At 34.1% G+C, this 66841-nt stretch overlaps 3 protein-coding genes across 4 annotated transcripts; all 3 read left to right on the forward strand.

The window, feature by feature from the left end:
• The first annotated feature begins 24360 nt into the window (after positions 1-24360).
• Positions 24361-25029, forward strand: LOC136203281 (protein GLUTAMINE DUMPER 5-like). Its single transcript, XM_065994401.1, has one exon. It carries the CDS (start codon positions 24414-24416, stop codon positions 24870-24872), a length of 459 nt encoding a protein of 152 aa, XP_065850473.1. The 5' UTR covers positions 24361-24413; the 3' UTR covers positions 24873-25029.
• A 6502-nt stretch (positions 25030-31531) lies between these two features.
• Positions 31532-38574, forward strand: LOC136203630 (ADP-ribosylation factor 1). 2 transcript variants are annotated; one of them, XM_065994827.1, is made up of 8 exons: positions 31534-31768; positions 31873-31911; positions 32053-32115; positions 33544-33562; positions 34942-35053; positions 35605-35652; positions 36904-37034; positions 38191-38574. In XM_065994827.1, the coding sequence occupies exons 1-8, from the start codon at positions 31666-31668 to the stop codon at positions 38222-38224; spliced, it is 549 nt and encodes a 182-aa protein (XP_065850899.1). In that variant the 5' UTR covers positions 31534-31665; the 3' UTR covers positions 38225-38574. The 2 variants fall into 2 exon arrangements, with proteins under 2 accessions (XP_065850900.1, XP_065850899.1); XM_065994828.1 differs by lacking the exon at positions 31873-31911 and having other exon boundaries at positions 31532-31768.
• A 20142-nt stretch (positions 38575-58716) lies between these two features.
• Positions 58717-60115, forward strand: LOC136202935 (zinc finger protein CONSTANS-LIKE 4). The gene is made up of 2 exons (XM_065993930.1): positions 58717-59516; positions 59625-60115. Exons 1-2 carry the CDS (start codon positions 58827-58829, stop codon positions 59943-59945), a joined length of 1011 nt encoding a protein of 336 aa, XP_065850002.1. The 5' UTR covers positions 58717-58826; the 3' UTR covers positions 59946-60115.
• The last annotated feature ends 6726 nt before the right edge of the window (positions 60116-66841 follow it).

The following is a 66841-nucleotide window of genomic DNA, read 5'->3' on the forward strand; positions in this document are numbered from 1 at the left end:
TTCTCGTTTTGACAATAAAAAAACTACATCCCTCATCTGGAAAACAGTGTAACCATAAGAGTTTTGTTTTGAATTAACCTAATAATAATAATAATTTATATTTAAAATAAATACATAATATATAAATTTAATAGTTAACATTAATAAAGCGGTTGAATCCGTCAACCCATCCTATTTTTATAAATCTCAAACCTATGCTAAAAATATTGGTTTTTAGGAGTTTGGATATCAAACTTCTTTGTCTAATGAAAGCGAAACTAGGCAAGCTAAAGGATACACGACCCACGAACATGCCTAATTGTGACCACTCCATGTATCTACAATATTAAATTAAAAGGATTGAGCAAGAAACGGCTTAAAAAAATAAAAAGAGCAAAAAAAAAAAAATTGAGGGTTCGTTTGGTTTACCTACTGTTTACTGTTGTTGTTTGTTATTTACTGTTGAAAAAACTATTTTTCCAAAAAGCAGATATTCTCTTTTTCTGTAAAATGCTACTTTTCAGGTGTAAAAAGCAAAACGAAATTCTCTAATCAAACACTTGAAACTCTCACTTTTAAAATAAAAAAGAAAACATGACCATGGAAAGGAGCAAAGCAACCAAACACCCAACGAATCTTAGTCAAAAGTTTTTTTTTTTTTTTTTTTGAGGGAAGTCAAAAGTTGATGAGTCATTTAATTCTATTGATCAATAATGTTTTTAATATATCTAAATCATATCGATACTTAATATATCTTTAACTCTCTGTAATTGTTCAAAAAAAAAAATCAATTAACCTTTTATAGACTAAAAGTATCTTACTTACCCTTTAAACTTATTTATAGTATTATATTAATTTCTTAAAATCCACGTGGAGCCGATAAATAACTAAGACAGTTAATGAATTTTCTCCGAATTAAAATTTTCTACAAATTCAAACTCGAAATCTCTAAGTTAAGGACTCAAACCAATCTTAATTGATCAGAGTTTAACGTTCTTAATCATACTTAATTGAATTAAATTAACAGTTAATAGTTCATTGATTTCTTAATGTATATACAATCAAAACTTTGTATCACGTGATTTATGATATATATGGCACAATTGAAAGCATATTCGAATAAAAGGTCAACACTTAAGGAAGTTGGAATATTTGATTTTTTTCCCCCAAATGTAATAATAATAAGTTACAAAATTAATCCTATAATTATTGAAAAACAACATAGTTATAAAAAGTGCAATGTTAACACTAATTGGCATCATACATAATTAGTCATATTTATAAGGGCATAATGAGGAATTCCCTCCCCAAACTATAACCGTGAAACATCACGTGAACCAGTCAAGAAAGACTCGAGCCATGCGCATTCTACTAGGATCTTGAGCCTTAATTTATATAAAACCACACTTAAGGTTGGTACACAATTTTTAGGTTGACAGCAGATTCCCACCATTAAGTAGTTGTCATGTAGGGCTCCAGCTCATCTAGCGCACGCAATCTAATCCTCTTAGAAATAAAAGGTATATAGTACACTAAAAGGTATTCATCTTGCTCATTTCAACTAGATACTTTTCGATATAATTCTCTTTCAGCTGACTTAAGCATCAGAGTGAGGTCGTCGATCATTGACCCATCCTTCATCATTTTTTGTCTTATATCAAGCACTGAAAGGACTTCAGGAAGCTCATTACAAATGAGCACATATCAAATTGGTGTGTTGAGCGTGGACCAGAACGATCAAAACATCTTCTGACATCCCTTCGTCATTGAACCAGCCACTAAGGACAGAGCTTTGTAGATGCAAATGACAACCGCTCGAACCTTTCCAGATTGCTCTAAATGTTGGCCTGCGCATGGAGCCCTGTTTGGATTCTTTGTGAAGGAAAATAGATAAACCTAGAAAATATAATATTTTTTTATCTATTTTTCTTTTCCAAGATCCGTTAATCGTTATTTCATATAAAAAGAGATTAAACAAGTGTACATTTTCTGAAGATTAATCTACCATTGCAAATAAAATGCCACAACTTCTTAACTGTATTTCACGAACAATGAAATCAATAGAAAAGAAAACGGTTAGTAATCAACCAATGAATAGCAATCTAAATTGATTGCCTCTAAAGGAATCGACACGAGATCAAAGAAAGAGTAAACGGAAGAGTAATTTAGTCGGGATGAAGTCGGAAGTATTCTTAGCCTCCAATGTTTGCTTAGGCCGAAATACATAGGGTAGAGGGGTTATTTATAGCCTTCTCAATAGTTGTATTAGTTAATTAATTAATTTAGAATCCAATTCAGAATAGGATTACTAATTAGATAATTAATTAAATATTCATCATTATCGTAAATCATATCCTAATATAATTAGATAATGATCCTAATCCAATTAGTTATTAATTTATGTTAGGGATAATTAATTACAGATATAATCACATTAAAACTCCTAATTAATATTATCACATACTCACAATAATTTAATTTATAATCATAATCCAATTACAATTATTAATGAAATTATTCTATCCCTATTATTTACAATTTTCAGCCCATATATACATATCCCTTTAAATTACAATTCCGTCCTACGGTTCCAAGTCTCATGTGCGATCCATTAGGTTCTTACCGCTGCTAACCGTATATATTTATTGGAATTAATTCAACCTGATTAATTTCAACTAAATATATAATGGAATGAATTCGAGGACTGTTACTAGCAGAACCGTAGACATTCCCCCGGAGTGATAAGAAGCCAGGTTGATACTGATATATACCTTTCTGTATTAGGTCCAGTATAATTCGATCTTTCATCAGTTATATCCTTAGACGAATCTGTAACTATGGAATATGTCAAGTTACATATATTGAGACGTCCGTTTTACTTGTCCATGTAGAACTAACATTGAATAGATAGGTTAAGTGAAATCTCCATTTCTACTCTTAACCATATCACCTTGCAAGGATTTCTAGTTAATTCTCCACAAGAGGCTATGGATATATCTCTTATTTATCAGGAGTGACGAATGCTCAATCTAACATTAACTACCTTGCAATTATTTCATGTGATACCCAACGCCTGCCTCACACACCCCAAAGTCCCCTCTGTAGTGGATCGTGCTTGAACAAAGTCTAAGCACCACACTCCATATAATCCAGAATGACTAATTAATGTTTATTTGAGTCTGAGAATTACTTATACCTAATAATACCATTTGAGATGAACATGTGATATTCGGATAAATCCATCCATCCTGTTATCTCAAGTCGAGTCCCCAATCCTAATGAACCCCTTCACCAGATCCATGTAACTGTCTTGATATCTCCATATCTAAAGCTTGTGAGTTAAGCTCCATGTTCAGAACCAAAGACATTGTTACGTGCAAGTCTCAACAACAATATGTTAATCCTATAGACATATTACTTGACTTGGGGTTTTTTCAAGTTTATTGGTCTCACTTCATGCTTGTATGAACAATTTATTATCACTTAAATAAACTTGGGATTTTTTTTATTTAACTTAATTAGTTCTGATAAAAGATTAATGTCTTTATATAGTTAAACTATTATATCTTATAAAACAAATGATAATGAACAATTCATTTACAAATAGTTTATATCCTACAACAATTGTCTATAGGATACTAAACCCCAACACTTTGCATCCGGGATAAAGGAAGTTCGTGGAGGAAATTACTGAACATCTCATCAACAATATGGGCTTCGTCTAAAAATCTATGGACATTCTCAAAGCCAAACATGCAACAAAGATTAAAACCATTAGAAAGGAATTGAAAGAAGCAAGGGAAGCCAAGAAACACTCTAATAAACATGACTTCATTGTTTGCTTTATCAGACACCAGATTGTCCGAAGTTGCCCATGGAAGAGAGAGTTAATTCTTAGATTCTCAGTAAGAAAGAACAAGGGGTAGATATAGAGGAAGAGAGCTCAGCCAATGTCACTTAAGATGTCATCATTCCATGATGCCTCCTAGAGATCACCACAACGAAAGATTTGAGGAGTCATACTCCATTTCCCCCAGAAGGCCACTTTAAAGACGTTGTTGAGATTACTCCAACGAATAAAGACAACCTCTCAAGGAGAACTCAGTCGAATCTTACTACTAAGACTAGGATGAGGATCGATGAAAATCTTTAAGATCAAGATCTAAAGATCGACGACAGCCCAAAGACTTGCAGTCAGATCAAAGGCCTAGAGATAGCAAAGCTCCTCTTAACAAGGAAGAGATGTACAACCTTATTCATAAGGACTCTGAAGCGCCATGGTTGACGTATCAACCAATCCCATCCCAAAAGAAAAACTATAACAAAGGACACTTCAGACCTTCAAGTGATCCTCGTGAGCTTACAATAATATAAGTTAAAATTGAATTCGAAAAAATACACTTTCGGTGTAAGCTTAGGGAAATGCTTAAAGTTCATGATCTCTCAATGCAGCATCGAGGCAAACCCATATAAGATTCAAGCCATTATCAACATGACTCCATTGAAGAAGTTGAATGACGTTTATAATCTAGACAGAAAGATTAACGCTTTAGGTCGGTTGTTTGGCCAAGAGATGTTTATCATTTTACAAAAGCCTAAAGGGAGCCAAAGATTTCAATTGGACGGTAGATTGCCAAATGTATTTTTGACAATATTAAAGGAATTTCTAGCCTCTCCACCTTTACTCAACAGGCCAATCCCTGGGGAAACCTCATACTTGCACATTAGTGTGGTCGAAGAATCCATCGACATGGTCTTAATCATAGAAGAAGGTACTGAATAATTCCTCATGCACTGTGTAAGTAAAGTCTTACGAGATGCTGAGATTAGGTACTAAAAACTGGAGAAGATATCTTAAGGATTTAGTTGTTGTGGCACAAAAACTTCGACACTATTTTCAAAGTCACTATATTATAGTAAGAACAAACACTTTGCTTCGTAAAGTGCTATAAAAGCTAGAAACTTCAGGGAGAATAGTGAAGTGGGAACTAAAATTAACAGAGTTTAATGTCAAGTTCGAACCACAAAAGACCTTCATGGCTCATGCATTAGCTGACTTATTAGTTGAGATCCCGGAGGAAGAGGTGGCTGGCCTTCCTCAAAATGATATATGGGATATATTTGCCGATGGAAGCTCTAACAAGGAAGGCTTTGGTATCGCGCTCATGTGAAGGGCTCGATAGGAATCACCTTGAAGTATACGACATCTTTGGGTTTTTCGGTATCCAATAATGATGTAGAGCATAAAGCACTACTCCAAGTAAACTCAATCCTCAATATCATAACCAGATCGGGCAATCTTAAAGAGAGACTCCAAGATTGTAGTCAGTGAGATGACCAATAACTATACAACAAAAAATGCCTAATGAAGTAGTATCTGGCTTTAGTCAAGCAACTCATGGCTCAGTGTCGAGAAGAAAGAAGAAGCTTATAAATAAGGTGAATTTTGAGGGAAGAAAAGTATGAAATGGATCACTTGGCCAAAATTGCATCGACTCTAAACGGATCAAGAATTTGTTTGTGTCAAGTAGAAGTAAATTAGCTGTCAAACATCCATAAAATGAAGGTAATGGTTATAGACCTGACAACGAAATGGTATTACCGCCCATTTATTTATATCTAACTAGATGAACTCTCGTAGAAGGAAAAATGGACCAAGTTAAGATCATATGAAAATTCGAATGATACTCTATGGTGGTGGATGGCACACTCTACCGAAGGTCATTTGATCAACAATGGCTCAACTATGTTGGTTTTGTACAAAATTATTACATCCTCTGAGAAATTCATAAGGGAATCTGGGGTGCTCACAGAGGGAAAAACGCTCTTGCAAAATGGCTCAAGATGCAGTGGACTTTGTTATGAAATGATCTTTTTGTAAAACGAAGCACTTATCACTAGATCGTGGGCATCGATTATGAAAATAATTAGCCTACTTGGCCCTTTGCCACATGGTGAATCGACATTGTAAGTGCTTTTTTGAAATCTAAATATCAAAATAAATATTTAATTATAGTATTAGCTCATTTCGCTAATTTGGATAAGCTAAGCTAACCTCATCCCTTACTTCGACCCAAATTATAAACTTTGTGAAAAAATGATTTTGTGTAGGTTCAATGTCCCCTCATACCATAATCACTAACTAATGGGAAGCAATTTGATTGCAAACCTTACGAACCTATTGTGAGTAACTCCATATCAAACTTCGGTTCACTTCTGTGACATACCTATAAAGAAATTGGATTAACAAAGTAATGAATCAAACCATAGTGTAAGGGGTGAAGAATAGGCTAGATTAGCTCAAATAGTCTTGGGTCGAGGAATTACAATGCATCTTATGGGTATATCGAACAACTCGTAAAACAGTTACAAGGGAAACCCCATATTCCCTTACCTAAGGCACATAAGCATTCGTCCATGTGGAGATAGAAACATCTAGCCCAAGGTAAATTTTGTATTCAGAAGAGGAAAATGATATGAATATGAGAGAGAAGTTGGATCTTTTGGATGAAAAATAGAGCAAGTGGAAAAAATGGAAGCCTGTCGCCAAAGGATGAAGTCTATCCACGAAAAAAAAAGTGTGGCCTAAGCAGTTCTACCTTGGAGATTTAGTTCTCCAGATCATAGAAGCCTCACAGTCCTCTTCAGGCAAGGGAAAAATAAAGTACAAATAGAAGGGTCCTTAGCCGAATACATAAACATGCACATTTATTGGTTGAATGAACTGTTCATATATGAACTAGTCTCGAGACATTATAAGCTTGATAGCACCATTAATTGTAAAGAAATAATCTATACTATTGATTCACTTATCCAAATCAACCTTATAGAGCATCCAATATTAGTTATCTGCTCATGTTTGATGGGTTGAGGATTCGGGCAAGTGAAACACATGAGGCAATAAGATACTATTCTAAAATATCCTTATTTGTTCTTATTATGGGAATGATGACACACCAAAAAGTAGTATGTGATTTGGCTATTGATGGTGTTTCACCGGTCATGGAAATTATATGTCAGTTAAGGGCATATGGGGTTTATGAAATAGTAAGCACTAGAATGATCCATTATGAGAACACAACATGGTTATAGTGTCACATGTGGTTCTCATGTAATACTCATAGATGAGTCCTTAGACCAAAGTCACTATAGGGCTAGATAAGAAATAGTATGCTTAGGTCATTTGCTTAATATAATCGTGACTGGGTGCCAAGTATGGGATGGTTGGGTATGCTTTGAATCATGCTTAAAAACCGTGAGTGAAGTGCGAGTTTTACTAGTCTCCTACAGGATAAAAGATATCGTCGGTCACTTGATTAATGGAGTTGGGAAGTGTGTGGGAACACCTAAATGAGGCAATCAAAGTTATTGCTCATTCGATCTTATTAGTTCAATTAGAGATCAAGAAATGTCTGAGCACTAGATGAGGGTGACAATATCGTGCCTCATGTTGGACTTAATATCAAATAGCAGTGATCACCTTGAGGTTACTATTAGGTTTTCAGTCTTTTGATATGAGATATCTATATAATTTGGATTTTCATAATAACTTGCTAGAGTCTGTTTATGACTCGTGTGATGAAAGTATCTTTGGGCCCGCTACGAGGATGCCCCAACTGATTAGCATCGTTCACATCCATATTCAATTGCTCTACATTATTTTGAAGAGTGGAAAATATTTCTATCGTTCCAGTAATACCCCTTATGAGGGTAGTCGTGTGCTTATTCTCCACCTCGAGTTCTTGCTCATGGCACACTATTTCTCTTTCAAAGTATAAGTCTCGTTTTCAAAGAGATTTTGCGCCTTTTGGAAGTTCTCAAATTCAATCTTAGTACGCTTGAGAGAAATATAGAGAAAATGAATGATATATATTAGTAAAATGTGTTTCTAACACATAGACGCGTTTTAAAGCCTTGAGGTCTAAGGAATGGAACTTGAACCAAATGACAATATCTACATGGTATTATATCAAATAATTACAAAAATTGTTGTATTTCTAAACAGAAAAAAGAGATCTTAATTTAATCATTCATCTAATCTAATCCTACTTATATCCTGAGTTCTTTCCTCCTTCCTTTATCTCTTTGTTATAAATTTGAATGGATGGAAAACTCTTTGTTGTGGGGTATGAACTCGAATCGTAGTAAACTAAAATGGTGTAGTTGGTAATGACGGAATCAAAACCAAATACTAGAGTAGTCAATTACATCACAGGTTTCGACAATGATGTCTATTCTGTGACAGATTCTTAGTATAATGAAATTACATATGGAAATTATGTGCTTACATTTTGCAATCTCTATTTGTAATTCTAATTTTTTTTTTGCTAAAGAGATCCATTCCCTCGCTTTAATAAACGATGAATAGGAAGTCTGTGGAGCTATGTACTATGGATTCTCTAACTCCCAATCGGGTTTTCCTCCCAAGTCTCATCAGTGTAGCATGTAGGTCGTGATGTGGCTCAAGATGGCCATCTTATGTCCCTTTCCCGATGGGGAATCCACTCCCGGGTTATCATTCTGTTGTGTCTGGCCCCTCCTCTAGGCACCTTTAGAAGGTAGGGAGTGTGATAACATACGCGAGGGGTGACGGACCCTCCGTGAACCTAGTAGTTAGTAATATTTGTGGGTCCAAAAAGATAGGATAGGTTACATTATGCTAAAAAGATTATATATATGAAAAATAATTAAAAATGGTTAAAAACAATATAAAGGTATAATAGGTTAAGGAAATATCTCTATGGATATTTTTTCTCGTTGCATAGTTGATTTGGACTATTATACAAGTTTTAGTAGGTAACATAAGTGATATAGACTTTTATTGAGATTACATATCTATTTAGTTTTCCTTTTTATAATTTTATTGTTTGGTAGGGGTGATCAGGTCGGCTGCTGGTTTGTGATTAGGAGGCTTTGCGTACCCGTTGGACTGCCAGTCTGTGCCTCTGTCCGAGTTATCTGCTGCAATTAGAGCAGTTAGTTTGGCAATTGATCGGGGCTGGTCGAATATATGGCTGGAGTGCGACTCAGCATATGTTGTTCATATTTTCAGCAGTAAATCCCGAGCGGTTCCATGGCAGATTCGTCAGGAGTGGCTCCATTGCATCCATCTTATGCGTTCTATTCGTCTGGTTGTCTCTCACGTCTTCAGAGAAGGCAATGCTGTGGCAGATATCCTTGCTAACTTTGGAAGAACAGCGACAAGTTACTGCTGGTGGGACTTGGTCCCAGACTTTTGTGGTCCTGTTTTTCTTAGGGATATTAGGGGAGGGCCTATTTTTCGCTTCTCCTAATCCTTGTAACTAATTGTTTTTTTATTCTTTCATTTTTTGTATTGCCTTGTGCTTTTAATAAAGGGTTCGGGGGTTTTTGTGTGGGGGTGCCAGCCTAGCTGGCATTCCGTTGCTGCCCTCGGTAACCAGCCTTGAATCAAAAAAAAAAAATTTATTTAGTGTTTTACTCCAAACAATAGGTATAATAGTGTTCAGTTAAAATTAAAAACATCTATCTGTATCTATTTTTAGAAAAGAAAATCAATTAATATTCATCATCAATAACAACAGAAAATAATAGATATCAACAACTGATTCAAATAAGAGAAATTTAATGGTACTCAGAAAGTAATACATCTGAATAATAAAAATTGGTTTGCATACCACTATATAAGAGACAATTATATATTATTTATTGATTTATCGGGTGTATTACTTTCGAAATATCCTAAAATCTTTCATCAGATAGATATTAAAATTAGAATTGGTGTTTTTTCCAATTGGTTGGACAAAGTGAGATATGGATAAAATCACAAAGCAAAAGAAATGATGAAACAAAAGAAAAGCCACAATAGTTTGTTTCCACTTTACCCACATTTATTCCATTTTATTTTTACTTAATGATTATAGCCTCTCTCTTTATTCACATATTTCATCACTAAATTATTAAAATTTAGAAAAAAGAAAAAGTTGGTGCATTTTTACTGTATGTTGACTAAGATATATGTATATAAAGAGATGGACCTAGTAATTATATATATGATTAGTAAGTGCCTTTCATCTAATTATAATTATCATAAGCACTATAAATTAAAGCTTAATAGGCACCAAACCTCTTAAACTTGTAATTTTTTTTCACCTGGCCCCCTCAATTTAGAGGACAACCTCTCAACCCCCTCAACTCTCCAAAAACATCACATACAACCTCTTACACCACTATGTTCGGTCAAAATATTGACCCGTGTAGAAAACGCGCTCAACTGTTGACCACACCAATGCCACGTGTCATTTTTTATTAAATTTTTCCATATTCGTGCGAGGTGCTGTTGCTGTTTGTCGTCGCAGCCTTATCAAGGTGCTGAGGTTGGCGATAGTGGTCGTCGAGGTGAAATGTATCCAAGTGATTGTTACAAAAATGCCACGTGGCATTGGTGTGGTTAACAGTTAAGCGTGTTTTCTATACGAGTCAATATTTTGACCGAACATAATGGTGTAAGGGGTTGTATGTGATGTTTTTGGAGAGTTGAGGGGGTTGAGAGGTTGTCCCCTAAATTGAGGGGGCCAAGTGAAAAAAGTTACAAATTTAAAGGGTTGGGTACCTATTAAGCCTAAATTAAAACTAAACAATTAATTAATTTTGAAAGAATAATTGAATAAATTTAATAATCAGCCAAAAGGCTTACAAAGGAATCCGGGATAGAAGTGGTTACAGTCAAAGTCGTAGAAATTGAGCCTAATCTAGCTGCTGCATCAGCAACTTTATTTACTTCCCTACGCACAAAACGAAAACTACAGCTCGGGATGGTTTTTGCTAACGCTAGGCAATCAGCAATAATTACCCCAAAGCTCGAGAGGTCATTGTGTTCTTCCTGCTGTAACGCATTAATGACAAGTTGTGAGTCCCCTTCAACGCATACAATCTCATCTCCTCGGTTTTTGATCCAACTAAGTGCTTCCCGATAAGAAATCGCCTCATCTACATCGAGTGAATAAAACCCGGATATAGGTTCGAACCTGCTTGCTATGAATGTACCGTTTGCATTTCTTATAACTGCTCCAATTCCAGCCGTAGGTTCCTGAGATCGGGTCGAGGCGTCAAAGTTCAATTTAACCCCAATCGTTGGCGGAGTCCATGTGCTGTCGTTCCTGCCGTTCGGGCTGCTGTTCTGTTTGTTGGATTGCGATCGTCTCCAGTAATCCATGAAGCTGGTCGCCCATCTAGTTAGTTCGTGTGGCTGGACTGGCCGTCCTTCCCAAACCAGCTTATTTCTGCTATGCCAAACAAACCATAACAAAGCCGCCCAATCTGCAGCAGCAGCCTCGGCATCTTCCGTAAGTCGATCTCTCCACCAAGTCTCAAAGGGTTTGTCGGCTTCCTCACTATTGAAATTGCATGTTGATTGATTCCATATGCTGTGCGTGACCGGGCATGAAAGGAAGAGGTGAGAGGTTGATTCCGCCGATTGATGGCAAAGCGAGCAAACTTGATTAACACGTATCTGTCGGAGTTGAAGATTCACATTGGTTGGAAGTATATTCCAGGCGGCGCGCCATAGGAAGTTTTTGATCTTCGGGGGACAGGGCATTTGCCATAGCTTATTCTAGGGAGCCAAGACACATACCTGGGATTACCATCAGCCGTGGGAAGAAGTCGAGTAGCAACATTTTCCTATGTGCTGGATAGGCTGCGGAAAAAGCTCAGAGGGTGGCAAGGAAGAAGAATATCACAGGGGGGAAAGAAGTCCTGATAAAAGCGGTTGCACAGTCGATCCCATCGTATGCTATGCAGGTATTCTATCTCCCCAGACACATTTGTAATAGAATTGAAGTGCTGCTCAATGGCTACTGGTGGGGAAGAGGTATAAAATGGAAAGCTTGGAAACATCTCTGCATACGGAAGGCTTGGGGAGGGCTAAATTTTAGACGGTTTAACGAGTTCAACATAGCTTTTTTGGGGAAACAGGCTTGGAAACTCACCACTATGCCTCAGACCTTAGTGTCCAAAGTCTTTAAGGCAAGGTACTTCCCATATTCTGATTTTCGCGAGGCCGGACCAGGAAACAATCCAAGTGCAGTATGGGCTAGCATATATAAATGTCAGAACCTAATTCGTAAAGGCACTAGAAATCGAATTGGTGATGGAAAGCTTACCAGGATATGGCATGATAAGTGGATCAATTCAGAAAATGGAACCCCCAACAGGAGCAATAGTGTCACAGAGGATTGGACTGTTGATAGATTGATTCGTGACAGAAAGTGGGACCTCGACGCGTTGAATTCGCTGTTTTCACCAGAGGATCGGATGCGCATTTTGCAAATTCCGCTCTCTACTCGTGAAATTGAGGATCAATTGAGTTGGCGGTGGGAGAGGAAAGGCAATTACAGTGTTAAATCGGCTTATTACGACTTGGTTTCTTCACATCCCAAGCCGCCGGAGGAGACCCGTCAAACAATTAATTAATTTAAGTAACTTGATATTGTTGAATTTGTGATATGAAAGCTCTTCAAGGATCTGCTTAACACGGTTTTAGTCTCAACGTTTATATAATTATAGTTTTGGATAACAGAACTTAGAAAATAAATTGATATCATTACAAATATTGAAACATCAAGTTTTATTACTCATGACTATAATTATACCGTTTCATATATGTTAGAGTTTTAAAATTGTGCTATTTTAATTGGCACTTCTAAAAAAACTTGGTACATTATCATTATTTTTATATGGGTTAATATCTCTATAGTCCTCTCTTCTGAACTTGTCCTATTTTATCACTTAGTCCATTCTACTTAGTGGTCAATCTATCATCTCCTAACTCAACAAATGTTATATATTTGGCTCCTTTTATATCAACATGGCACTGAGTACACCTCCTGCATCCATATGTGAACTAAAGGGCACAAAGTGTTACATTTGATGAGTTGCGGAACTAATAGGATGGACAAGATGAGTTGAAAAGGCTAATCAATTCCATATAGGTACATAAAGGGGCACGGAGTGTTATATTTGGTGAGTTGAGGGACTAATAGGATGGACAAGATAAGTTAAAGGGGCTAATCAATATCATGCAGGTATATAAATGAGTACGAAGTGTTACATTTGTTGAGTTGATTGACCTAATATAGGATAAGTTTAGGGGATGAGAGAGGTATTAAGCCTTTTATTATAGCAGTATTAAAAACAATGTTCAAAACTAAGACCGTCTACTGCCTAGGCACTCGAAATCGATAATCCACCTCGATTTTCTCCGATTAGTTCCTTTTAGCGTTCTTTGGCCTCTAGACAATTTTTAACCATTTGGGCTCCACCTAGACCGACTGAACGCCTAAGCATCGATGGACATAAGCGTTCATTATTATTATTTGATTTATTATAATTTACTCTTGAACATTAATGATGCATGCTTATTTGTGAATTGTGTTTATTATTTTTGAATGTTTTGGTTTAATTTTTTTCTCTACTTGTTTCCGTAATATGGTTTAAGACTTTAAAGACATTGTTTAATAACTTTTGATGAATTTATATTACTTGTGAATATTATATTTTATTTGTTTGAGTTGTTTCAATGATATTGTTGTTGAAATGTTGCACATTTTTAAAGATATATACTATAAATATACATATTTTTAGATAGTATAATATATATTTTATTTGAATTTATATAACAACCTTTTTATTCAAATATAAAAATAAAAATCTGATTAATTCTCAAGAGTGTTGTCCACCCGACTAGTGCCTAAGTTTTTTACAACTTTGATTTTAAAAAAAAAGGAGCTAGAAATTAGCAGAAAGAACAATGATTAGACATCTCAACTAGATTGGCACCTTACCACTATTATAGTAGAATTTATATTCTTGAACATGTGTGTATCTCATATAGAAATTATAACATATAAGAAGTTGATATGGTGAAGACTAAACTGTACTGCTTGTTTGGGATAAGACAAAAAAATTGTCAAAAAGAAGCTGGGAATCAACGACCTTTTTCCAATGCCTAAATCAGTGGGAGATAACACTGAAAAGTATGTAAGTATAAGTGAGCTAATAGAATGAATGGGTGCCTTTTAATTACTGTGCTTTGTATTTATAATAGATTCAGTCTGTGTGCCCTAGATTTCAGTAAAAGACCATATGTCAATCTCTTAATGAAATAGTTAATAACAATATATTAAGGACACATGTTATTTCGCTAATTCCGGCGTGAAATGAGGGTCAGTGTGTGTGCTCTTTAAACCCCTATTTGATTGGGCACGTGTCAATGACAATTACTCTTATGAGTACTTGTCCATGTGTAGTCTTAAATAGTAGCTTGATATCACTATCTTAACTCAGGTAAGCAGTGAATCCAACAATATCAATTTAATATTCATCATATTAGGAGTTAATGATCGAATCCTTATGAAATATGGTTTTCGATGCAATATATATATTAAACAAGTACTACTAATATGTCTGTTAATTTATATTGACGTGTCATAATCGTGTTACGTTACCTATATGTTTTAGGCGATTATATATCTTATAAAAGCATTAAAAATTATAATTATGTTAGTGTAGCTAAATTGGTAATTGTGAAGACAACAAATCTTAAGATTGGAACCTAATCTCTTGAAATCTCTTATAATTATATTAAAAAATATTAGCAACTTGTATGCTACAATTATTACCAATTGCATGAGTAGACTCATAGCTAGTGGATAATTGGAATCATACCTCATTATTTCCTTTATATATATTTATAATAAAAATATATTATCAATAATTATTTGAGTTAATTATACCAACATTTATTAAAGTTTGAATCTTTTTCAAAAATAACACTAATTTTTATTTTTTTCTCAATAAAATCATTGATTTTAGTAAAATGATTCTCATCAATTTGTATGTACAAATTCTTCAGAATATTAATGACACACAAAAAAAAAAAAAAGATAACTACTTACAAAAGATCTATAGGGGTCACAGAGAATCTATCGACACTTAACTCCAACAATAATAATAAAAATTATATTCACGAATAGATAATTGCGTTGCTAAACATAAAATTTATGCCAATGATTTTGTTAGTTTCAGAATTATTGACAAATTTGACGTGATTGGAAATATTAACGACTGCAATTTCCATGGATGATTTTTAATCGCCAATATTTTTGTATTTTCTTAACAAAATTTTATCCACTGATCCCGAGTTTTTGGTTCTGATTCTGCCACTGGTTATTACTTACCAACTAAACACCACATCTGATATGATATGTTTTTTAAAATATGGCTTATCTGTATGCACGGTTCTGCTACATCAGCAAAAAAAAAAAAAAAAAAAAAAAAAAAAAAAAAAAAAAACATGGAAAGTATGACATTTAGTTGGGCTATAAGTTTTTGTGCCACATCAAACATCCTTAGTGAGTTCTTATACTTAAATTAATAATTGAAAAGATTATTGAAATGAAAATATAAAATTATATATTTTTATTGAAAGAATAGAAATTTAATAACTTTTATAAAACAAATTTTAATTAAACTTTTAATGATAGTCAATGCATTTTACCAGAATGATTATTGTCCTATATAGAAAAATAAACAGTACATTTCGACATAAGTAATTAAAAAATTATAATTCTGAAGTACATTAGAGAAGTTTGAATCTGCATCTTCAATAACATAGATCGTGACAGAGCAATAGTGTACAATGCATGAAACTTTTTTTGGTACAACGGCTAGAAACACACTCCATCCAGGCTTTTTCTCCATAAATGACTTCATGATCTTTCGATGAGCCATATTTATGTAGTGATAAACAAAATTCTTATATTTTTCTACGAAGGAAAATATGATAATACTCATATATGGAAACATACCACAACTATTCATAAATGGAGAAAGAGTAAAAAACTACAAATAAATAAGAAACTATTTAATCTACCAAAGTAAAACATTCAAAATTTTATTCAATAAAAAAAAAAGCAAAACAAAACAAATAAAACGAAGAAAAAAAAAGAGTTTCTTGACAGCTAGTTTCTCGCAACTTTTAATTAGTGCGAGGTCATTTCCTTTTTTCCTCTTTAAAATTAGGACTATCAAAACAAATTATCTCATCATAATCATTCATGCAGTTATATATATTCCATATGATTATAACGGATTTTCTCACTAAATCATGTTATTAGGTAAAAAAAAGTGACAACACTATTTAAAATAGGTGCCAATTGATTAATCTAGTGCAAACATTTCTAGTGTTACTATTATTGTATGAGAAAGTGAAATTATACCATATGAGAATATTGATAAAAATAAAAATAAATAGATTATTCTATTTTTCTTTAAATGCATCAAATCTCTTTGATATAACTGATGATTTAGACAATTAATTTTATTTTATTTTTTTGAAAATTTAGTGTTTTTCTTTTTATCCGAATCAAAGAATAAATTTAAAAACACATAATAATAAAATTATATATATAAAAATTTATTTGACAGTGGAAATAAAAATGGGTGAATACTATGTGGGTATCATATAGTAGCTAGTATTCGTTTATTTTAATTGAAGCATATTAGCTAGGAAGTTTAAGAATATTATTAAATTGACCCTTGATTTTATTTTATTTTACTTTTTGGTACAAAAATTGACCCTTGATTCATGTCAACGGTTGGTGGCTTGCCTTTGAAGCCATTTCAGAATGGTAATTAATTGGTTATAAAAAAAAATTTATTATGATTAATTATAATTTATTATTAATTATAATTTATATCGTCTCGAAATCTCGAATTCGAGTCTTAATTAATATACGTAATAAACATTAATCAAAAGAAAATCTACTTGAAAGGGTATCCAATGAATGAGTTTCGAACTGATTAATCGTGTTAATTAAAAAATTACTCTAATTTTATATTAATTATTAGGTATATTCAAAATGTTGTAGCCTACGTACAATAATAAAAATTAGAAAAGAAAATAAATTGCCAAATATGTGGATTTGGATGTTCGATATTTTGGGTGGGTCATTCTTGATGGATCCGACCTAATCTAACCAACCTATATAAATAGGGAAGACGTTAAATTAAAAGAGATAACTTTTATTTTATGTAAAAAAATACGTTATTTTCATTCTTCCGCTGTAAAATAGAAATATATCTCGGATTTTGTTCTTAGTGATTGCAAATTGGAGTTTCACTTGGGAATTCTATAAGAGGTATTTATACCGTTAAATTATTCTACATATAGTTCGTCAATTTCGTTTGATGTGATTATGTTGTTTGATTCATGTGAACGTTTTTAGCATGATTGAATACATTTTAATCATTGTTAAATCTACAGTAAGATTATTGTCTTTAAAGTGATCAGTAGTGTTCACATGGATCTTGATTGACCATATAAATTTGGTCAATTACTATTAAATCTAAGTTTATCAAAATTTTAGGTGTAGAATAAAATCATCCTAAAATTTAGATCTTATAAGATTAGATCTAACGGCGACTATTAAATTCCTTTAGTCAATCGAGATACATATCAACAATACCGATGAAATGATATATAATTTATTGATTAAAAAAATGATATATAATTTATTTGTTTTGGTTAAAATGATGTATTCTTACCATATGAAATATTTTTATAATTTATATAGCATTAAATGAAAACTATTTATAATTTAATTTGATTTTTTTTTATTTTCATTTAAACAAAACAAATCTTACTATTCTAAGCATGACTATTTAAAAATTTCTAAATTTGAGTGGAAACTAACAAAAATAACCAATTGGAATTGGAATTTTATAAAGAATAAGTTATAAATTTAGCTTTATAATTATTGGGAAAGAATGGATTTAGCTTTCACATACCAAATAGTGCAATTTCAAAATTAATTAACGGAAAATGAGCTTGCAAGGTCACGGGTCGTTAAGAAAATGACTAAAGCATACTGTGTCTCATCTGAGGCCCTATAATAACTTTGAGGCTAATGACTCATATGTGAGTATTAAACGAGAACCACCTACAAAACTCTAATCATGTGGTGTTCTTATAGCGGATCAATCTAGTGCTTATTGTTTCATAAACCCATATGTCATTTGTTCGCGTATTATTGCTTAAGAGAATACCTTGCAATTTCAAGATTCATATTGACTATTAGAATAGTTTGCAATTTCAAGATTATGATCAAATAGTGGATTCTCCCTACTTTTCTATCTTGAAAACCATTAAAAAGCTTTATTAAGATTTGGTAATGGATCAAGCAATTTAAAAACTTGTGTAATGTACTCACTAAAACAGCTTCGAGATGATCTCTATTAGAACGTGAAGAATGACTTTTTAGATTGGGGTTGAGTTGATTCTGTGTATCACGATGTTCTTCAGTATTGTGATTCTACATATTATGATTTGCACTTTTCTCTTCAAACTAATCTTCTTTATCTTCCAGATATTCATATCATCTTTCACTAATCTCAATGTTGTTGTTTCTTTTTGTTCTTCTTGTCATTGTAGCTCTGATACCATGTAACACATTAGAAAGCTATGGAAGAAGAAAGAACTTCTTAAATATATTTTCTCAAAGAATTTGAGAGAGAATTTGTCATTACAAGATGGGATACGATACCTTGAACTCTTGCTACGTATACACCTAAAACTACTTGTTAATTGTAGTTACAATTTCTTTAACTAATCAATACATTTTTCCTCCAAAACTAACTAACTAATGCCAGATATACTTTAGCATCAGCTAATATCGAACAGTCATACTAATCAAAATTAAGGATGCAACCAGGGCGGAGAATCCCCATCTTCATAGGGGACTCGCCTTAACGGGGATGGAAAATCCCTATTAACTTTCTCCATAGATGGGGATGGGAGAAAATAAATCTCTACATGTGTGGATGAGGAATGAACGGGGACCTCCCTCTCACCCTACAGGGATCTCCATTCCCACTCTCATTATGTCTCCACGGGGATCCCTATCTCCATGGATATAGAAAGAATGGTGATTTTTTTCTCCATTTCATTAGTAGGGACGAAGATTCCCCATATATTAAGGACAATGATGAAGGAAATAGTCTCATTCCGACTCCACCCACCCCATTTGCAACCTTAATCAGGATCTATATAAATCATGGGGTAAATTAAACACATGGTATACAACTTTTGTCATTTTTCACACTTTGATGTACAACCTTCAATTTTGCATGCGAAACTGTACAACCTTTTGGTGACCTCCCACTGAAGTGTATATCTGATAATTATAACTATCAACGCGAAGTCAACATGTCGCGTACGTCAACCTCCATAAAAGTGAAAATTGCTGACGTGACGCGTTAACTTATTGACTGATTAACTTTTAACTTTTAAAGGTGTCAATTTACTGACGTAGCATGTTGAATATTACCATACTTTTTAATTAATTATATATTTGATTTGTGCTTATGTCATACAATTATCATTGAATATTATTAATAGGACCCATATAACAACCATTTGCTTGGGTCCATGCCCACACTAAAGCACTCACATTTTTATTTTTATTTTTTATGCATGAATAGATGTATTCATACGTTTATATGGATATACACATGGAAAAGCAATACATCAAAAGTTAAATATACCACTCATTTCTTTAACTTTTATGCTAGCTTCAAAATTAATAATGATAATGTTTTTAGGGAACAAAATCATGCTAAGGTCCTTGAAATTTCAATTTTTTACACATTAGACCTCTAATCTCTCGAGTTAACATATCGAGCCATTTGCTTATTATTAGGGTAAATAATTTATTAATCATTATATTTTTACTTAACACATTATTTAGTTATCATACTTTAATACTATACTGTTTAATTCTTAACTTCTGTTACATTCAACAATTTAGTCATTTATCCAGGAATTTTTTGTTTTTTTGAAAAGTCATTTATAGAGGAATTAAACTGTTTAAATAATTCAAATATTTGAGGGACTAAGTTATCGAATATAACAAAAATTAAGGATTAAATAGTCTATAAAATACGAGGATCGGTGTGTTAGGTAAAAATGTAAAATTTAATAAATTATTTACCCTTTATTATTATGATCGTAAACTCATTTCATCAATGGGTTATCCTTCTCATTCAAAAAATTTAAAAAAACCATTCAAAAATACATAGACAACTTTTTTTATTCCACCCAAAAGCTTAATAATTTTTTAGACTTTAAAAAGGATAATATCGCCACCTCAAATCGCTCTAAACTGTCATGATTAACTCCTTATTTCTGATGTGGCAATACACGTGTTTCACTTATATAGTATCGTCATGTCATAAATAATTAATTAATAATGATAGTTTAAGTAAGTTGAGATGGCGGTACTGTCATTTAAGGAAGTTGGGGAGCAAAAAGTCAAATTCCATTTTAAAAGTTTGAGGGGTCATTTAGCGTTTTGCGGATAAAATGGAAGGCTAAGTATGTATTACGTTCAATAAAACGAGTCATGCTATCCATTACCCTTTGGTCGTTTTTTGGCCGTCTTGACAGTGTCTAGGAGGTGATCGGAACAAAAAAAATATTATTATTATTTATTTATATTTTTCACTTTATTATACTCATTTTGGAACATTGTTGCGTGATTGTTGGTGTATTGTGTTTTTTGTTTTTGGATATTTTTATTTAATTATGTTCTTTACTTGTTTTCAATATATGGTTTAAGACTTTAAGAATATTATTTCATAATTTTTAGTGAATTATACTATTTATGGACATTATTTTATACTTATTCGAGCTATTTCAGTAATATTGTTGTTGAATGTTGTTATTTGCATATTTTTACAGATATATATACAAATATACATGTTTTTCTATATTAAATATAAATAGTATAATAAATATTTTAATAAATAATATTAAAATATATTTTTATTAATAAATAATAAAACACAAAAGTATATAATATAATTAATCACCGACTAGCGTCTAGTATTTTTTTTATAAATTTATTTGTCACTTCAATTTGCTTAAACTACTAGTAACACATAAAGTATGAAATACTGTCATGTGAAAATAATGGGTTATAGTCATGGCAGTTTAAATTTAAACAAGTTGAAGCGGTAAAAATACCATTTTGATTAATGGGTCATTACATGCAAGATGGGTCCTGGCATAGGCTAGGAGTGTGACCGCATATAGCACGTAAAAGGATAAAAAAAAAATAGGTAAATATATACATAATTTTTATTTTTATTATAAATGTATTAATGTCATTCAAACTTAAAAAAGGTCCAAATAATATAAAATTTTAGGTATAAAATTTATTTAGTTTATTGAAATGTATTTTAAACTTGTACATACATTTTTTTTATTAAAAGACCCTAATTTCTTATTTCGTCCAGGATCCATAAATTGTCAGGACCGGCCCTAATTACATGTTGAATGCTAATTGAAACAAATGAATATGTATTAAGGTAAAAAGTTCATATTCAAACTGTAAATTAATTGATCAAAAGTTCAATAGATCAAACTTAACGGTATACATAAAAACACAAGATGTAAGGAATTCAAACTAACTCATTAGAGTTTGCTCGAGTGTTAATTGCCACAATTCGTTTTAAGCTGCTGACTTGTCTTAAGTTCAAATGCTAATAAACGTATTAAATTTTAATGGGGAGAAGAACACTCAAATATATAAACTAGCACTCGACGTAGATCTTGGAGATTCTTAAACCAGTCTAAATGTCCAAATAGAAAGATCTAGAATTGAATTGAATCATTGACTATTTTTTAGAACCTAATTGAATTGTAGCGTTGATTTAAATTATGTACAATTATAGGAATTTTCAATCAGATTATCTCAGTTCAACCGGAACCGATCACGCTCTAGGCTAGAGATGGGTCGGGTTTTTTTTTCTTTGAAAACCGGTCAGAATCTGATCAGGTTAACCGTGAACCAATTGACCTTGGCTCGACTGTTAATCGAATTTTTTAAGCTCCAATCCCGAGTTCAAATTCTAATCAATGTATTAAACTTTAATTGAGAGAACAGACACTCAAAGAGTATATAAACTAGGATTGAACTTCATATTCGTGGGACTTCAAATACTTCGCCAAGAAAGTTCATCAACTTACTTTTTTAAAAACAAGATCACATCCTAAACATGTCTTTTTGTCTTTCTTTCTACTTTAATAGAGAGATTCCTCCGAATTGAGTAAATAATAAGTAATAAAGCGTCAAATCAATTATGTCATTGGTATTGGTTCATTCCGAGCTGTCAATGCTGTTGATAGAAACGTATATCTCGTACAAACAACAAAAATGGAAAAAAGCTCAATACTGGCAAAGATCTTACCATATTTTACAAAATCTCAAAGATTCTTAAACCAGACTTAATATCCAACACAATCCATAATTAGATTGAATCATGATTTTTTTTAGGACAAAAAACTGAATTATACCGTTGACTTTAAATTATGCACAATTCTGAAGATTTTTAAATTTTTAATATTAATGAGTAAATATATTTTAGCTTCCGAACCTAACCAAATTGAACCATTGATTTTTTTTCTTAAAGTCGATCGGAGTTATATAATTGACTTAATTAAATTTTTAAATTTTTAATATTGATGAGTAAATATATTTCAGCTTCCGAACTTAACCAAATTGAACCGTTGATTTTTCCTTAAAATCGATCCGAGTTATATTATTAACATAATTAAGGACCCGTTTGTGTTACCTACTGTTTGATTTTACTGTTTACTGTTTGCTGTTACGCTTTGCTGTTTGCTGTTACGGTTTGCTATTGGAAAAAACTGATTTCCAAAAAGCAGAGATTCTCTGTTTTTGTAAAAAGCTGCTTTTCAGGTGTTAAACGCAAACGGGGTGCCATTAACCAAACACCTAATACTACTTTTCAGATGTAAAAGGTAAACATAAAATCACTAACCAAACATCTAAAACTCTCCATTTTGAAGTGAAAAGACAAACATGAGCATGAAAAGGAGAAGCCAAACACCTAGGGGTGTGCACCGGTACAAAACCGAACCGAACCGAAAAAATCGAATACCGAAATGATCAAAATAATCTACACCGAACCGAATAATAGGTAAAACCGAATTAAAACCAAACCAAAATATGCGGTTTGGTTCGGTTTAAACCGAACGAACCAAATTAAGTTAAAAATAACAAATAAAAATCATTAAATTTTCTCATTAAATTTACCTCAACAACAACAAAAATTGAAATATTTCCAAAATATATCTATATTGGGTTATTATCTCAATAATAATAAAAAAAATAAACTTGTATAATCAAATATAAACGAGGAGATTTTTGGAGATAAAACTGTTTTTATGACAAACTTAGCTGATTTCTTCTCGAAAAAACTTTTCTCTATTATCGATAGTTTCAAAGGAGAGTCCCTTGCCAGAGCCTCTCAGTGTTGTGATGTCCATCTCGTGGGATGGAGCAGGCCAAGAGAGGGGGTTGTGAAGCTGAATACTGATGGTTCCTGCCTCAGTAACGGTAAGATTGCGGCTGGAGGTGTGCTTAGAGATGTAGGGGGCGTCTGGCTTTCTGGGTTCTCCCAGAATTTAGGGTTGGGTTCTTCCTTTTCTGCGGAGCTCTGGGCTATTCTTACTGGAATCAATCTTGCTAAAAGGCTGGGTGTTAAGAGGCTCTCTGTGGAGTCTGATAATTTGGAAGCAATCAAAATGATTTCTGAGAATCATTCTATGGGTCTTAACAGTCGCAACCTCATCAAAGCTATTATAAGGCTTTGCTCCTCCTTTGAGTTCGTAGAGTTCAGACACATTTTTAGAGAGCAGAATCGTGTTGCTGATCGCTTGGCGGCGGCGGGCCATGAAGGGACGTTAGGCGTTACTACCCTTCCTGTTTCCCCTAGTTTCATCTCTCATCTTCTCTTAGAAGATAGGATTGGGGTTAGCTTACCTAGGCTAATTCCTGGGTAGTTTGTTGTTTTTCGTTTTTCTTTTCCTTTTCTACCAAAAAAAAAAAAAAAAAAATATATGTGTATATATATAAAAAAAAAGTAATATATGTGTAATTCGGTGCGGTTCGGTTTTTTTACATTTCTATCAAACCGAACCGAATACCGAAATACACTTAAAATTAAAACCCGATGCCGAACCGAATTGTTAAAAAAACCGAATCGAAAAACCGAATTCACTCGGTTCGGTTCGGTATGCTGTTTAAACCGAACCGATATACACCCCTACAAACACCCCCCTAAATATAATTCTCGAGATTTTGAAATCACCGAATTACACCGAACCGTACCCACCCCTAATCCGAATTAAGCCATGAGTGTGCCAAATCCGTGAAGGCAACAAAAAAGCATGAGCTCACACTTTTCTCTACGTTCTACAGTCTCTCCACTTCCCACTATAAATACAACCATTTCCCTCTCTGTTTTTTCAGGTTAAACTTTCCTTTTTCTCTCTAACTTTCTCCGATTACCTCATCCAAATCATCACTATGAGACCAATCAGAACTCTCTCCGCCACCGTCGCTTCAATTCCATCTCCGGCCGCCATGCAAACCCGGTCACCGTGGCACTCACCTGTTCCATATCTATTTGGGGGATTAGCAGCTATGTTAGGTTTAATTGCTTTTGCTCTTTTAATCTTAGCTTGCTCTTACTGGAGACTTTCCGGCCGATTAGACTCCGGCGGAGACGATGAAGATCTTGAAAATGGAAGTGAAAAGGACAGCAAATTAGACGGAAAAGGAAAAGTTTATGAGGAGAAGATTTTGGTTATCATGGCCGGAGATCAAACGCCGACGTTTTTAGCTACTCCGGTTTCGAGTAGAGTCTCTGTTTTGAAAATTGAAAACAGAGAAGAGGAAGAAAAAATGGAGTGTGGAGAAAAAAAGAAAGAGGAATTTCAAAACGACGATGGAGAAGCTTCGGAAAGAGAAGAACCGATGAGTTAAAACGCTGCATTTTGGTGTTTCTCTGCCGGAATTTTAAAAAAGTCGCCGTCTTTTTTGTTTTGTTCCGTCTTCCTCTGTTTTCTGATTTATTTTCCGGGAGAAGTGTAAATTTTTGCTGAGATGAAATAGATATCAGCATGAGAGAATTCTCTTTCCAGTTAATTAGAACTTAATTTTTCAATTTTCATTGATTTTTCTAGCGATTAGTGAGTGCTCGATGCTCGAACATTATCTGATTCCGCCTAGATCCGCCCTTAACTGCGTGAGATGATGTGATGGTATAATTAACAAAGTTACGGCAACCGTTTAATCAACATTTGAAACACGAAAAGTTTCAAGCAATGACATTTATCGAATCTAGGCGTTTTTTTTTTTGGCCGGAATGCATTTAGAAAAGTTAATCAAAGAAATTTTTTAAATTAGTTAACAGAAAAGTATACGAAGGTTTTGTTTATTTATTAAATAATATTGATTAGGTATTCCGTATTTGTTTAGAAAAATAAGTTAATAAAAAGTTTTAAGTTAATCAACGAAAAATTTATAAAAAAATAAGAATTTTTTTTATCCATTTGAAAATAGTAAAATATTTTTTTAAACTTTTAAATCCTACTTCATCTCATTCTATCTTTTCAAAAATAGTAGTCATCTATCATTTTTTCCGTTTTTTGATGTTATATTTAAATATCGAAAAATATTTTATTATCCAATATAAAATTTCTATTAACCAATATTTTTTAAAATATATAATATTTTTCGATAAACAAACAGAATTGAAAAAAATAAAAAAAAATATATTTTATTCTTTTATAAAGAGTAAAACATTTTTTTAATCATATAACTTCATTTATTTTTACCTTTAGAAAACTATATTCACACACAACTTTTTTCCGATTTAACACTGAGAAAAAAAATATATTTTTTAATAAAAAAAATTTACCCGATATTTTTTGATAAATAAATGGAGTTTTAATAATACAATTATTATATTATTTACTTTTGAAACGGGTGTTTTGAATATCGATTTTATACCATTTTTTAATCCGACTTATAAAAGTTCTCTTTCCATCTAATTAGAACTTAATTATACAATTTTCAATTTTTCAATTTTTTTGGTGATCAATGGGTGCTCGATGCTCGAACATTCATATGATCCCGCCTAGATCCATCCTTAACTGCGTGATATAATGATATAATTAAGAAAGTTACAGCAGCCGTTTAATCAACGTTTGAAACACGAGACGTTTTCAAACAATGACATTTATTGAATCTAGACTTTATTTGTTTGCAAGAAAATATTATCATGAAAATATTTTACTTCGCGGTTTCATCTGTTCCACTAGATTCGTTCTTAACTGCATGATATGATTGTATAATTAAGAAAGTTACAGCGACAGTTTAATTAACGTGAAACACGAGAAGTTTCAAACAATGACATTTATCGAACCTCATTTGTTTGCTTTTAATCTTTTTCAAAAGTGTTTATTTATTTAGGAAAATAAATCAAAAAGGAAAATTTTAGGTTATTTAAGAGAAAAATATATATGAATGTTTCGTTTATTTGAACGAAAATATTTTTGATTTCTAGTGTTTATTTCATCAGGAAAATAAATCAATAGAAAAATTTAGATTAATTAATAGAAAATTTATAAAAAAAATAAGAAAAATGTTTACTTATTTTATAAAAAATTTTACTGAATTTTTAAAATCATATTTCATCTCGTTTTATTCTTTTAAAAACATTAATCACTCACTATTTTTTTTTAATTTTTAATTTTTAGTATTATATCTAAATACCAGAAAATATTTTATTTCTTAACACTAAATTTTCTCAAACTAATATTTTTTAACAATTAAATAGGAACCGAAAAAATAAGAAAAATGTTTTTTTAGAAGAGTAAACATTTTTTGTTTAAAATCTTATAATTTAGAAAACTGCATTCACTCACAACTTTTCTTCGATTTAAATGGGGAAAAAAATTATTTTTTACAATAAAAATTCTGTTATCCGATATTTTTTAATAAATAAATGGGATTCTAATAATATAATTATTATTTTCTTTTATTTAATACTAGATTTTACTAGATTTTTAGTCCGACTTTAAGAATTCTTACTTAGATTTCCGACTTTAAGAATTTTTACTTAGATTTTACTAGATCTTATTGATTTTACTAGATTTTTAGTCCGACTTTAAGAATTCTTACCTAAAAATAACATTATTCTGAACTAAAAAAAAATTCCCAGGAGATCGGATTAGATACATCTAAATGCTAAATTGGAAAAAAAAAATAAAAGAGGTAAGAAGTACAAATCGTAATTAAAGTGACAATTAAAAAGGAATATTAACCTTTGGGAGTTTCTTAATTAAGTTATGATTAGTTCTAATGGAAACATAGAATAAAGTAATTAAAAATTAAAATGACTTAAAGATATTCTGTTTGCTAAATTTTCCGGTGATCGGAGAAGAGAGCACCTGAAAAAGAAAAAATGAGGTGAGAATCCAGATGGCGAATAGTTGTTTTTTCTCGGGAATACAAAGAGGAGGTGTGACACGTGGTTAGTGGAAGCACACGTGTAAAGTCGAACAGACAGACAGCATTGCTTGTCTGTGCGGCGAGACGAAGCCGCTTCCCTCTCTTTTGCTCTGCTTTTGCTTTTCTCGGCATCTTAAATGCAACGCTTCTTTTTATTTTTCATTTTTTTATGGGGTAAATTACACTTTGTCACCTAAAATTTACTCTTACTTTTAGGGTAAATTACACTTATGGCCACTGAACTTTACCCATTTTCACATTATGGCCACTGAACTTCATTTCTTCCCGGTATGGCCACTGAACTTTACACTTTTTAACACCGGTGACAACTCAATTTTAACTAACTTCTCAAAATGACCGTTAACGATCGTTAACGATCTCAAAATGAAAATATTCAAGAATTAAAGTTATTCAGAACGACATTTACCATGAAACCACATTTTTTATTTGCGAAAATCAATTTTTTTGGAGCTTTCTCTCTCCTAACAAAACAACACCCAAATGACCTCAAAACGAAAATTTTCAAGAATTAAAGTTCTTTAAAATATCATTAACTCTTTGGATTTTTTTATTTTTAGCCGTCAACGGTTGTTTTGAAACATTAAGTGGCCACCGGTGTTAAAAAGTGTAAAGCTCAGTGGTTATACCGAAAAGAAATGAAGTTCAGTAGCTATAATGTGAAAATGGGTAAAGTTCAGTGGCCATGGGTGTAATTTACCCCTTACTTTTGTTATGACCTTCAACTCAAAATCGCATATCTCAATTTTAAAATTCAATAACGGGTAAATTACATCCATGGCCATTCAACTTTATCCATTTTAACATTATGGTCACTGAACTTTAATTCTTAACGGTATAGCCACTGAACTTTACACTTTTTAATACCGGTGGCCACTCAATTTTAACTAGCTCCTCAAAGTGACCGTTCACGATCTCAAAATGAAAATATTCAAGAATTAATATTGTTCAGAACGATATTTACCATGAAACCACATTTTTTATTTTCTAAAATCACATTTTTTGGAGTTTTCTCTCTCTAAAACTTCATTCTCTCTCCTAATAAAACAATACCTAAATGACATCAAAACGAAAATTTTCAAGAATTAAAGTTCCTTAGAATATTATTACGCTTTGAATTTTTTACTTTTAGGCCGTCAACGGTCGTTTTGAGACGTTGGATGACCACCAATGTTAAAAAGTGCAAAGTTCAGTTACCATACTGTTAAGAATTGAAATTCAGTGACCATCATGTTAAATGGGTAAAGTTCAGTGTCCATGGGTGTAATTTACCCATTCAATAACCATAATAAAATAAAATAAAAGTTTAAAGGGTCACGGATATAATTTACCTTTTTATGTGAATAAAGTTTCAAATTTTCCTTATGTTTCTCTTTAATATATTTACTTCTAATATACAAAATAATAAAATTTTATCGGCTTAATGCATCATTTATAGGGATGGCAATGGATAAAATATGAATAATGTCAATCATAAACTTTTATCTTTTTGTTTTTTAATTATCCGTGTCCATTTCATTACTCTAACGGGTATACTTTTTGCATTTCATATCCATCCCATTTAATTCGCGGGTATCCGCGGATACCCTTACCCGTTAAGAATCAATAAATAAAACAAAAAATATTACAAATTTAACAAAGTATAAATTTAATAAATAATTTATCTGAACAAATTGAACCTTAATTAACAAGAATAAAGTAGCTTAGTTGTATCACTCAATGGTTGAAAAACAAAAGATTGTGGTTCAAATTTCACGTCTTACATCTAAAAACAATGATATTTATTGATATATAAGAACAATAATCTCATACCCGCAGGTTTTAAACTTTTTGGGGCCCCTGTGCTAAATTCTTATCAAACCATTAATATTTAATAGAATTTCGTATTAAGAAAATATAAAAAGAAAAGAATGAATGGTAAGGTTGTGGATTTTGAATGGTTGAATATCTAAATCACATATGCACTCAATGCAGTGAAAATGTGTAAGTAATCTTATTGTAATTTAAGCTAATATCTATATTTGATTAAGCACGTCTTAAATTTCGGGGCCCTTGTAATTTTGAGGCCCTGTGCAGTAGAGCTCCTTGCACACCCTCATCTACCCCTCTGCATACCCGTCTCATATTCTTTTATACAGGATACAGATAACCCCATTAGAGTCGGATAGTGCCGGATACCTGCGTGTAGACCTGGCAATTTTCGTGTCGTGTCAGGTTTCGGGTTCATGTCAACACCTGAAACACGAACACGACACGAAAACTTTTCGTGTCACAAAATCAGAACACGAACACGACCTGCTTTTGACACGGTAAACACGACACAACACGAATTTTTTACACAACCAATTAAATTGACATGACCTGACCTCCTAACACGACCTAACATGCTCAACATGGCCTGTCTAACACGACTAGACCTGGCAATTTTCGCGTTTGTGTCGTGTTAGGTTTCGGGTTCGTGTTATAAGGGTATATTTGTAATTAAATTTCGGGTCAGTTTTGTGTTTTCGGGTTAACACGAACACGACACGAAAATTAACGTGTCATTTCGTGTCGTGTCAACTTTCGTGTCGTGTCATAAAACCCTAAACACTAACACTTAAAAAGCGTGTCGTGTTCGTGTCGTGTCATCGGGTCATGTGTTGCTTTGCCGGGTCTACCTGCGTGTACAGTACCTGTTGCCATCCCTAATTATTTGTCCCCTAAACTTATTCAAAAAGTTTGATTGACATCTGAAAATGTTTTAATAACCCCCTTAACTTTTATAGAATGTTCAATTAACCTTTTGAATTTACGTAAAATGTAATTAATTAATTACTCGTTGCATATTTATAGATTGGCTCTTGCTTGAAAATGTTGAAGATAAAATTCTACTATTTAGTATTCTATCTATAAATATGCACTGCCCTAAAAACAATAAAGGTAAATTTAAACCTTATTCCAAACACAATCACACGCATTGTTTTTATATTTTATAAGTTATTTATATATGTAAAGATAAAATTATATTTTTTATGTTTATATATTAAGTTCGGTTCAGTTATCGGTTACACTGATATATTTTTTCAATAACTGATTACTAAACTATGACAAAATTAAAATTAAACCAAACCAGAATGTTAAAATAACTGAACCAAACTGAGATTTTGGTTTTAGTTATCGGTATGGTAATCGATTACTAGTTGTTTTGCTCACTTCTATTTTATGATATTTCAGTTTTAGTAAAAATAATTGGTTAAATCTAATCGAAAAAAATATTATGTATACATATAAAAAAAATATTTTAGTATAATAAATTAATTTTGCTTCTGTTAACTATTTTTTTTTTCACTAAAACTGAACCAATAATAAAAATCCAAAATAAAAAATATTGATTAGAACTAAACTATATATATAAATATAATTACGGGAGGGATTCAATTAATGGTTTCAACCAGACGTTAAGGAAATAATTATTAATTTAAGAATTTTATGAATCTAATTAATTTTTTTCCATCTAATTAAGTTTTAAGATATAAATATTTTTTAGAACCTAATTAATTTTAAATACAGATGGAAGATATAATTGAACTTAGGATCAAATACATGAATATCATAATTAAGTACAAACTTACAGTGCCTTCAATGATTACTTTGTTTTTGACAAAGTACCATTACTTGGTGTGGTTTCATCATTGGATGATGAAGTATAAAATTAATCTAATGGTAAAAACACACAAAGTAAGACTTACTTTGTAATACAAAAAGTAAGCATAACATTTAACCCTAGAAAATCTATTTTGAACTTTTAATTTATAAATTTTAATACTTAAAATATATTAAAACTACTCATTTTACTAGTTTGACACAATCCAAAATTATGAATAGTTGTAAATAGTTGTTAAAAAATGAATTTCTGTGTAATTTTCCCTATAAAAAATGTGAAATTTTAGAGGCCCATTACGTTTCGCCTATTTACGGGCTAAGCCTTGTTCAAATCGGGCCTAAATGGGCCTACTTATAAAAACGTTTATCCAAATCGAATTTAATTCTATCAGATTTTTATGTGGACGTAAAACGACAACGTTTAGCACAGTCAATTCATCGTCAACAGAGATTAGAAATGGTAATGTGGACAAGCAAAGGTAAGAAATTCAGAAATTCCCAAATCAACGAAGAAGTATCAGTTGATGTGTGAATTCAAGTGGATGATGCAAAGAGAATTTTCAGGAAACTGAAAAAATCAAACAACAGAAGCCAGAAAATGGGCATTTTGTTCACTCGCATGTTCTCTTCTCTATTCGGCAACAAAGAAGCTCGAATCCTTGTGCTTGGCCTCGACAATGCCGGAAAAACCACCATTCTATGTAATCCTCTCTCTCTCTCTCTCTCACTACCTCACTCGCTTAAATTGTTAGGGTTTATGTTTTTAATTTTCGTTTTTTGGTTAATTTTTGAATCTGTAATTCAGATCGGCTTCAAATGGGTGAGGTAGTCTCCACGATCCCAAGTAGGTTTTACTGAAATTTGATTTCATCGTCATTATTTGGTTATAATAGTGTCATCCATTGACATTTTTCTATTGTTTATCGTTTTCTATTTGATTGTGACTTATTTGATGCACAATTTAGTATGTTCTTTTGTGTTGCAGCAATTGGATTCAATGTGGAAACTGTACAGTATAACAATATTAAGTTCCAGGTCTGGGATTTGGGTATGTTACTGTATCTACTTTTTTTTTTTTTAAGCCAGTCATCCATATATTTGGTTTAGAAATCAATAAAGCACAATTTCTACTGTAATGAAGTGTGACCATTGTTCTTGTCATTGTCTTATAATCTTCGGGGCAAAGTAAAAAACAAATGGATGTGGTTTGCTCAATTTGCAAACGGAGGGATTCTGTTTAAAAGTTTACAAATGCTTTTTTTTTTTAAGAAGCAAAGTATTTGAAATTACACTTTTAAGTTCTGATGACAAAGAACATTTTTATTTTTAAAATTACATTTACATATTGACATAACAGAGACTCCAAAATCGAATTGCAAATGTTTTGTTGATAGGTAAGAATAATTTTTTTAAGATAAAAATGCTTTTGGTTGTAATCAGAACTTAATAATGTAATTTTAAATACATTGTTTTGTAAATAAAATACTTTGTTTCCTAAATAAAACATAGGCATAATGCTCCTCTAGCCCCCTTAACTTGTCCAAATTTGTCATTTTACCCCTCTAACTCATCGAATGTCCTATTTACCCCCTTAACTCCATAAAAGTGGTATTTCTCACCCCCTCAACTTGTCCATTTATCCCCTCAACTCATAGAATGTCCTATTTACCCCCTTAACTATACAAAAGTGGTATTTCTCACCCATTGCAATCCGTTATCGAGACCTAAATTGATACCATTTTTTAAACATTAAACCTATATTGGTGTTATTTTATACGTGGAACCTAAATTGATACTTTCCCAAAAACCATAGGCCTATTTTGGTACTTTATCCTTACATATAATGTCTTTAACTTGTTTATATTAATGTTCTTGTTATTTGTATCTTTTATTCGTTCCTTCTCTTTTCAATTTTTTGGCTAATTAAATTTTGATCATCTAATTATTGTAATACAATATTATTGTAATAAACACATGAAGGACAATATAATTATCAAATTAAAACAAAATAAAAAAGTTGATATTAAAAAAATATATATTTTCAAACCCATTTGAATAAGTCATATTAATTTTGCACTATAAAGGGGTAAGAAATACTACTTTTATGGAGTTAAGTGGGTAAATAGGATCATAAGAGGTGAGAAATACCACTTTTATGAAGTTAAGGGGGTAAATAGGACATTCGATGAGTTGGAGAGAGGTAAAATGACCAATTTGGACAAGTTAAGGGGGCTGGAGGAGCATTAGGCCTAAAACATATCACATATCTCTATTTGCAAACTTTAAACCACAGGGTCTGTTTGCAAATTTGGCAAACCATAGACATTTTTTTTGTACTTCTCCCTAATGTTTATTTTGAACTTTTCATTATATTATTAGTCCCACTTTAGCTGGGTTCAGGTTCACAAGATTAGTCATATTTATTTTTCCTGCAGTTACTCTTAATTGAATGGGTTGATGTGGTTTCTTGAAACAGGTGGGCAGACAAGCATCAGGTAACTTTTTTACCTCACCTTATTCCTTCTTTTCCGAAATTTGTGATCCATTGTCAAGAAGTGGCATGTCTTACATTGTTAGCATATGGATTCTATTGCAGTTTAGTTTTTTTTTTTTGTGTTCAATTAAAAGGTGAAGTCTAAATTTTTGTTAATTAATTGATGTGCTTCTTTCGCATATCTACGTGTTGGCTAATTGATGTCTGCAGAGCTTGTAGCTACTGTTTTTCCTTTCTCCTAAATTTGCCTCCAATTTGAAGTTTAATTTTTCAGATTAAATGTGAGTTTCCTGTATATTTCAAAAGCTTTAGCCCTTATAAGTTGCATGTCATTTGACCCTCTCCCTCTTTTCTATTGGTTCCAAGGTGACCTCTAACGGTAGTATACTAGTATGTAAAGGGCACTTTTACTTTTCTTACGTGTAGAGGCTTATGCTGTGGATATACATTTATTTGAAAAGGATATAACGTATTTTGGATGCTGAATAGCTTGTTGATAGAAGAATTTAATTGCTATGATGGAAAAGGGCACAGATTTAAATTAATCTTTTGTAACCATGTTGCTTTAGAGTAGGTATTTCTGTCTCGGCATTTCCCGGAGCTGAGTGTTGTGAGGTAGTTGTTTGACTGGAAGGATATTAGTTTTCGTCTGGTGATGCTCTTGTCCTATTGGTTATGGGATTGGTAATCGTGTTGGTTGCTAACAAGCAGCAAATGTCAAAAATGAATTGTGATACAGAAAGTGGGAATTGCCTTTGGATGTAAAATGTTATTTGTTCGTAATATATTATTGGATTGTAAACACTTAAGCTTGCTACTATAGAAGAAATGTGAGGGTTGATTACCGCAGATTAAGTTGATAATTGTTCATCAAGAACAAAATACCCCAAGTAAAATGGTTAAAAAGGGTAAAGAGGAAAACTATAGATTTAACATCAATATCTCACTAAGCACAAAATGTAAAAGAAAGTAATAAACAAGACCAGTTGCATCTTTTGTTGGAAAGTGAAAGTTTGGCATCTCCTTTTCTTTTATTCATCTAATTACTAGGATCTTTGTTTTTTCAAGTGAATGATGTAGGGGCGAGAGTGTGTTAGAGAGAGTGAATTTTATGGCTATCTCTGATGCTAGTAATAGTATTTTTGCACATTAGCAGGATTGACTGGAAAAGAGGATTCCATGTCTCACTAGTTTAAGTTAAGGAGTACTGTTGTTGTTGACCATTGTATGTTGCTTTAGAAGTCCCATTAAATGATAAGAGTAGTTATCATACATGAATTTTGAGTTCCTTCCAAGTTTCTCATATGTGATGCTTTTCTTGCTGCCTATTTGCTTGCCTGTTATTTTGGGGTTTATCCTTTTTTTTTTTTTGTACTTCAGGCCATACTGGAGATGCTATTTCCCAAATACTCAAGCTGTTATTTACGTGGTTGACTCAAGTGATACTGATAGAATTGGAATAGCCAAAGAAGAATTTCATGCAATCTTGGAGGTTTTTTCTTTTCCTTTGTATAGACATTTTTATTAAGTAGAAGATTTAGTTTGTGTGAAAGCGGAGTTAGCTGGTAATAGCTGTTGAGTTGTACCATCTAGGTGTCCCAGTCAAGTGGGAGAGAGTGTTCTTGCTTGCTTACGGAAGAGCAAGAAGATGGAACGAAACATGAAAACTCTAATAATCTCTTAATTGACATAGCAGTGTTATGGAAATTCTCAGCCAATCTAGACATGATTATGTTCTAGTTGAGATGAACTTGTTACGAGCTTGGCTTTGCCATAGATACCATTTGTCTGCAATGTAGATGGACATGAATTTGGGTGAGAGACTTGCAAACAAGGGGAGCTCCAATGGAAAGTGTCATGCTGTTATTAGAGATCTAATGTCTTAACTCTTATCTCATTAATTTTTTTTTTTTTTTTATCCTATTATACATTCTGGAAATTGTTCACATGGAGCAAGCTAACATCTCATTTGACTTTACCGCCTTTTTATCAGTTCAATAGCAATCAAAGAATTACTATTTATGTGACTGAACCTTTTTGCAGGAGGAAGAATTGAAAGGTGCAGTTGTCCTCATTTTTGCCAACAAGCAGGTGAAGACAATCTGTTTTAAGTAACTAAGAAAATTTGGCAGTACTGTAGTTATGCTGCTGCCTGTATATGTTAATTTTCTGTTCAAATATCCACATATATATGATAGGCAAATAGCATCCTGAGGTCCCTGATCATTCCAATTTTCTGGATTGAGCCCCTTATATTTCATTTCAATACATCAAACCCCTAATTGTTTATTTTTGGTCACATTAAGCCCCTTACACTTTTGTTAATTGTATAACTCACTCCTGTCAAAATGGCATTAGGTCAATCTAAATCATGTGATAAAGGGGTCAAATGCATAGTTTGTCACTAAGCTTTCAAGGTTGTCTCAAAATGGTCACTCAACTTCAAATTGTCTCAATAAAATTATTCAATTTTGAATTTTGTCTCAATAAAGTCACTTTGGCGACTTTAAGAGCAAAAAGACACCAGAAAAGTGACTAGGCCGCCACATCGTCAGTAGTCAACTTTCACCGCTAACCGAAACGACACGTGGCTACCACCTAGCTCATGGAAATGACACATGTCATCTAGGGGGCAACTACGTGTCGTTCCGATCAGCTAGGTGGTAGCCATGTGCTGTTTCGGTTAGCGCTGAAAGTTGACTAGTTCTGACATGGAAGCCATGTCATATTTCCAGTGTATTTTTGCTCTTGAAGTCGCCGGAGTGACTTTATGATGACAAAATTCAAAGTCAGATGATTTTGTTACGACAAATTGAAGTGAGTGGCCATTTTGAGACAACCATGAAAGTTTAGTGACTAATGGTGCATTTAACCCTGTTGGTTGCGATTTAAGAGTTATACGATGGGTTCAGAGTTCTTTTTTCTTTTTTGATCCATCTATTACTCCGACAAAATGGAAAATTTGGTTTGATTTTCCATTTTATCACAAACTTTTAAACATTTAGGGGTTTGTCTGCCATTTTTGACCGATTTTAGGTTGTGTTTTTTTTGGCTTTTGGTGACTCGATTATCATCAATGGCTTGGCACAAAGGGACCTTTATCACAAGATTTAGATGACACTATTTTGACGAGTGAGTTTCACAATTAACAGAAGTTTGAGTAGCTTGATTTCTTGAAATGAAAGATCAGAGGCTCAATCCACCAAGCAGAGCCTCGGGATGCTTTTTGCCTATAAAATACAAGAAATAAGTTCTTTTTATCTAGTTCTCATGCCAATGAAAAGGTTTTACCAATTATTGGACATTCTTGTAACGTGCAGAACTTTTTGCTTTTATGAGCAGGATCTCCCTGGAGCACTGGATGATGCCGCTGTGACTGAGGCCTTGGAGTTGCACAAGATTAAAAGTCGCCAATGGGCCATCTTCAAGACATGTGCTGTTAAGGGTGAAGGCTTATTCGAGGGACTGGACTGGTAAGGATACTTACTTCACTATGAAATATGAAACGTGAAGCCTTTTGTTTAAATGATTTTGGATCAGCTCAAGTCGTGTTAAAATGTTATCATAATAATTAGGGAAAAGTTGGCTTAATACATTTATTGCCCCCTGTACGGTCCCCCCCACCAAACTTTCAAAAGTTTATTTCTCAATAGAAATTGTTGGACGCATAAATTGGGAGATACGCTCTGTCACCTGTCAAAAAGAAAATGTCAAAAATAGACCAAAAAATCAGGAACTTTTGAAAGTTAAGTTTTCGGGTTGTTGAATGCAATTGGACAAGAATAGGGGGTTATTGAATTAAATTGGACAAGAATAGGAGGTTATTGAATGCAATTGGACAAGCATAGAGGTCATTTGGAACTTTTGAAAGTTCAGGGGACAGTTAAAGTTTTGGACCAAGTACAGGGGCAACACATGTATTAAGCCAGGAAAAAAAGTTCAACAAAAAAGCTTCTTTTGCTTTTTGAGCCTTGACACTTTGAGATCTGGAATTTTTATGACAAAGTGATACATGTGGCTTTTGGTATTAGCAAAAAAAAAAAAAATGTAACAATGTTAAAGTCAGAGAACTTTTGGTATCATTGTTGAAGTTGATGACATGAGGAGATTTTTATACAATCAATCTTCTCTCACATAATTCGTTTAGAAAAAGAAAAGAAATAGTGCATGAAAAGAGAAATTTCAAAATAATAGCTAAGATAAAAGCCCTTATCTACTCTCAATCGGTAGAATTTTCTAGTGAAATTGGAGCTTGAAGTGGTTTGAGTTATCTGCAGAAGTAGTGAAACGGAATACCTAGTTAAAGAAAAGTGATCGGAAATAAAATGCCTTCCAAGTTCTGACTTTAACCGTATCACCACAAATAAAGGTTGAGAGGTTAGAGAAAACAGGTGTCACATAACAGTAAACTAATACCCGTGGTGCGTGCTTACATAGCGTGGTTGAATTGACTAAGCATCCTAGTTAGCATTCCGGCGAGAATTTGACCTGAAAATGTTGAAAGTGACTTTATTAGTACAAAATGCAAAGATGTGTTATCTTAAAAACGAATTTTTGTGACCTTATTGGGACATTGTCCAACTTTTAACTAACTTTGGGTGCCGTCTGGTGCGATTTAACTAATTGCAGGTTGAGTAATACTCTTAAGTCAGGGAGTGGCTAACTAACTTCGCCAAAGGAATTCTTAACATGAAGCCATGGAAAAGCAAACAGGAGATTTCTACCATTTGATTAAACGGTGCCGTATTTCTGTCCTCTTAATTGTGTTTCTTCATTTGTGAAGTTCATATTTTAGCTAAAAGATTTATGATAGGTATTTAGGAAACAATTTTGGCAAAAGTGACAAATATACATATTACTTTCTTTTTCTTTTTGCTGTTTGTAACATGTTACAGTCGGGTAAAATGCATTTACAGTCACTAAAGTAAGTTTCGGTCTGTCTGTTGCATTAAGGTCGATGAACTTCATGTTCTTTCAATAAATTTATTGAATGTTAAATTTGATTTCAATAAAGTAATTCCGAAGAATGTGTACAAAAACTCATTCGAATGTTGACGTGACACAAATACAATTGACTAATGCTAACTAAGCGTCATGTCGGACGTGTCTAACTTTTTGTGGTTGATATGACGTGGTGATATCGGAATCTTCTTGAGAAATGACTTCTGATGACCTGAGAACACAAAACACCGTCAGACAGACAGAGACCGGAGTCCGGCAAACCCTCTCCGAAGCTTAAGTCAGTGAGGTATCTTAGAGAGAATACCAACTTGAAAGCAGTTTAGTGGTAGAGAAATGAATATTAGGTATATCCCATTTCTGTGCTATTTATAGATAATTGTTTACCAATGAGCAACTATACACGTGCCAACTCCTTATAGGCTTCGGACCCTATAATTCCGCAGTAAAGCAGAGTTGGAATCCAAAACTTCACCTGCATCTTGCTTAATTCCTCCTTTCGAAAAGAGCCATATTAGTTGGTTGGGCTGATGTTTGGTTGTTTAATGGGTCTGGGCCTTAGCTTGCTAGGCTCAAAAGTCATTAATAACCATATCACGTGGTATATCCTAAGCCATAAAAAAAATAAAAATCAAGAAATCATATTCTATCATATGCGGCACTTAGTTGGCATATGATAAATTGTCTTTTGTGTCACGTCAATATTTTGGGTCACCTCAATATTTCGAGGTGAGTTTATATACATATACTGACTCTGGGTGTAATTTGTCCACTGTCGTTAACAGATTGTTTTGCCTACTGATTTAAGTTTGTAAATATGCCAATTTGATACAGAACAAGGGAAAATCACAACACATGAGATGTTTTTTTTAAGTGAGTCGGATTAATTAGTTCAATGCTAGGAAGCACTGACATCGGTATATACGTGTGGCTGCGGCAAACGGCATTTTCAAAAATTGTGAGAGACGGGTACAATGGAGACACTTATTTTGGAGTGGTTGGGGTGTGTTCTCGAGTGTCCTCGAAGTGTCTTAGTGTCGAGTATGTTAACCTCCTAGAAGTCTCCGTGCTTCCTAGGTTCATGTCACGACCCATCTCACGGACCGTGACCGGCGCTAGGGAACGGGTAAGCTTAAGCTACCGGAACCCGTAGCAAGCCTTAATATAACATACGATCAACCCTTCCAACAGTCTTAACATAATTTAATATTAAATCCTTCAAAAAAAAAATACACAACATAATCCTCAAACTGGTACTGCGGTCTAGAATATAAATTTTTAACATAATTCTTAAATAGGCATACATAGTAAGATAGATGTGCTATCCGAAGAAAGAAATTAGGCTGCAACAGATTTCTAGTCACCCGAAAAATTAAATGAGTCAAACCTCCCATAGTGAATTAATTATATGCAATGCATAAGTAATTTAACATTTATGTCACACACAATAATAATAATAATAATAATAATAATAATAATAATAATAATATATAATATAAGTGATCGCACAACATGCTTTTCATAAAATTGTTGTGTTGGACCCTAAACCTCAATACCCGATCTAATAATCCACCAATAATCACCATTTCACTCATATCCAATAACTGGGGGACCGAGAATAACTCAACCGACCACACGCCCAGTTAGCTGGAGGACCGAGAATAACTCAACCGATTCCGTACCCAGCCTCACTTAAATCCAAAATCCACATATCATATAGCACGAGAATATCTCAACCGAGCTTATCCATATATCATAACATTCACAATACTAGTATCATCAATATCCAATAACCCGATAGTACCTGTGTGCACAAGGTCCTGATGCCGCTCACCAGGAAGCATGTCTTTAACACGTATTTATCCACAAATAATTATGTATAAATTATTATAAATAATAATGCACTTTTATAAGTGAAAATAATACTTTACTTGAAATATCATGAAATAATTTATTATGAATGCAAATGCTAAATTAAAAATGCAAAACATATAATTAACTCACAAATTGCTCCTAGCCGACTGTCTTAATTTTCAGGTACTGCTGCTCCTCCTACCGGTTGAGAATCTAAAAGAGATAATATTATTTTTAGAATTTATATATGTTTAGGAAAATATTAAAATTTATTTCATCACGTTTTATAGACTTTCTATCGAAAATTCGGCAGAGTCTCCCATATAAAACGGACATCCTCCTAGTAATGACTAGGGTCAACCCTGCAATAAAATACACTTCTATATTCAAAAATATTCAAAGTCCAAACCGGGACTCCATAGACTATAATTTATCAACCCGGTTGGACATCAATCATCCGACAGTTCCATAACTGTCAGTAATTCCAATACTTTACTCCCAAAATTACTTATTATCAAACAACATATAAACATATATACTTATAATCCATTTTCATAATATCTATATCAACCAAATTAACTAATCGATAATCTTAAGAGCATAATTAATAAATTATGCTTAGTCCAATCTCCCTTCAACCTTTATTTTTAAAATTATATATTCTGATTTTTTATTTAAATGAGGATCCAACAATTACTTTTAACTCAACTTAATTATTTTCCTTAATTTCACCCAACTATATACTTTTGTAATTTATAGAGACTAAACGGTAAGGAATTTGACCAAAGTCCAAGAATTAATGTTGCTCAAAATAATATTTAGAACATTCTGAAGTTAACCAATCATTTTTTCTGCTCTTATTTCGTATATCACCGGAAAATATCACCGGTGGTCGGGATCCGCCTGTCGGAAAAATTAAAGTTGATTATTTTGAGAAATTAATTATACCACTTTGTTTCTTATGATTCCAGGAGTCTAGAATCACTCTCAAAACACCCAAAATCGACCGGAAAATTAAACTTTGGTTAGATTTCTTACTTTTTTCCGGTGTAGCTCCGATTACCCCTCAAAACTCCTTGCATGCATCAAAATCTAGTGCACCCATAAGTAAATCGACCCTCTGAGTCCATTTTTGGTGTTAGAATTGCAAATTAATGAACATAAGGCAGAGAAATAGAGAGAATACCAAAAGTGACGAATTTTCTCTCTCTAAACGATTTTTAAAAACTCAAAATCTCACAATAAAACTTACATGCATTCGTAGCTGGAGTTGAGAGCTTCATTACGGTGCAAAAATCGCGAAAAACGGTGAAGAAATGAGGGAGAATGAGGTTAGAGAAGGATGAGGAGTGAAGTTAGAGCTCGAATGGTGCGAGGAAGATGAAGATCCGCTTGGTAAATTTCAAATTGATCCTTATATTTATAATATCTTTTAAAAAGCTTCCCAAAAGTAATTATATTTTAACCTTAACTCCTTCTAACTAATTTATTTTAGCAATTAACTTAATTATATATAAATTGGGGTGTTATAGTTCAAAATTGTTCAGATATTCTTTCGGCTGTTTCTTTGGTTTAAAGTGATATTGACTTCATGGTCTCTCGAAAAATTTTAGTTTTTATACTCTAATCTATGAGTATTTATGAAATCACACATTAATAAGAAAATTTGATATATAAACTGTTAACGAAACTGATAAAAAAATTTAATAGAACAGTTAACTTGTTATTCATATTGGTCTATTCATCAATTTTGATAGGTGGGAGGGTAAATGTTACCAAATAATAAATGGGGTAGGTTAGGATGCAAAGTCCAACATTTTGGATAGGTAAAAGGGCTAATGGTGCTTTAAGTCCTTTTTTTTTTTTAATTATATTAGATATTAGGGTAATTAATTTATTAGTCACTATATTTTGACAAAACATACTGTTTAGTCTTTATATTTTCAAAAACGCACGGTAAGGTCCCTAACTTTTTTCTCGATGAAATGTTTAGTCCCTAACTTTTTTTCGGTGAACTGTTTAGTCCCTGTGTTAGACTCTTATGAAGATTCCGTTAGTCAATTTGGATTTTAGTCAAAATCTATTTAAAATAAAAATGTAATGCCTTGACTACCATTTATCACAAAATCAAATATATAAGACCATTATCTTCAGTGAAGTTTACAACAATAACAAAATTAGCATAAACATCTTTCGTCATCATTGAAGCAGTTAGCAGTAAACATGAGTTGAGAACATGGAGAAAATTCAAACATGAAGAGTGAGCATGAGTGATTCAATTATGGGTTAGGGATTCAATCCTTTCTCATTTTTTTGTGAGCGCGAGTTGTGAGAGAAAGACATAGAGGTGTGAATTGCTTTTGACTGATAAATAGTAAAGGGTAATTTAGTCATTCCCGAATTCATAAACGGTAAAAAATCTAACAAACAGAAGGAGGGACTAAACCGTTCATCGTGAAAAAGATTAGGGACCTTACCGTGTGTTTTTGAAAATACAGGGACTAAACAGTGTGTTTTGTCAAAATATAAGGACTAATAAATTAATTACCCTAGATATTAATATGAATTGAGCGTTTAACTATTAGCTTAAGGTTTTAATTTAGTTGATTTCATGACATGGTATCAGAGCCTCTTTGACCAAGCGATCAATGATACAATATTTGGTAATTTCATTTGTTGATTAAATTTCAGGATATGGTAATATGAGTCTGTGTTGTGCACGTTTCAATCACAGTAGACATTTGCGTGTAGGGATGCGTTAGATATTAGGGTAAATAATTTATTAGTCCCATCCTTTTTACATAACACACTGTTTAGTCCCCCTTTCTCATGTCTATTTTTTTTAGATTTTTTACTATTATATTTGGCATAAACAAACAGACAAAAAATAATAGAATAACATGGTCATTTTGTATCTACTATGGCTGTCCTGAAAGCTAAAATATGCTCGATTAAAAATCTAAAAAAACTAGACAGAATGACCAAATGGTTAATATTGACAAAAGATAAGAACCTTAAAATACGCTTTTCAAATAAGGAGACTAAACAATGTGTTGAGTAAAAAGATAAAGACTAATAAATTATTTACCCTAGATATTAATATGAATTGAGTGAGCCTTTAACTATTATCTTATTGAGCCTTTAATTATTAGCTTAGACTTTTAATTTAGTGACAACTTAAAACTATTGCATATATGAAAATTGGAATAAATGCCTATTTAGCTCCCGTGATATCCAAAATCTTGTCATTTATTCTATGTGGTATTATTTGGTAATATTTACCCTCTGAAATTTTATAATATGTTTTAATTTATTTTGAATGAAAAATGAATTGATTTCTTAAATTTTATCACATGACACTATTTTTTACCAAAAAAAATTATTTATTTATTTCTATATTAAATCTATATGGACAAAAAAAAAATTAAAACATTTTCCAAGTGTTAAAAATTGTGTCATGTGTTACAATTTAATAAATTAGTTAATTTTTCATTTAAAATGTGTTAAATGACACCTATGAAAATACTTTAAGGGTCCGTTTGGTATGCCGTAATGCAATGTAATGTAATCAAGGTCGTAATGTAATCAAAGTTGTAATGTAATGGAATGGAATTGTGATTCTATTACCATGTTTGGTTGACAATTAAAAAGAAAATGATGAAATGTAATTACCATTACAATACTTATATCTTATATTTTCCTAATTAAATGTAATCATAAAATTTTATTTACATAATTAAAATCAACGTAAAACATGAAAAACGTGAAAAGCATGAAAAATGTGAAAAATCGAATCGAAATCAAATACAAAATTAGATTAACCGAAATCCATAAATTAGTGTATAGTTTTTCGTTTTTCATATTTTTTTATATTTTTCTCGTTTCTTTTAATTTCCATTTTCAATATTTTTCTTCTTTTTCGGTTTTTCGCATTTTCACATTTTCTCGTTTTTTCGTTTCTTTTTTTTTCTCTTTTTTCTCGTTTTCAATTTTCATGTTTTTCTACTTTTTACGTTTTTGACAAGAATGAGAGGTAAGATTGAGATTTGAGAAATGAGAGGTTAGATGACAATGTAATGAGAATTCAAGTCATTTTTCTATGTAATGGGGATTACAAGATTTATTCAACAAAATTTAACTCAAGGTTTTCTCATTCCATTACAATAAAATTGTAACATGAACCAAACATGGTAATGAACTTTCAATGTAATGGTCATTCCATTACGAATGTCATTACATTTTACCAAACGGAACCTAAGGGTCAAATATTACCAAATAATAACGACAATAAAATTTTGGACACTAAATAGGATATAGAGGTTTAGGCACGTTTGTTTTACCTACTCCTGTTTGGTGTTACTAACAGGTAACATATATTAGTTGATTTTTTTTTTTTTTTTTTTTGTAAAAGGTAGCTGTTTCGAATTTTTACCAGACGCTTTTTGTCTCATATTTAAATTTAAAAGGAAAAAAGCAGTTCCAAAAATTAAAAACAAACGGCCACTTAATCCTATTAAAATTTGAACTTGAAAGATTTATTAGAAAGGACTTTAGACCCTTAGCTACTTAGAATTTGTTTATTAATGGCTTAAAATCTTGATTATGAACTTTCAAAATCTTGATTATCAACTTTCAAAATGTAGTCACCTCAACTTGCTTAAAATATTTTGATAGCCCCTTAACTTGCGAAAGTTTTATAAATTAATCACTCTGTTGCAAAAAAAAAATAAATAAATAAAATAAGTTGCATGTAAAAGGTGTGTATTGGAAAAGTAAAATGAACAACATCGGAGTATGAGGTTCTAATACCAGAAAGAAAATGTTTTACAATTGAACAAATAAGAACTTCATGTTTAATATGTTTTAATCTGTTCTATGAATTATGTAATAACATTTCAAAGACTCCTGCAAAACACTTTCCGCATACAGTTTTTTTTTTTGTAACCGAATGATTAATTGATTACAGTTTAAACAGGTTGAAGAGGCTAGTGAAACTATTAATCAGTAGTTTTCACCTGATCAGTGACTGACCAAGTGAATTTAGTCTGTCACCGTTAGATCTAGGCTTATTACAATCATATGGTGGAAATTAAAACAATCATACGGCTCAGAGTTACACCTTCTAAATCTAACGGTGATTGACCAAATTCACCTGGTCACTGATCAGGTGAAAACCACCGACTATCAAGATACTTTGAAAGTTCAGAAAATCAATCAAACTTTTTGAACAAGTTGAAGGGAGGGTTTATTAATTGTGTGGATAGGTTATAAAAAGGACAAAGAGTTATGCTGATAATATGAAAGGATAATGACGAAAGGATGGATAATGACAACGGTTGAAAATTATTGAATGTGGATTTGGACTTTAATTACAATTAAATTATACAATAAAATTTAATTTGTAATATATCGACATAAGATAAATTTACTTTTTATATATTATAAATAAAATAAAATAAAATATTTTTTGAAAAGAAAAATAAAATATGTTTTTATATTTTAATTTATTAAAAATATATTTTAGACTCTAAAAAATAAACTCTAGATTTTTGGTTACATGGAAGGCAGAGCCCTGAAAAACGGAAAAGAAATTAAGTAATTCCTACTCTTCTAGTTGACCTGCCTAGCCGGTGATCCTCGAGAATAGCCTGAAGGCCTACATGAGGCTCATCACACTCGTGATAGCCCATTGCACTTTTTCCTACGAAATCTGTCATCCAGTCAGCCGCCTGGTTTCCTTCCCAGTAGACACGTAAAGTTTTAAAGTTCCAATTCCTATTCCTAAGACTCTTGCATTTTTGTATAAGCCATGCCTGAGGATGCTGGTTCTCCAAATCCCGTTCCATACTTGTTAAAACATTAAGAGAATCAACCTCTAAGACAATATTCCTTAATCCTTTTGCCTATGTAGACCATAAAAAACTCTCCATAGCTCCGCAATGAACGCTGAACATCTTCCTAAGTTAATCATGAAACCTGCACACCAATTCCCGCCATGATCTCTTAGAACACCTCCTGCTGCTGCCATTCCCGTAGCGCCCTTACATGCTCCGTCCGTGTTTATTTTAAACCATAATTCCTCTGGTGGTGCCATCGGATCCATTGTTCCAGTTTTTGAATTTCATTGCTACTGATCTGCTACTCTAGTGCCTGTCGAAATTCAGTAATTTTCTCATGGATTAAATCCGATTTCCTACCTCTGAATCGCTCTCCCCCAAATATCACTTGATTTCTCCACCTCCAGATCCACCATACAACGAATGCAAAGATCGTTCTCCAATCAGCTCCACGAACTTGCGATTTCTCTTTCATATTTTGCTTAAACCATTCATTCTGATCAAGGCTGAAGAAAATCGAAGCAACGCCGTGTGGCAATAAATCAAGCCATACATCCCGTGCTTCCGTGCAATCCCTGAGTACGTGCAGAATCGTTTCTGTTAGCCCACACTCACAGCAGTCGCTTGACTCAGCAAAGCGACGTTTGACACGGATGGCGTTCGTCATAATACCATTGTGATTAATTAACCATAAAAACACACGGATACGTTCTGTAACCTTGGCCATCCAAATTATCAACCAAATTTCCTCCTCACTGTCAGAATTCCAATTTTCTTATGCATATTTGAAACCAGACCTCACCGTATACCTCCCTGATTTAGAGTCTAGCCAAAACCAGTGGTCACGACATCCTGGTTCCAAATTAAGCGTTTGTGTTGTCAATAGGAGCTTAGCGCATTGCGGGAGGTAAGGATCAATCTCCTGCCAATTCCAATTATCTTCCACCCAGTATTCAGAAACAGTACGACAAAGTGAAATAGCAAGAATTGGTACAGTGGCTAGCTCCTGAAGTTTTTGATTTCCACACCAAATATCCGTCCAAAAGGGTGTTGTTTCTCCATTAAAAACCCCACGTCCAAGTCCTTTTTTTATCACTTCATTACCAGCAACAATGCATCTCCACGTGGCAGAGGCAGCCGGCCAAGCCAGAACTGGAAACTGAACATTCCTATATTCTTGCAGTATTTCGCCGTCAGAAATCGAACCCAGCTATGATTCGGCGCAGTAAGCAAAATCTATGTCAATTTTGCATTGATGGCAGCGTTAAAGTCTTTTGTACGCCTGATTCCAAGCCCCCACTCTGTTTAGGCTTGCAGACTTTATCCCAGTGAACTAAGTGAGGGGTAAATTACATACGTGGTGTACAACCTTTACCCATAATCACACTTTGGTGTACAACCAAAATTTTGTCACACTAAACTGTACAATCTTTTAGTGACCTCCCACTAAAGTGTACAACAGGTAATTTTGACCGGTCAACGCTTGGTCAACGCACCACCTCATCACTTTTAACCTCCCAACAAATAAAAGTGGATCCCACCTAATGCTAAATGACTAATTTACCCTTAATTATATTTTCTTTTATTTTTTATTTTTCTTTTATATTAATTCTTTTCTCTCTCCTCCTTATCTCACTTTTAACCGCCGTCTCTTCCACTGGCTTCTTCTTCTCTACTTCGTTAAATCCAGAACAAATTTCAGTTGAATCCGTCACGGTTCAAATCGCCTCAAATGAAAGACACCTCATATCAGAAATCCCATCTCCACCTCACTGGATCCAAATCCAACAAACCAGACCTCGCAACTTGCTTCCTTTTCATCGAACCAACTCCCCACTGCTCTTCAAATTCATATTAGTCGTAGGCAGTGCATCCAAATACAAATAAGGACTACTATGAGAATCACCACAGATGAGCCCACCACTGACATTGCTCCCACCATTTTCTAAAACTACCCTAAACTGATCAGAACAAGTCAAGATGGCTTCTTTTGGGGGTTTAGGGTTTTGATTGAAGAAATTAAGAGATACCCACTAAAGAATATCAAAAAAGAACAGGTGGGTATCTAGCAAAATGAGATTTTTTTTCAACTTGGGGGAGAGATTTAGTTAGGAGATTAAGAAATAAAGGGGCTTTTTTTCAAGAACAGGAGAGATGCGTGAAAATTGTTGGGTTGAAAATTAAGGGTAAATTAATATAAAAGAAAAATAAAAATAAAAGAAAAAGTGAGATAGGGAGGAGAGAGAAAAGAATTAATATAAAAGAAAATATAATTAAGGGTAAATTAGTCATTTAGTATTAGGTGGGATCCACTTTTATTTGTTAAGAGGTTAAAAGTGATGAGGTGGCGCGTTGACCAGGCGTTGACCGGTCAAAATTACCTGATGTACACTTCAGTGGGAGGTCACTAAAAGGTTGTACAGTTTAGTGTGACAAAATTTTGGTTGTACACCAAAATGTGATTATGGGTAAAAGTTGTACACCACATACGTAATTTACCCACTAAGTGAGGTGATGAGCCCAAAGAAAGTTCTCATTGCACCTATCAAGTTTCCTGCAGATACTAATTTATAAACCATAATTCTTAATTTATATTAAAAATAATAATTACTTTTAATTTGATATAACAAACTATTATTTATATTAAAAATAATAATTACTTTTAATTTATATTATCAGAAGGAAGAACAAGTTATTAAAGAGGATGGAGGGCATTCAACGCAGGTTGGAGGGGAGGTTTGATCATAGCCTTGAGGGCCTCCTCAGAACCCTTCAGAAGGAGCTGGAGGCTGTGCTTAGGCAGGAGGAGTTCCTTTGGTTCCAGAAGTCTCGGAAGTCCTGGATTAGAGATGGGGATCGTAATACCAAATACTTCCATCTCTCTACCCTGATCAGAAGGCAGAGAAATAGAATTGAGGCCATTAAGGATTCTAATGGTGATTGGGTTTATGAAGATGAGGTTATTCGGAACTTAGCCCTGGATTTCTACAGAGAGCTGTTCAAAGAGGAACCTGTTCTTTTGGAGAGGGCTCACTCTATTGCTACATTTCCTTTAATCAGTGAGGATTGTAGTCAGGAGGCCTTTCAACCTATTTCCCGAAAAGAGATTGACCAAGCTATCTTCAGCATTGGGGCTTCTAAAGCTCCTGGGATTGATGGTCTTCCGGCGGGCTTTTACCATAAGCATTGGGATGTAGTGAAGGAAGGCATCTATAATTTTGTCTTGGGGGTGTTCAGTGGTTCGAAGGATATTGAGCTGGTTAATAGAACCCTCCTGGTTCTGATTCCTAAGATTGATAAGCCTTCTTCCTTTTTGCATATGAGACCTATCAGTCTTTGTAATGTTCTTTACAAAACTGTTACAAAGATTGTGGCTAATAGAATCCGTGGCATTCTTCCTGCGATCATTTGTCAGAATCAGGGTAGCTTTGTGCCTGGTAGACAAATGATGGATAATGTGGTGATCGCCCAAGAGATGGTCCACACGATGAAGATTAGGAAGGGGAGGAAAGGCATTGTGGCTCTGAAGCTGGATTTAGAGAAGGCCTATGATCGAATTAATTGGGATTTCTTGATGGAGAGCCTTGAGAGAGCTAGAATCCCGGACAGCTGGAGAAGTTTAATTAAGGTATGTATTTCTTCTCCTGTGTTTCAAGTTATGGTCAATGGGGATATGTCGGAGGAATTTTCCCCGGGCAGAGGAATCCGTCAGGGGGATCCTATGAGCCCTTTCCTTTTTGTTATTGCTATGGAGAGGCTCTCTCACCTGATTCAGGATGCGATTGATAATGGGAGTTTCCACCCTGTGGCGATCAACAGCTTCTGTCCCCAGGTGACTCACTTATTCTTTGCAGATGATGTCCTTATCTTTCTTGAGGGTAATGAGGAGCAGTTGAGAGTCATTATGGATATTCTGGATTGTTTTTGTTCGGCCTCTGGGCAGAAGCTTAATATCCAGAAATCTAGGATGATGTGCTCTAAGAATATGAATCAGAGAGTCTGTAAGAGATTAAGTGATCTCTCAAGTATTCCTCTTACTGATTCTCTTGGGAAGTATCTGGGCGTTCCCCTCCATAGTGAGCGTGTGTCTAAAGGCTCCTTCAAAGAGACTTTGGATAAAGCTAATTCGAAGTGTGCCACTTGGAAAGCCAAGACTCTGTCTCTCGCTGGCCGCCTCACGTTAATTCAATCTGTTAATTGTGCTGCTCCCAATCACATCATGCAGGCTTGTAAGCTTCCGGATCCTGTGCTTAATGATCTTGACAAGATTAACCGTAGGTTCTTGTGGGGGGAAGCTGCGGAGGGCAGGAAGATCCATCTTGTGCCTTGGAGTGAGGTTTGCCAGCCTAAAGATTCTGGGGGTCTGGGTATTAGGAAAGCAAAGGACAATAATAAAGTTTTATTAATGAAACTCCTTTGGCGTATGTGGCAAAACCCCTCCTCTCTTTGGGTTCGCCTCCTTTGTGGTAAGTATCGGAAAGACAAAATCTTCGGGGGCCCGAAAGAGAGAGTTGCTAATTGTTCCTTCCTCTGGAAAGGACTTAGTGCTGTGTTTGATGAGTTCTGCTCGGGAGTTGGCCTGGAGGTGGGGAATGGTAAGTCCATTAGTTTCTGGTTTGATAACTGGATTGGGGATAAACCGTTAATTGAGGTGTGTTCTTCCCCCCCCCCCCCCCCCGCCTAGTGATATACGCAACTGGAGGATTGCCGATGTGGTTGACTCGGAAGGGGACTGGATCTGGTCAAAGTTTGATACTTTCTTTAGCCTTGAGACTCTCCTTAGAATGCGGGGAGTGAAGGTGAGTAATCAAGAGGAAGACTTGGATAGGCACTGTTGGGCGCTGACTAACAATGGAGTTTATTCTTGCAAATCGGCCTTTGAAGCTTTCTCTCTCTTTAGATCTGATCCTCCCTCGGATGTGTGGAAGTCGATTTGGACCCTTAAAGTTCCTTTCCGTATTAGGAGTTTCCTGTGGCTGGGTGTTAAGGACAGGCTTCTTACTAATTCGGATAGGCACAGAAGGCACTTGACTGATTCTGGAGCTTGCAGTAGATGCAGAGGTCATGTTGAGACTTTGTGCCATGCTCTTAGAGATTGCTCTAATAGTAAAGAGGTTTGGAGGAAAATTCTCCCACACCATATTTTCTCTTCCTTCATGGCACATTCTGAGGTCGACTGGTTCTCTGATGGTGTTAGAGGAAAGTTGCTTCCATACATGGAGCATGGTGACATTTTCTTTGCTATTATCTGTCACCAAGTTTGGAAATGGAGAAACGAGGAGATTTTTGGAGATAAAACTGTTTTTATGACAAACTTAGCTGATTTCTTCTCGAAAAAACTTTTCTCTATTATCGATAGTTTCAAAGGAGAGTCCCTTGCCAGAGCCTCTCAGTGTTGTGATGTCCATCTCGTCGGATGGAGCAGGCCAAGAGAGGGGGTTGTGAAGCTGAATACTGATGGTTCCTGCCTCAGTAACGGTAAGATTGCGGCTGGAGGTGTGCTTAGAGGTGCAGGGGGCGCCTGGCTTTCTGGGTTCTCCCAGAATTTAGGGTTGGGTTCTTCCTTTTCTGCGGAGCTCTGGGCTATTCTTACTGGAATCAATCTTGCTAAAAGGCTGGGTGTTAAGAGGCTCTCTGTGGAGTCTGATAATTTGGAAGCAATCAAAATGATTTCTGAGAATCATTCTATGGGTATTAATAGTTGCAATCTCATCAAAGCTATTAAAAGGCTTTGCTCCTCCTTTGAGTTCGTAGAGTTCAGACACATTTTTAGAGAGCAGAATCGTGTTGCTGATCGCTTGGCGGCGGCGGGCCATGAAGGGACGTTAGGCGTTACTACCCTTCCTGTTTCCCCTAGTTTCATCTCTCATCTTCTCTTAGAAGATAGGATTGGGGTTAGCTTCCCTAGGCTAATTCCTGGGTAGTTTGTTGTTATTCGTTTTTTTTTTCTTTTTCTACCAAAAAAAAAAAAAAAAAAAAAACAAACTATTATTTGACATAATCGTAGATAATTTTAAAACTTTTATTATCATGAAGTTTATTATATTATTACACTTTTAATACATTTCATTTCAGTAATTATTTTACAATTATATTACTTTTAATTTCTGGTACCAAATTAATATTTTAATATAAATTATTTAAAATTGATAAATTAATAATTAATAATATAAGATACATATCCATTATTTTATTTAACAAATCTCTCCCTCTTGTAAAAATAAGCAAGTTTATAAATATGATCACCAATGAATTATATACAAAAATATCATCTAAGTTCATAACAAGCAAATATATGAAACTAAATACATAGTTCCATTAGAGAATATGAAGACATGTTTCACAATTAGAGTCATAAGATCAATTTGAATGATGACATATATAATTGTTAAGTCATATGGACCAATAGCAAATGAGTTTGAATCATACAAACTTCAGTCCCTAAATTTACATCTGGAATCGCGGGATGAAATTTTGGCAAATGCAAACTATTATGAGCTGCCAACAGACATTCTCCATTCAAAGACCGACACGTGTCACTGAGCTCTAGTACGACGTAAAATCTGTCAAACAACTAGATTTACTCTTAATACTCTATAAATAGAACATATTGGTGTGCATCAAAAGGTACACATATCCCTTTGCATTAAAAGCCTAATTCCATACTTCTTAGTATCTACTTTAGCATTAGAGTGGGGTCGCTGGTATACATCCCTCATTTGATCCATTTTTCTATCTTATATGAGGCATCAGAGGAATCCTAGTCGTATCTAGAAGATCTCTCCTAGATTTTCTCACATCAAAAATTGTTCAGTGAGCATGGATCGAATAAACGCATTCATGGCTCATCTACATAAAAATTTGAACACATCATTTTTATTTCCTATCCGAGAACCTAGAACCTTCGTAGATGCTAGGGGAAATCCTCTCAATTCCTTCAGATCACTTCCGACCTTGATCAACATATGAAGACTGCTTAGGCTTGCTCGAGCCCGAGACTAGGAAGTTTATGGACAGAATCACGAAATAACTCATCTACATTGTGGGAACCATTTAGGTGGAAATATACGTCGTAGAAATGTCAAACATGAGGGAGAAGCTTGATGAGGCCAAAAAAGCCATCAACCATTCAAAAAACCAGGATTCTGTTGCGTGTTCCACTCAACATCAAATCGTTCACAGTTGCCTATGGAGAGAAGACATATCATCGGTCTCTCGATGAGTAAGCTCAAGGGGGAGATCCGAGGAGAGAGTGCAGACCATGCAAGCATCAAGTTTATCACCCCAAATCACCTTTCTTGCCCTCTAGCGAAAGTACCTGGAAAGAATCCTATGGACATGAATATTCTCCTCCGCCAAAGTACCTGCTCAAAAAGGCTTGACTACGTTCGAACCCCCATCAAGCTGAAGGAAATTTCGGAGAGAGATTCTATTGAATCTAAGCTCTAAAGTAAACGAGAAGACTATTAGACCAAGATCTCCCAGCGACCGATGACCGATGACCACCAAACAAATACACCTCTCCCAAGATTAAAGGATGAGAAAATGCAATGAATAAATAATAAATATTCAACCTCATAAGTGAAGAGGTAAGTTGGAGGCTTAAAAAGGGCATGACGGACACTAGGCTTGACAATCAGATTGTAAAAGTAACAGATACCAGCATACTAAGAGCATCCACAATGGTTTATACTCACCACCACTCAATGTACATGCCACATCATCAATTTAATAAACTTCATTTTATTAAACTATGTAACTCCAATGGTTAAACTCTATAACCACTCAATCATAATGGACTCACCAATCACTAAGGATCCACCAATTAATTAAACCAATCATAATTGATCCACCAATTAATTAAACCAATCATATTATTTTAAAAATAAAAATATATATATATATAAATAAGCAAAAGCTCAATAAACATTGAGTGGTTGATAATGATTACTTTTTATCATACTCTCTCCAATGGGAGAGTATGATACAATGGAGTATATTGAGTGGTTTATTATACCCCATTGGAGATGCTCTAAGTGAACCAATGCATCGAGGGTGCAAATACCCCTCATTAAATGAGTACAACAGAGTGGAAGATCCCACGTGCATGTCAATAATTTTATGATATCGTTAGAAACTATAATAGCCATAGACGTCATCATGTGTCTTTTTTCCCCACAACTCTGAAGGAAATAGTTGTGTATTGGTACGAATAACTGCCATCCGGATCCATCCGAAGCTTTAACCAAATTGCAAATGAATTTTCTCAACACTTCATCACTTTCATACCAAATAGTAAGATGATGCAAGACCTTAACCACTTGATATAGGAATCAAGTGAGAGCCCCGGAAATATATGAAGAGATTCTAGAAAATGGCTATCCATATTCGACATCTTTATATATTCGACATCTTTATATGGACGCGGAAGTATACTCCATATCCCAAGAATTGACAACAAAATGATCGAAAACCTTCCCATACCTCGTGCAATGGGCCATGGATTTTATCAAATGGGAAAGACATGTTCGGCCAAATGTTGAATGATCGCCTCAGTTCGAATAATCATCAAAAGCAACAATACCGCGGGGATAAAGTCAAGGACTACAAAAAGGCTAGAGAAAGCCCAGAGCGTGATTTTGCTACATTGAATGCTCCTAGGAAAGAAATTATATACTTGGTAGAAAAGAAAATGCAGTATATTGAATACCCACCAAAAGGTCAAACGTTTAAGCTGAAGAAGTAAAAGAACATATTGTGAGTTCCACAAGAGTGAAGGACACGACATGGAAGAATGCAAGTGGTTAGCCTCGACAAATTGGTTGAGAAAGGAATGTTGGACCGGAACATGAAGAAACCAACGAAAGTAGCTGCCCTAAAACAGAAAAGCTCCCAAACCATGGGGTGAGTCCCCCGAGGAGGGATCAATGTGATAGCGAGCAGATTAGAAGGTGATAGACCAGTTAAGCGGAAAATGGTGTGTGAGGACAGACGCTGTTTGCACAAGTTTAGTTCAGAATTCTCATTCCAAAGACTGAAAAATACTCAAACCAAGGATGCCTATATTCATAGACACAGAAAGCTTGATAAATATAATTACCTGAAGATCTTATAAAGCACACGGGCTAAAGTCGAACATGCCAGTTCTCGCTTTAGCTCCATTAATGGGAATCAGCGGCCATACAGTCCCTCTGATCGACAATATAAAACTAAAGCTGGAAGTGGGGGGATGGTCGTTCGAAGTGGAGAACCAAATTTGAATTCCTCATCGTAAATATAGTATTTCCATATAATGCCATAATAAGACGACCTATGTTGTATGAGTCAGTCAGAGCCCTTTCTATCTATCACTTAACATGTAAATTACTATGGGGGAGTGATGGAAATCACCTAAGGAAATTAGTTGGTAGCCGATGAGAGTTACATAGCTTTATTACTAATGAAAACCAAGTGGAGCCCGTGAAGGAGACCAAAACAATATGGGGGGCAGAAGGAAAACCAGTCAAGATTAGTAAAGCTCCTTATTGAAGCAAGGGAAAATATGGTAGAAACATTGAAGCGGAACATACAAGTTTTCGCTTGGACACCAACAGATGTCATCGAAACCTCGCCTACCTAGAAGCAAAATCGGTGAAATAGAAGAAGCGAAATCATGGGCCCAAAAAGCCAAAAGTCCATCAAGGTCAAAATCAAGAAATTTATAGATCGCAAACACATTTGAAAAGTACACTAGCCGAAATAGATGTCCAATATAGTGCTCACGATGAAAGAAAATGGGCAAGTGGAGATTGCATGGTGCAAACACATTCTCCAACAAAATGACGGCATCTCGATCCATTTTCTTAAAAGACGGGCAAATAGCTTGGCCCATGCGTTAGCTAGGCCAGCTCAATCACATGCTGGTCTTAAATTCTTGTATTTGTTACAGTTTTACCGTATGAAGGCTCATTATATGAAAGTTCATTTAAAAAAAAAATTAAAATTACATGTGGTTAACAAACACAACTTGAAAACGATACAAATCCATTCAGAATGTCACGATTATAATAAAAAAATTGTATTAGGTTGAGTTAAAATTTACTCATTTATCATTAACTTATAATTCAAATGGTACCAACACGGTCCATCTATACAAATGACCATTCCTAAGTTGAGTAATTGATCTTTAAGATTTTTGAACCGGATGGAGTATCCGAATAAAAAGATTCATGATTGGATTGGACTAAATCATTGACTTTTCATTTATACCGAACTGAATTGTACCATTGACTTACATTAGATACAATTCTAAAAATTTCCAAATTCCAACTATTATTAAGTAATATGTTGGAGATTCTTGAATTCAACTGAATACCCAAATAAATTTTTTTTGAAACAGATTTAACATTAACTTTTTCTTTAAGATTGAACTAAATTATACCGTTTACTCTTAATATAATAATGAATTTTTTTAAATCTCCGAATTAGATTGGACTGATCTCACCTGTAGATCCACTTAGGCGGATGACCGTGGTAGATTATACCCATTGTCACTATACTTTACTAATTTTCACTATATAACTACTACACTTCAAAATGTAATTTAAAAGTCACTTGATTTTACAATTTTGAACATTATAACCACCAAACTTCAATTAACATTTCAAAAAGACCATTGCCAACCTTTAAAAAAATTAAATTTATTTATTTATTTATTTTCTCTTTCCTAACCAAACAAACATATAGATGATTTTAAAATAACAAAGCTAAAGTATTAAAATGGTTTAGAATATCAACAACTTTTGATTTTATTTATTTATTTTGAGGTTATAAACAGTTATTTGAACCGTTAATTAATGTTCAGTAATTACAATGTTAAAAAATATAAAATTGAGTGATATTTATATTACGTTTTAAATTTTAATTGTTGATATGGTAATTAATGACTTTTGGGCCTAGTAAGCTAAAGTCTGAGCCTATTAAGCAACCTAACATCAACTCAGTCCACTAATAGGGCTTTTTTCGGAAGGATGAATTAGCCAGATACAAGTGAAGTTTCGGATTCTAAAGGATACGCTCAACTCAAGGTTTACTGAGGAATTATACGGTCCGAAGCCTATAAGAAGCTGACGCGTTTATAACACACAAACTCACTAGTAAACAATAATCTATACATAACACATAAATTGGAAGATACAGATAAATAAACTAATATTCATTTCTCTATCACTAAACTGTTTTTAAGTTAGTATTCTCTCTAAGATACCTCACTAACTTAAGTATCGGAGACAGTTTGTCAGACTATAGCCTCTGTCTAACAGTGTTTTGTGTTCTCAGGTCATTAAAAAGTCATTTCTCAAAAAGATTTTGATATCCCGATATCAATAATTGTACCGTGAAAATGAGTAAAACTCAATGGATTTTAAAGTTTAATGATTATATCGTAAAAACGAGTAAAACTCACGGAGCCTGATGTAATTTACCCTAAATGACCACCCTACCCATAATCCAAATTAGAGAATTACAACTCAACAAAATCCTTATTCACACATAAACATCCCAAAGAACAACTAGGTACCTAGGTGGACCCCACCTACATTAATTGATTGCCCCTTCTTTTTCCCACCCAGCTAAAAGCCAAACCCCTCCCTTCTCACGTGGACCCCACCCTTTATATATTTTATTTTAATCTAACAAAATCCCCCTCTAATTATTTTTTTATTTGGCTAAGGTCCATCCACGTGTCCCATTCCTATTCGTTCCTCACTAGATCTCCCCGGTCCCACTAGATAGACGCAAACACTCTCTCCTCGGGTAAATTACATCCATGGCCACTGCACTTTACCCATGACCACTGAAGTTCAATTCTTAACAGTATCACTACTAAACTTTGCACTTTTTAACACTGATAGCCACTTAACGCCTCAAAATGATCACTAACGGTCTAAAAATAAAAAATTTGAAGAGTTAAGCTCTACAAAATGTGATTTTGGAAAATAAAAAATATGGTTTCATGATAAATTTCATTCTGAACAACTATAATTCTTGAATATTTTCATTTTGAGATCGTTAACAGTTATTTCAAGGATTTCGTTAAAGTTGAGTGATCATGGTACCTTCCTCTATTGTAGGAAAGAAAAAACGGGCATTTCCTTTACCTGCGAAAAGACTTTCATTAGATGTACCTTACCTCATGTGTCATCCCGCACCTTAAGTGTCAGGAGTAATGGGTTAAATCACTATTCATTCCCCGATGGTACTAATTTACCGCTACCTCTTCGCCGATCAATGATCCTGATTCCCCGAAAACAACCGATTTTCCATTTTGGATGATTACTCCTGATCACTGATATAAAAAATTACAAAGTTTAATGATTGTACTATTAAGAATTGAAGTTTAGTGGTCATAATATTAAAATGTGTAAAATTAAGTGGCATAGGTGTAATTTACCCCTCTCTAGGAGGTCCCCACACAGTAAACAAACAACATCTTCTAGCCAAACTATACACTCAAGCGAGACTCTACGTGTCTTTCGCGTGCTTTTGCAGAGAAAAGAAAAGAAAAGCTTTTCGAAAAAGAAGAGATAGAGTAGAGAGAGAAACTAGAGTGAGAAAGTAACCATAGACGCACACAAAATGGCTTCCAAGCTTTGCGATTCCTGCAAATCGGCGACGGCGACGCTCTTCTGCAGAGCTGATTCGGCGTTCCTTTGTCTCAACTGTGATTCCAAAGTCCATGCGGCTAACAAACTCGCGTCACGGCACGCGCGTGTTTGGGTCTGCGAAGTCTGCGAGCAAGCGCCGGCTCATGTTACTTGTAAGGCCGATGCGGCGGCGCTGTGTGTCACTTGTGACCGTGATATTCACTCTGCTAATCCTCTTGCTCGTCGGCACGAGAGAGTTCCGGTTACTCCGTTTTATGAGGCGGTTAGTTCGGCTCCTGCTGCGAAGCACAACGCTATTAACTTCCTTGATGAGCGTTACTTCTCTGATGTAGATGGCGATGTTGATGCTAGTAGGGAGGAAGCGGAGGCGGCTTCGTGGCTTCTTCCTAATCCTCCTAACGGGAAGATTATGGAGAGTACGGATCTGAATACAGGTCAGTATGTGTTTTCGGAAATGGATCCTTATTTGGATCTGGATTACGCTCATGTTGATCCTAAAATTGAAGCACAAGAGCAGAATAGCTCCGGCGCCGACGGTGTTGTACCGGTGCAGAGTAAGAATATTCAAGCTCCGTTAGTGAACGATCACTGCTATGAACTGGACTTCACTGGATCTAAAACTTTTGGTTATGGATTCAACACTCAGTGTCTGAGCCACAGTGTAAGTTTTCACTAATCAATTTCTGTTTGGCTTCCGAGTAAATTACCGTAAAAAAATCAGTTCAGTTTATGCGATTAGTGATTAATAATATGTGATTTCTGACTTCAGGTATCTTCTTCATCTCTCGACGTCGGAGTTGTACCGGATGGCGGCAACATGGCCGATATATCAAATCCATATATCAATAACGGTACATCGGAGTCAACAAATCAAACAGTTCAACTATCGGCGGTGGACAGGGAAGCAAGAGTGTTGAGGTACAGGGAAAAGAGAAAGAACAGAAAGTTTGAGAAGACGATACGATACGCATCGCGAAAGGCTTACGCCGAGACGAGACCCCGAATCAAGGGGAGATTCGCGAAACGCACCGATACTGAAGAAGTGGATCGGAGTAGTATCTTTGCATTCGGCGTTGTACCTTCGTTTTGAAAAACGATGCCGTCTTGCCGGAAATAAAAGCTTCCCGTTGTAATTTTTATTTATAATTTTTGGTTTTATTTCCATGTTCTTCGCTGCTGCTGCTGTATTAACCTACTCTGTATATACATATGTAGCTGAAGATCCGTTTGATCGAGGGAAATGCAACTGTTGATTTTGTAGATGTTTTTGTTTATATTGACTTTTGTATTCTGAGCTTTAATGGAATCCTTTTTAATGTCGTAGTCATAATTAAGAGGATAAGAAGCTTTTTTTTTGTTTTTTTTGGTTACAGAGAATAAAAAGCTGAAGTGCTGCAATTGCATGTCCAGATTTAAGATTCTGACTCCATCATTAAATAGAGTTATATCTCTGTTCAGCTAAACCTGCAAAATAAGAAAACTTGGATAATCAAGTAAGATTGTATTTTAAAAGATCCAAGTGGTAGAATTCTAGTCACGGATGAAACAAAATGCTCTAATATACAAAACGATAGTGTTATTCAAATTTGGGGTAGAGTATATCGAGACTCTGTATATAATTGTAATATTAAGCTTAACGCTTATGATAAAACACAATTTCAAATTTCATTAATAAAATATGAGCTATTTTATTAACCAAAAATATGTAATTTTAAGTCTAATTGGATAGTCAGAATATTGGATGTTGGAAGACAGAATCACAGTTGTTAAAGGCGCAAGGCGTGTTAAGTGTCACGGGACTAAATCTGAGCAAGGTCAAAATCTCGTGTGGCGTCAAGATTTTCTTAAATTTCGGCTAGTCAACTCTTATCAAAGGGATTTATTTCCTTTAAACGTCTCGTCAATGCATTTGTTAGTATTTCATCCCGACGGAACTCCCTGTATATAAATCTCGCCTTAAAAGGGACACACAATATGAGCTAACTTCAGAGCTCATAATGTCCATAGAGTTACACCTTATGGAGACATTCACGTCCTTTCACGAGGTCTAATGTCCGACTCTCCTAGTCCATAATGGACTAAGGTGAATCGCTTAAACCAGTACCGACTATTGACTTATAGAGTGGTAGAGATCTAACGTTAGAGTAGTCCATGTCCCCTATAGTGTTTCTTATACCAATTCGGTATGTACCATTAGCGTACGTTGATATGTCCCATTCGCCACTCTATGCCGAAACCTTATCATAGCTTTGCCAATGCTTAAGTTTGAGTTTGCTTATGGTCGAACTCCCCTCCTTACACTCTCTCCCACTTAGAGGATCAATGTCCCCGTTGATCGGGCTTGCCTCCTCTAAAGGGAGGTTCACTTCCCCCTCAAACATTACTGAGGTTCCACTAAGTTGTCCGCACTCTTATTTGCCCATTAATCTCCGCTCACACTTCAACTCTGCTTCAGTTTTCACGTTGTTGGTTTGTCTCTGGAAATGGTTTCAACTTTAAGCATCATGCTGTTGTTCTCATTTCGTTGTTCATCCAAACTGCAACTTGCAAGCCGATTCCTTTATAATAGCAAAAGTAAGTTTCTGAAGTTTTTGAACTTTTGAAAATACTTTTCTATTATCAAGGGTCTTCATCCGAGCATTCTTCCTTCATTCAAGATCTTTCATCTTATTCTTTTTCTGTAGTTCATCTTCATCTAATCCACCCTTTAATATATTTACCATAATATACCATAAGGTTGTCCATACATATGCAATTCCCCCTAATGTCCCATCCCCCATTGGAGGAATCACCATCGACGGTGATTGGGGTAAAGGGTTGATATATCGATGAAAAATCCTGAGTTCGACCATAAGCAAACTCAACCCTAAGCATTAGCAAAGCTACGAGAAGTCTTCGACATGGAGTGGTGAATGGGACATATCAACGTACGCTAATGGTAGAGGCTGAATTGGTATAAGGAACACTATAAAGGACATGGACTACTCTGGCATTAGATCTCCGCCACCCCTTAGGTTAGTAGTTGGTACTGGTACCCTGGTCCACTAGGGACTGGGAGACTCGAGCATTCAGCCTTCATGAAGGGAGACGAATGTCTTCATAGGGTGGAACTTTATGGACAATATAGGCTCTAGAGTTAGCCTATAGTGCGTGTCCATTTTATGGCCAAGTATAAACACATGGAGACACTCTGGGACGGAATACCGACGATGCATTAACGAGACACTTAAAAGGGATAGACCCCCTTCGATAGGAGTTAACTGGTCAAGACTTGGGGAAAATCTTGATGTCGTATGGGGTTATGGCCTAGCTCAATTCTGGCCCTCTACATTAAGGTGCTAACGGTTTTGGAGCATAAGGGTCAAATACTATGGGCTATAACCTCTAATTTTGAAAAAACTCAATTGTTTGGGTAAACGTATCAATATCCTTATTTGTTATTTTATACAAACATTTATTAGTAATTACCTAAGTTTTACTAAACATGTTTACACAAATAGCTAGCAAAATCAGCTAGTTAAATCAGCTAAATAAAAGGATAACCAGCTAACAGTTGAACTCTATTTGCCAAATATTCTCTTACTAGTTAAGCATAAACAAAAAAACATACTTATAACCACAGAAACAAAACAAATCAATATAAAAACATGATATTAAATCATAAATGTCAAAAACACCAAGTTAAGTTCATACTTCATAGTTATTTATTTTTCAATGTGTCTGTCGCAGTTTATCTTTGCATGGAGTGGATGAGACTCTTCTTTCTTTACGTGACTACATGTAATCCTTTTCTATTATTTCTATATTTAGTTATGACTCTTGATATTTTTATTTAGATCAATCGTTAAGATTAATCTTATTTAAATTAGATTAGTATTTAGGTTATTGGACTAATATAATACATGAAAAGTAAATTTTAGAGATATAATTTGGTCCACGTTTCACTTGATGTTGATAGCAAACAAACAAACCCTTAATCTTGATACTTGAGTAGAAAAGTCCACTGACATATTAAGTTGGTGTAAGAAATAAGGGGGACAAGGTCACTTGGTGTCGGATCTCTGCCAATCCCTGGACCAGTTGTCAGACTGGTTTAAACGATCCACCCTAGTCCACTAGGGACTAAATGAGTCGGGTATCCGATCTTTGGCAGGGGAGGCGGATATCTCCGTAGGGTGGAACCCCTTTGGGCTCGGAAGTTAACCCATAGTGCGGGTCCTTTATGAGGCGAGACTTAACCCTCTTGCACAGAATATCGATGGACGAATTGACAGAATGTTTGACGTTTAAAGGGGATAGATCCCTTCGGTAGGAGTTGGAATATTTTATTTATATTTTAAATTTGTTTAAACTAATCTATTAATTTTCATAAAGTCCATGTAATAGGATAAAATAAGTTGAAATTTGTATCACTTTAAATATGGTTGTATATTATCAGCGGCTCGATCATTTTCGGCTCGATTTATAAACAGTCGATATTGAACGCGGAAAAACTCGGTTTGAAAGCTCAAGAGCAGGTTCAATTATAGATTCATGAAAAAGCTCGATTATAATGTCCATGAACACGTCCTTGAGTAAGTTTGGTTCGATTATTTATTTAATAATGATATTTTTTTTATGAAAGGGTAAATGTAAAACAACGTGGTTTTGTGTAAGTTTTAAAATTATTTAGTTTTGTATAAAAGAAATTTAAAATAAGGGTAATTAATTTATTAGTCTTTATATTTTGACAAAACATACTGTTTAGTCCCTGTATTTTTAAAAACACGCAGTAAGGTTCCTAACCTTTTTCTCGATGAACTGTTTAGTCCCTAACATTTTTTTCCGGTGAACTGTTTAGTCCCTGCCGTTAGACTCTCATGAAGATTCTATTAGTCAATTTGGATTTGAGTCAAAATCTATTTAACATAAAAATATAATGCCTTAACTACCCTTTATCACAAAATCAAATATAAGACCATTATCTTCATTGTTTCTCATCTATGCGTTCTTTTTTTTTCCTTTCCTTTAGGCTTTACTGCATCTAAAATCAACTTTGAGTGTTTTTCTTCTTAATCATTTAGATTCGTAAGCATTGGGTCTGAGTGAGCATGAGTGATTCGATTATGGGTTAGAGATTCAATCATTTCTCCATTTTTTTATGAGCGCGAGTTGTGAGTGAAAGACATAGAGGTGCGAATTGATTTTTACTGATAAATAGTAAATGATAGTTTAGTCATTTCCAAATTAATAAACGGTAAAAAATCTAACAAACAGACAGAAGGACTAAATAATTCACCAAGAAAAAGGTTAGAGACCTTGCCGTGTGTTTTTGAAAATATAAGGACTAAACAATATGTTTTGTCAAAATATAGGAACTAATAAATTAATTACCCTTAAAATAAACATAATTAAGAATTGTTCATAAATAGAATCAATGAGCTACTCGTGAGCAAAACTATTAAACAAGCTCGTAAATAGCTCATGAACAAGATGTTGAGTTCAAATTCGTCAATTTTCTAATGAATCGCACATTGATCCTGTTTGGTAAAGAGCTTTTTGGAGCAAAATTAGAAGTTTAAGTCATTTAAAGGTTTGACTAGTCAAACCTTTAATAGTGGTGTTTGGTAGAGAGAAGTTTGAAAGAGCTTGTTGGTTCCAAAAAGCTAATTTTGAAAAAGCTTATTTTAGGTTTTTTCAATTAATTTATTGCTACATTTCTTTTGAATAACATTTTTATCATTACTATATAACTACAAATAAAGACTTTACCATTTTTTTAATTGTTATTTTACACAAACAGCTATTAACAATCAGCTAAAATTTACCGAATAAATTTACACAATCAACTAATCAAATTAACTAACCAATAAAATAATATGTAACCACTATTTAACAAACATTTAACTTTACCTAACCAAAAGCTCGATCCGACTACACTCTTAAATAGAACATTTATGAAGTATAGACACAATTAAGATAAGCCATTATATTATATTATAAAATAATAATGGCATAATACCCATTTGGCTCTCCAAACTAAGGTTTATAAGTCAATTAGGACCTTAAATTATCAAAATCATTAATCAAGTTCCTAAACTAAGCAAAAATCACCAATTTAGTCTTTATTCTAAACAAAAATCATGAATTGAGGCCTCATCGAAAATCATTCGATTGAACAGTTTCAGACCATCTTCCTCAAACTCATTTTGAACCAACACAAAGATGATTACAGTCTATATTAAATAGTAACAACTTTCTGATTTTAGGATAGAGTGGGGACTCAATTGATGATTTTTGCTTAGTTTAGAGATCTAATTGATGATTTTGATAATTTAGAATCCTAATTGACTTTGAAGCTTTAGTTTGAGGACTTAAATGGTCGTAATGCCAATAATAATCATAATAAACAATAGTATCTAAGTTACGTGATGCCCATATTATCTTCTGGAATGATGTTAGCTTTTTGGTTTAAAAATCAACTATAAGGTTGGTGTCTTCTTCTCTGATTAATGAACTGGACATTATTTTATTTTATTAATTAATCTTAGAGTTCAAGAATTAATTATTGAAAAACAAGTTTGTTATTTTTTTTTTCTTCCCTTCCTACCAAAAAAAATTATTGAAAAACAAAGTAGGGATAAAATAATAAAATAATGCATTGAACTGAACTGCATATAATAATAATGGAAATGTAGAAGGACCCACTACAAGTACTTTTTTGTTTTTTCAATTCAATTATTTTAAAGTTTTGCTATTTAGCGCTCCAAATTACTTTTCATTTGAACAATTTTAGCCTTTGCATAATTTTCTTTCAAAACTGATTTTTTTTAGAGAATCGGTCAAATTTGATCTACGCGAGTGCCGCATCCGTTCGACCCATGGTGGGAACGGATGCCGCATCCGTTCGGCCTATAGTGAGAACGGATGCGGTATCTGTTCCCGCCATGGGCCGAAAGGATGCGGCATTCGTTCCCACCATGGGTCGAACGGATGCGGCACCCGTTTAGGCCAAATTTTGAAATGTGGAAAATCGTAAAAATTTTAGTGACGAAAACGTTCAATTTTTTGTGACGAAAAATGCAAAATTCTCCAATTTTTTATGACAAAAAAATGCAAAATCGTCATGAAAAATATGTATTATTTTCATGAGTTCTTTGATAAAAAATATAAATTTTAATGTTTTCGACTTGTAATCATCCATTTTCGGGGTTCGGGTTATCACACATCAATTATTTTCATAATTTCAATTATTGTTGTTCGGATTCATGATTTTGGAGAGAGAATTTTCAGTTTTTTATCAAAATTATAAGAAGGGTAAAAAAGTCCAAATGAAAACGGTGATAAGTAATTTGGGAGCGGTATTTAGCAACTCACTTATTTCATAGCTCAACGAAATCAATTTCTTAGTTGTTATTGGTAAATTATTTTCATTTTTATATTCACTGTGTTTACTATTTCATTATTTTATTAATAAATATCAACACATGGTTAATTACGAGGCTTATTCTTAATTCTTTGACCAATTCCCTTTATGGATTACTATATTCAGCCCCAATTTTCTACCATCAGTTCCGAAAAAAGACGAAACCGTCTCTTTGACGTATCTCGTTGATGAAGTTCACGCGTGGCGTTCCTGGTGTTACGCCCCGCGTAGTTGACCTCCTGGGTGTAACTTGTTCTGGATGCCTGATCTGCGCCCCGCGTATGAAAAGACACACCCCGCGTGCATGAGCTCTTGAGCTGTCCTCCGGAAGTAGTATCCTCCCGCTCCGCGCACTGGCTAATACGCTCTGCGTGGAATGCTAGTGACCTCCCTTCCGCGTGTTTTCCCCTTTTCTCGGTGGCCCCGGATTCACGCCCTGCGTGTTCTATATGACGCTCCGCGTAGAGCAATATGCCCTCATCAGTTGGGTGGTGAATGGGGTTGGTGGTGAATAGGGTTACTGGGGAGAGAGGTCAGCACAATCATGGATTGGTTGTATATCGTCAGCGCTATCGACAGAT

The sequence above is a fragment of the Euphorbia lathyris genome, chromosome 8 (genome assembly GCF_963576675.1).
Source record: "Euphorbia lathyris chromosome 8, ddEupLath1.1, whole genome shotgun sequence".
NCBI lineage: Eukaryota > Viridiplantae > Streptophyta > Magnoliopsida > Malpighiales > Euphorbiaceae > Euphorbia > Euphorbia lathyris.

Excerpts from the sequence above, each read along its gene's own strand:
- LOC136202935 (XM_065993930.1), top strand. The coding sequence starts at position 58,827 with ATGGCTTCCAAGCTTTGCGATTCCTGCAAATCGGCGACGGCGACGCTC. Across the intron at positions 59,517-59,624 it reads CTCAGTGTCTGAGCCACAGT|GTATCTTCTTCATCTCTCGA; the intron begins GTAAGTTTTCAC and ends TTCTGACTTCAG.
- LOC136203281 (XM_065994401.1), top strand. The coding sequence starts at position 24,414 with ATGAGACCAATCAGAACTCTCTCCGCCACCGTCGCTTCAATTCCATCT.
- LOC136203630 (XM_065994827.1), top strand. The coding sequence starts at position 31,666 with ATGGGCATTTTGTTCACTCGCATGTTCTCTTCTCTATTCGGCAACAAA. Across the intron at positions 31,769-31,872 it reads CGGAAAAACCACCATTCTAT|ATCGGCTTCAAATGGGTGAG; the intron begins GTAATCCTCTCT and ends TCTGTAATTCAG. Across the intron at positions 35,653-36,903 it reads TCATTTTTGCCAACAAGCAG|GATCTCCCTGGAGCACTGGA; the intron begins GTGAAGACAATC and ends TTTTATGAGCAG.